The sequence below is a fragment of the Paramormyrops kingsleyae genome, chromosome 24 (assembly GCF_048594095.1).
Source record: "Paramormyrops kingsleyae isolate MSU_618 chromosome 24, PKINGS_0.4, whole genome shotgun sequence".
In the NCBI taxonomy this organism is placed as follows: domain Eukaryota; kingdom Metazoa; phylum Chordata; class Actinopteri; order Osteoglossiformes; family Mormyridae; genus Paramormyrops; species Paramormyrops kingsleyae.
The window spans coordinates 26112497-26184585 of record NC_132820.1 but is presented as its reverse complement, the minus strand read 5'-3'; the positions used below and the strand labels follow the sequence as shown (position 1 = coordinate 26184585).

Genomic DNA, 72089 nt, shown 5'->3' with positions numbered 1-72089 from the left:
GGGTTGGGTGGTCCTGGTTGGTGGGGCCCTTCGGCCCTGGACCCGCCTGCCTCGGTGGGGGGGTTGCGGGTGGGGCTGGGGGGCTCGCCGCCCGTCCTCCCTCTGCGGGCCTCCCTGTACGGTGGTTGGCGCCCCCTTAGTCCCTCGCGGGCTCCCTCTCGGGTTGGGCGGGTGGTTGTCTCTGGGATGCGTGGCTGTGGGCCCTTGTGTCGGGGGGGCCGTAGGGTGGCCTCGGTTGCCTGGTTCTCCTGCCTTCGCCTTGGGCCTGGGGGGGGGGGGGGGGTGCTGCCGCCTCCCCTGACGGCATTAAATGCCAGCACATCCAATGACAAATCAGGTCACACCTGCACTTGCACATACATACAAGAATGGTTGAGCGATCAATATCATTATTATTATGACTTTTTAGGGTATGTTATAGATTTAGGAATTGAAATATACATATATAAGGGTACGATCACGTGTGTGTATGCTACATATACTGTATATAATGCCGATTTGTCACATTATTAATTATTATTATTACCACTGATGTTGTTATAATTTTTGTTGTTTGATGAGTGTTATGTTTCTTATGCTTGTTTGTATTCTGTATTCCCCTACACTTCATTTTTTTCCATCCCACCTACATTATTAGTGTTATTATTTCTGTATACCTTTTTTTTTTTTTCTCCCCCTCTCCCCATAGTGATTGATGTCTGTTGTTATTGTTACGCTTGTTGTTTCTGTATCCCCCCCTGTTTTTCTTTTTTTCTTTTTTCTCTTCCTTTTTCCACGGGACGGGTGAGTTCGGAGTGGCCACACTCTTTGCTCTTGAATGTAATGTAAAATAAAGTTGTCCTCCGAAGAGGGGGGGGTGGTGGTGGGCAATAAAAAATAAAATAAAATAAAATAAATAAATAAATACTTTTCAACTTAATGGCCTCTGAAATTGGTACTCTGTCACTAAGACGTACTACACAAACAAAGCATTTTCTGCCCAAGGTAAAGGCTTCTTATTCAGTTTCCCTACAGTGGATAGCTGGGGTCCGTGGGATGTTTGGATGTTAGTGTCAGGGCATTCTAGTAGAATGTGACCATTGGCAACAATGGGCTGGACAGCTCTGTGCTCATCTTGTCTCATGTGGGACTCCCACCATCACTGCCACTGAGCATCTCCTCTACAAGCAAACACTGGGGTGCCACCAAGACCAGCAGGCTGCTGGTGGCTCTGGGATGCAACCACTACTGAGGCCAGATGAGGGAGCCACTAATGATGGCTTGAAGACATATCAGTGTCAGAATGACATGTTTGAGATAAATGTAGAACTACAGGATAAATTTACAGTTATACCGCCAGGTGTTTTCATAACAGCTCGCTTATAGTAACATTATCACTAGCAACCATTTCACTTGTTTGACGAGAGAGAACTGACAGACTTTTGTCTCTCGTACGTTCCCTGTAATTCTGTGCTAAATAATGAATTGTCATAACCGTTATTTGATAATGTGTGTGGTTTTTATGTTGTTGTATGATAAAATCTTGTCGGCACGGTTCTGACAGTAATTTTGTGTCACCAATTAGCTAGCATCGCTCACTTGGTAAGAGGCTGAAGCTAGGTTTGCCGCATAGCCTATGGGTCCATGGCTTGTAGTAAAATGGCACACGGGATAATGAATGGACATGATCGTTTTTTCATATTTTTGTGTATAAGAACATAAGAACATAAGAGCTATACAAACGAGAGGAGGCCATTCGGCCCATCGAGCTCGCTTGGGGAGAACTTAACTAATAGCTCAGAGTTGTTAAAATCTTCTCTAGCTCTGATTTAAAGGAACCCAAGGATTCAGCTTGCAGTACGTTATCAGGAAGACTATTCCATACTCTGACTACACGCTGTGTAAAGAAGTGCTTCCTTAAATCCAGTTTGAAATGTTCTCCCGCTAATTTCCACCTATGGCCACGAGTTCTTGTATTTGAACTAATGCTGAAGTAACTATTTGGTTGAACAGCATCCAAACCTGCTAGAATCTTATAGACCAGGATCATGTCCCCCCTCAGTCTCCTTTGCTTGAGGATGAACAGATTTAGCTCAAATAACCTTTCCTCGTATGACATTCCTCAAAGACCAGGAATCATTCTTGTGGCCATACGCTGCACCTTTTCTAAGGCCGCAATGTCCTTTTTAAGATATGGTGACCAAACCTGCACACAATATTCTAGGTGAGGTCTCACCAAGGAATTGTATAATCTTAGCATTACCTCCCTTGACTTAAACTCCACACACCTGGAGATATACCCCAACATCCTATTGGCCTTTTATATTGCTTCCCCGCACTGGCGAGAATGAGACATGGAAGCATCAACATACACACCAAGGTCTTTCTCATATTCAGCTACCTTTATTTCAGTTGGTCCCATAAAATACCTGTACTTTATATTTCTGCTCCCTACATGGAGTACCTTACATTTGTCTATGTTAAATTTCATCTGCCAGGTGTCGGCCCAGTCACTAATTAAATCAAGATCCCGCTGTAGCTGCTGAGCCGCTAGTTCAGTATCTGCTACACCACCCACCTTGGTGTCATCTGCAAATTTCACCAGTTTACTGTATACATTGGTGTCTATATCATTTATGTAAATTAGGAACAATAGTGGTCCTAAAATTGAACCCTGCGGTACCCCACTATGAACGCAGGCCCACTGTGACATCGAGCCTCTTATAACTACTCTCTGCTTCCTATCCGTTAACCAGTTATCAATCCAGGTCGCTACATTTCCTAAAATACCTGTCGCTTTGAGTTTAAGTGAGAGCCTCTTGTGGGGGACAACATCAAAAGCCTTTTGGAACTCTAAGTAGATGACATCATAGGCCTTCTTATCATCAACTTCCTGAGTAGCTTCCTCAAAAAACTCCAACAGATTTGTTAAACAGGATCTACCTCTCCTAAATCCATGCTGGCTATCCCTCAAAATGTTATTTGATTCCAGGTATTCTACCATTTTCTCTTTGATTATAGCCTCCATAACTTTACCAGTTATACAAGTTAGACTGATTGGCCTATAGTTTGACAAATTACTTCTATCCCCTTTTTTGTAAATGGGCGTTATGTTGGCATGCTTCCAATCAGAAGGTACCACACCTTCAGATAAGGATTTTTGAAACAGTAAAGTTAAGGGTCGGCAAATAATATCCCTCATCTCTTTTAACACTATAGGTAAGATGCCATCAGGGCCCTGTGATTTATTTATTTTGAGCTTAGCTAGGCTTTGCAAAACATCAGCTTCAGTTATATATATATTAGTTATAGACGATGTTGGATTAGTAATAAGAACTGGTAAGTTACTAGTGTCCTCAACAGTGAATACCCGTGCAAAACTATCATTGAACTCATTACTATATCAATGTCGTTTTCAATTATAAGACCCTTACTATCCTGCAGATTAGTAATTTCAGCTTTTAGAGCTCTTTTAGAGTTAAAATACTGGAAGAAACTTTTAACGTTATCCTTAGCCTCTAATGCGATCTTCCTTTCGACATTCCTTTTAGCTCGACTAATGGCATTTTTTAATTCAGCCTGTAGATTTAGATACTCTTGCTTTATTCTGTCATCATCAGTTATTTTACATTTCTGGAACAAAGCCCTTTTCCTCTTTACTTTATACTTTATTTCCCTAGTAAACCACCTAGGTTGCAATTTCCTAGATTTATTCTTGCTGGAAACAGGTATGAAGTCCTCTTGCACTTGCAATAATGTGCTTTTAAAAAATTCCCATGCCTCTTCAACAGTTTTGTTATTTAACTCCATGCAGTTCACAGTTTCTAGTTTTAATCTCATACAATTGAAGTTAGCCTTCCTAACATTATATATTTTTGATTTGGACTTTGCTCTTCGGGTACTAAACTTAACCTCAAATTTAACCATGTTATGATCGCTACTGTCAAGTGGTTCTAAAATGTCTAATTTACCAATCCTGTCCTGGTTATTAGAGAAAACAAGGTCAATAGTTATAGGTATAGTTTTTTTGTCATAACGTTAAAAAATCTTGTCAGTCCGTTTCTGACAAACTTGTGTTGATCAGTGACCTGAGCATCGCTCACATGGTAGACTATTATCTGTCTGAACAATTATAAATTGCACTGACCAGAAAAGCTTGAGTGTTGATAGCATCACAGGCAGAACCATAAATGATTTTTGGTAACATTTTTTTTTGTTTTAGTCATTTTTAAACACATTGACAATGCATTATAATGCATTCATAAAGCATTATAAACATGGCTATATTTCTAAAAGGGCATAACACATTGCCATGTTTATTATGCACCATGACTGCTTTATGAAGCTCTCGTCTATAATGCACTATAGATACCTTTGTAATGCAGTAGAAAGCTGTATTATTCCGACCATCATAATGCATTATGAGGGCATCTATAGTGCATTCCAGATGAGAGCTTCATAAATCATTCATAATGCATAATACACATGGGTATAATGTGTTATGCCTTTTGATAAATAATTATAGCCATGTTTCTAATACTTTATGGATTCATTATTATTAGTTATGAATGTGTTTATAAATTACTAAATCTACTCCGTCACCCCAACACACATGTAGGGCTTTGAGGTGCATGTGCATCGCTGCGGGGCAGGGGAGGTATTCCTCCTCTGTCCTCCCGTGACCACCTGTGTCTCAGTCACACATCACAAGCACCATGCCCTTCCCCTGTTTTAAAGCACTTTAGAACAACACACACCAACACCACATCTGAGTGGGCGGAGGGAAGCATGGGGTCTTTTCACACCCCCGTTCTCTGCTCGCCATCTGGAGCCGGGGGCTGAGAAGAATAGAATAGAATCTTTATTGTCATTGTAGCAATGAGACATTGTACAACGAAATTAAAGTGCAATTCTCCAGTGCAAAATAAAAACACAGTCACTCTGAAAGAGCCTGAACGCTACTTTCTTTCGTACCTACAAACAAACAGTAACAAACAAACTACATATTGCACTTGTTTCCTTAGCCAGTTTTGGCATGAAACATAAGGCTGTAATGTAAACAAAATAACACTGTAGTAATGTAAACATGAACGGTGCCCTGGCTCAAATTGACCACTTAGCAGTGTTCAGCATGGTGATGACTGAGGGGTAAAAACTGTTTCTCAGTCTGTTTGTTTTGGTTTTTATGGATCTGAAACGTCTGCCTGAGGGTAGGCGTTCAAACAGTACATGTCCTGGGTGTGATGGGTCCTGAAGAATTTTCTTTGCGTTCCTGAGACAACAGGAGCTGTGAAGTTCTTCAAGTGAGGAGAGAGGACAGTCAACTATCCTCTGAGCAACCTTAATAACCCTGTGAAGCTCTTTTCTGTGTCCCGCTGTGCAGCTGGTGAACCATGCACAGAGACAGTAGACCATGATGCTCTCTACTGTGCAGCGGTAGAAGGACACTATCAGTTTCTCTGGGATGTTGTTCTTCCAAAGAACCCTCAGGAAGTAGAGTCTTTTTTGGGCCTTCTTCACTACCTCTGCAGTATGTGTCCCCCAGGTCAGGTCCTCACTGATGGTGACTCCCAGGAAGCGGAAGTTTGAGACCCTCTCCACACAGTCCCCATTTATGATGAGTGGCTGGATGTTGTCTGCCTTTTTCCTGAAGTCCACGATGAGTTCCTTCGTCTTTGCTGTGTTGAGGAGCTAGTTGTTATTACTACACCATTCTGACAGTGTTTCCACCTCGTCCCTGTACACTGTAAAAAATGTCCGTAGATTTAACAGTAAAATACCGTATAAATGCTACCGGATAAAACCATATTCCACAAAACATGCGATAGCCTTAGAATTTACAGTGAAAAACCGTAATTAGTTTTACAGAGTAAGACCTTACATTTCACAGTTAAAAACATATGAAAATATGGTTTATTGCAGTAAAATTAACAATATACTGCACTGTAATCCCGAATAAGTTGGCAAAACTCAAAAAATTTGAGGTAATCAGTTACATCAAATTTTTTAAGTTATGAAATTTCCAGTTTTAAGTAAACAGAAAAATCTAGTTTTGAGTTTGTTGTACTCATGCAAAATAATTTGTTCTTACTTAAAATACCCAAGTTACCCTGTTTATACATTTTGAGATCAATTAACATTTTTTTTAATATCTCCCAACATTCACTTGTTCACTTTTTTTAAGTGTACTTATATATTTAAGTTAACTCAACATGAAAATGTAACTTAAAGCTGTTTAACAATGTTCTTATATTTGACTGCAAGTCCCCATGGGGAAATTGCCTTTTATGTCTCCCTCAACTTGCTCTTTGTAAGTAAGTTGTCCATGAAGGGCAGCCACTCATGGCTGTGCCCAGGAAGCTGGGGGTTAAGGGCCTTGCTCAAAGACCCACAGACATGCTGAAATTGGATTTGAACCGGTGACCTTGTGATTATTGGCACACAGGCTTAGCCCACTGAGCCATACAGAACACATGGACCCTGTTGCTTGAATACAAGAACTTTTATAAATAAATTACAAATATCAACTCTAAACACAGAAAGCATACAATAGGTATTTTAGACATCCAGAAATTATGCAAATGTTGCAAAAGTAGTCAAGTAGAAAACAATTTGAATAGTGGAATATAATCGTGTGCATTATATGTGTGTATGATCAGCAGGGTTTAAATATGAGTACAGTCAATCAATTTCAATACATCTATATTGTACAGCACAATACTATATACAGTACTATACGCTATATACAATATCTATACAGTATCTAAGTAGTATTGCATTTGTAAAATGCAACTAGAAAACCGCTTGTCTCATGCTGTCTTGCCATGCTTCCCCGAAGATAATACTTGTTACAGTTCGCATCAGTTAGCATAGCACTGCGCTAGCAGACCATAGCTGCTCTGGGTAAAATTGTTCTAAAATACGTTACACAGCAAATGTGCAAGTGTTAAATTAACACTGCATACTGTTTATATTGGCCCACAGCATTCAGTGTTACCTATAATACTTTACAGTGTGCAGTAAGTTTTGTTTTTACAGTGTTAATATTTATTAATTCATATAGTGTTCAATTGACAACCTAGACTGTTAAGTCATCAGCTCCACATATTAGCCCCATTTCAATATGCACACAAGAAGTCATAAGGATCAGAAGAGCCACCCCAGATTCACCCACCATAATGAGAAAGACTCTGACCAAAAAAGACCAGCTTTTTCTTGTCTTATGTTAAAGTGTTGTTGGCTCAGTTCTGATTGATCTTGAAGATTAAAGAGCTGTGGTTCTGGTGGTTTTCCACTGATTTGTGGTTTTATATATGTTGGTGTCTGGTCAAAGAAAGTTTTGTGGAGACGTACAGGACATGTCTCTAGAGTGATATGTATTTTAATGGGGTGGGGGTGCATTTGATTGCTAGTCTGGCCCTTGGATGCTTAATATATGCGGAAAGGCGTTAGGACAGTTGTGATACCCTTTTCTTTGCAGCTCCTGGTAACGCCCACTCCACTGTAGACCAATGGTACTGGATGTATATTTGCATAGCATGACTTTTGACTTAATAGATTTTTTTTTTCAATCCACCGCGATTGTGATGAATAGGGCAAGAGAATAAAAACCACAGAAATGCCACTTGTGTGCTTGCCAATGACTAAATGAGATTAATTAGCCTATATGGTTTGACTTAAGGCAGCACTAGGTGGGAAAGAAAAGGCTATGGAAAATCAATATATATTTTTTTTCTCCTTTTCTAAGCCTGGGCTCTCTAGGTAAAGTATCCAGATCACAAGCACCACTACACTTAAGACTGCAGCACAAATACACCACTCAGACCAACTAGCATACACAAGTAGCAAAATGTGGTGAAGACTAATATCAGTACCATACCATCCTCAGTCGTGGTGGGTTTCAAAAATTAAGCTTAATTAAAATCTGAATATTAAATGAGCAAAATGATTTTATTTGTTCTTCCATCACAAGTTGTGGTCTAAAAGCAATAAGGCCACCACCCATTCTGGCTGCTTTAGCTGAAACACACTCCAACCATTACCAGAGCTCTCACCTTTTCGCAGCCCTGTTAAATAATTGTTATGCTGTTGAACACAGGCAAGTTCCGTAATCTGTGTTTGGTGGCTGGTGTTATACATTTCACACACATTAATACCACAAGCAGTTCATAGACGAACTTAACTGGTTCTTTCTTATACAAATACAAAAAACCTATTAGTCATGCTTAAATGAGAAAAGGCAATGTTGGTCTAAGTCTTTCTTATTATGGTGGGTTAGTAAAACACAGCAGCTGAATGCCCAAATGAGTTCAAATGAGTGCATATTAAAATGGGGCAGACATGGGCCACCCATTTTGTACTTGTGTGCCACCCATATTGGCTTGCAATCCAGGAAGAGGTGGCGACTTACTGACTTAACAGTCTATGTTGTCAACTGAACACTATAAGAGTTTTAAGAAATATTAACACTGTAAAAACAACACTCACTGCACACTGTAAAGTATTATAGGTAACACTGAATGCTGTGGGCCAATATAAACAGTATGCAGTGTTAATTTAACACTGGCACATTTGCTGTGTAAAGTATTTTAGAACAATTTTACCCAGAGCAGCTATGGTCTGCTAGCGCAGTGCTATGCTAACTGATGCGAACTGTAACAAGTATTATCTTTGGGGAAGCATGGCAAGACAGCATGAGACAAGGGGTTTTCTAGTTGCATTTTACAAATGCAATACTACTTAGATACTGTATAGATATTGTATATAGCATATAGTACTGTATATAGTATTGTGCTGTACAATATAGATGTATTGAAATTGATTGACTGTACTCATATTTAAACCCTGCTGATCATACACACATATAATGCACACGATTATATTCCACTATTCAAATTGTTTTCTACTTGACTACTTTTGCAACATTTGCACAATTTCTGGATGTCTAAAATACCTATTGTATGCTTTCTGTGTTTAGAGTTGATATTTGTAATTTATTTATAAAAGTTCTTGTACTCAAGCAACAGGGCCCATGTGTTCTGTGTGGCTCAGTGGGTTAAGCCTGTGTGCCAATAATCACAAGGTCACTGGTTCAACTCCAGTCTCAGCATGTCTGTGGGTCCTTGAGCAAGGCCCTTAACCCCCAGCTTCCTGGGCACAGCCATGAGTGGCTGCCCTTCATGGACAACTTACTTACAAAGAGCAAGTTGAGGGAGACATAAAAGGCAGAATATTACAATGTAAACCCTGGAATTTGACAGGTATAAACTGTTTTTATAGCAACATAAATATGTTAATTAGACAGTTATAAACCGTAAAAAAAACAATTAAAATCCATAAAATATACAGTACAGTGGGTGCAGTCCTGTAAAACCAATAACGTTGCTACCGTATTTTTGACGGTAAAGTTCTGGCAACCACAGCTGCCAGTTTTTTACCGTAAAATTTACGGTTTATTTTTTACAGTGTAGGCAGACTCATCTCCCCCCGAGATAAGCCCTATGACAGTGGTGTCGTCAGCGAACTTGACAATGTTGTTACTGTGGTGGACAGGAATGCAATCGTGGGTGTATAGGGTATAGAGCAGGGGGCTCAGCACACAGCCCTGTGGAGAGCCAGTGCTCATGCTGATGGGTGTGGAGTAGTAGGGGCCCACTCTAACCCTCTGAGTGCAGTCAGTCAGGAAGTCCTTAATCCAACGACAGGTGGAGTGTGGAAGTCCTATGTCTTTCAGTTTGGTTATCAGAGTGTGGGGGAGGATCGTATTGAACGCAGAGCTGAAATCTATGAAGAGCAGCCGTGCATAGCTTCCCTGCAGCTCCGGGTGAGACAAAACAGTATGGAGAACAGTGGTCACAGCGTCTTCCGTAGACCTGTTTGCTCTGTAGGCAAACTGGTGTGGGTCAAACATAGGAGGAATGAATGACATGATGTGGTTCCTGACTACCTGTAGCTTCTCAAAGCACTTCATAACCACGGGAGTCAGTGCAACTGGCCTGTAGTCATTAAGACTGGTGATGGTCTGTTTCTTGGCCAGAGGCACTATGATAGAGGATTTCAGGCAGAGCGGTACAGTGGACTGGGACAGAGACCGGTTGAATATCCTGGTGAAGACCCCAGCCAGTTGGTCTGCACAATCCTTCAGCACGCGTCCCAAGATGCCGTCGGGTCCAGCTGCCTTCCGTGGGTTGACAGTCTTCAGCGTGTGTCTCACCTCGTGCTCCCCTACTGTGAAGATGGGGTTATTGTTGGTTTCTGAATGGAGTCCGTCTGTCTCTGGGTGGTCCACCTCGAACCGGGCAAAGTAGTGATTGAGTTCCTCCACCAGCGCTAGATCACCCCCCACATCACCGGTACTGGTCCTATAGCTGGTCATATGCTGGACACCCATCCACACCTGCCTGCTGTTATTGCTGTCCAGATGTTCCTCAATCTTCCTCTTATAATCTGAGCTGGCCGTCCGGTTGGGGTCTGGGCTGGTGGGCTTCTCGGCTGCTGCGGGGTCCGGGGTGGTCTTCTTGTCCCCACGCCAGAGGAAAAAAAAGGGATCCATCTCTCGGGTCTGGTGGCGGATTGCCCCTCTGGGGGTGGTGGTGCCCGGATCTCGGAGTATAGAGTATATATGGGGAGTGTGAGTGTGTGTACGGCGTTCATTTCTGTGTGTCTTCATATTGGGCGAATGGGTGAACATTTGTTTATGTGTGCATGATGGTGGGAACATATGCTTGTGTATGTGAGCGCCTGTTTGTCTAAATGCATGTGTCAGGTTGGGTCTTAGACTCCACCTGAAATAACATCTCAGGCTCTATTGCCCCCCGCCACACTCCCTGCCGGTGGATGAGGCCCCAGCTGCCAATGTGTTGGTGGTTCTCGATGTCCGGGGCTGGATGCTCTGGTGTGTGCTGGCTCACTCTCGGCGGTTGCCTGTCGGGGCCTGGTCCTTCCGGCTTGGTCGGGGCCCCGGCTGGGGGGTGGGAGGGCCCTTGGACCTCTGGGTAGTCTGCCCTGGTGTGGCCGGCCGCCGACGGAGCCTGCATGCTCGCCGCCACGGCGCCCTGGGGCTCCTGCGATGTGGCTGCCGGATGGCCCCCCTCCGGAGCACTCCTCTGCCCTTTTCTGGGTGGGGGCTGCAATTGTCCCTGCGGTGGTCCTCCTGGGGTTCTCGTGCCCTGGGGGGCCTCTGGATGTCTGGGGCCCGGGTCTCCTCCGTGTCGGCTTCATGTCCTGGGTGGGCGGGGCTGTGGCTCCCCACACACACTACTAGACATTTACATGGAGAAACCTTAGGAACACCAGCGCGGCGACACACACAGGTGTGCACACAGGTGCTCACGGACACGTGCTCACGGACACACACTATCTTGATCGACTGTTGCTTCTGGGCATGTGTTGTAATGCTGGTTGTGTGTGCTGTTCAACAACATTTAACGTTTGATGGTCATTGTGATTAGTACAGATGTTGTAGACTCACCTAAAGGATTATTAGGAACACCTGTTCAATTTCTCATTAATGCAATTATCTAATCAACCAATCACATGGCAGTTGCTTCAATGCATTTAGGGGTGTGGTCCTGGTCAAGACAATCTCCTGAACTCCAAACTGCATGTCAGAATGGGAAAGAAAGGTGATTTAAGCAATTTTGAACGTGGCATGGTTGTTGGTGCCAGACGGGCCGGTCTGAGTATTTCACAATCTGCTCAGTTACTGGGATTTTCACGCACAACCATTTCTAGGGTTTACAAAGAATGGTGTGCAAAGGGAAAAACATCCAGTATGCGGCAGTCCTGTGGGCGAAAATGCCTTGTTGATGCTAGAGGTCAGAGGAGAATGGGCCGACTGATTCAAGCTGATAGAAGAGCAACTTTGACTGAAATAACCAGTCGTTACAACCGAGGTATGCAGCAAAGCATTTGTGAAGCCACAACACGCACAACTTTGAGGCGGGTGGGCTACAACAGCAGAAGACCCCACCGGGTACCACTCATCTCCACTACAAATAGGAAACAGAGGCTACAATTTGCACGAGCTCACCAAAATTGGACAGTTGAAGACTGGAAAAATTGTTGCCTGGTCTGATGAGTCTCGATTTCTGTTGAGACATTCAATTGGTAGAGTCAGAATTTGGCATAAACAGAATGAGAACATGGATCCATCATGCCTTGTTACCACTGTGCAGGCTGGTGGTGGTGGTGTAATGGTGTGGGGGATGTTTTCTTGGCACACTTTAGGCCCCTTAGTGCCAATTGGGCATCGTTTAAATGCCACGGCCTACCTGAGCATTGTTTCTGACCATGTCCATCCCTTTATGACCACCATGTACCCATCCTCTGATGGCTACTTCCAGCAGGATAATGCATCATGTCACAAAGCTCGAATCATTTCAAATTGGTTTCTAGAACATGACAATGAGTTCACTGTACTAATATGGCCCCCACAGTCACCAGATCTCAACCCAATAGAGCATCTTTGGGATGTGGTGGAACGGGAGCTTCGTGCCCTGGATGTGCATCCCACAAATCTCCATCAACTGTAAGATGCTATCCTATCAATATGGGCCAACATTTCTAAAGAATGCTTTCAGCACCTTGTTGAATCAATGGTATGTAGAATTAAGGCAGTTCAGAAGGTGAAAGGGGGTCAAACACCGTATTAGTATGGTGTTCCTAATAATCCTTTAGGTGAGTGTATGTTGTCTTTCTCTTGTTAGCAGACATGGAAGCAGATTATCTGTTTTGTTTTTTTTCTTTTCTCCCTTTCTTTCCCCTCTCTCTCCCTCCCTCTCTTCCCCCCTTCTTCTCCTTTGTTCCCCCCCCCTTCTTTCGAGGAAGTAAATAAAAATAAAAAATAAATAAATAATAAAATAAATAAATAAATACAAATAAAGTAGTCCTCCGCAGAGGCGGGGTGGAGGAGGGAATATTTATAAAAAAAAATAAAAAAATAAAATAGAAAAAAATTACCATGCGAATGCGATCTGAATACGCGCTAATGTGGCTATTTAGAATGTGAATAGCGATCTTCGGGTGACAGCGGTACTACACGCCCCCGATGCAGGTAAAACAAAGTAAGGTGACATGGTTTACTTTTTTGCCAATTTAACCTAATTTTAAAAAGTTTAATACTTCCAACAATGGACATTTTGAAAAGAATGCAGATTACAGATTTAGTCAGCATTTTTTTCATGTTTCTATAATAAGATTTCAGCGAGTTATGAACTGAAATACACAAGAAAGATCGTGGCATTGCCAACGATGCTGTCGACTCCAGAGGGTTAGAGGTCTTAACTTTTTAATAGCATGCATATAAGGTGACATTTTAATTGTTTTATTGACCATATAATTGTAATTAGGTTTAAATGGTGTATAATTGTATTCTTAGGGTAACAGCTTGCAGCAACATACTGGAAAAAATAAAAGAACTATGAACTAGTTCATTTGGAACCTGCGAACTTAGTTAAAAAAAATTGAATTATGAACTATGAACTGAACTAGTTCATTTTAAAATGTGTGAACTGAACTTTGAACTAGTTCATGTAGAAAATGAACTTTCCCAACACTGGGAACTGCCTGCATACTCTCGCTACATGAGGCTGGGCATTGTCTTGCACCAGGAGGAACCCAGGACCCACTGCACCAGCGTAGGGTCTGACAATGGGTCCAAGGATTTCATCCTGATACCTAATGGCAGTCAAGGTGCCGTTGTCTAGCCTGTAGGGGTCTGTGTGTCCCTCCATGGATATGCCTCCCCAGACCATCACTGACCCCCCACCAAAATGGTCTTGCTGAACAATGTCACAGGCAGCATAATGTTCTCCGCAGCTTCTCCAGGCCCTATCACTTCTGTCACATGTGCTCAGGGTGAACCTGCTCTCATCTGTGAAAAGCACAGGGCGCCAGTGGTGGACCTGCCATTTCTGGTATTCTATGGCAAATGCCCATCGAGCTCCACGGTCCTGGGCAGTGAACACAGGGCCCACTAGAGGACGTCGGAGAGGTTCGTGACCTAGAGGAGAGACTGGCTCTCATCCAACATAACAATGAGTTAAAGGAGAGAGTTAATACGCCTTCTAGGGAGACTGTGTGTACGTCACAAGCGGGGAGGGGGGAGAAAGAAGAACAGGTAGGTCGAGAGAGCTGGGTGAACGTAGGTCGTAGACGTAGAAAAGAGCGTATACAATTCACAGAGGCGGCATCACCTGAAGTAACGGTGTCTAACCGCTTTCAGGTGCTTTCAGCTTTAGAGCCGGAAGAGACTGGGGAGGCAGGTCGGCCCTTGGGCACCAAGGAGCCACCGAACCCCAGTAGGAGGGAGGTTGTGGTAGTAGGGGATTCAATTATAAGAGGTGTAGATAGTTATGTGTGCACCCGTGATAGAGGGTCCTGTACGGTGTCTTGCCTGCCTGGTGCCCAGGTAGGGGACCTTCCAGATCGAGTGGACAGGCTTTTGGCCCCAGCCGGGGTGGATCCAGTGGTCGTGGTGCATGTTGGCACCAATGACATAGGAAAGGGCAGGAGGGCTGTTCTGCAAGATAAATTTACAGAAGTTGCGGATAAGCTTAGAAGCAGAACATCCACGGTGGTATTCTCTGGAATACTTCCCGTGCCACGTGCAAGTCAGGCTAAGTTAGCTGAGATAAGGGGATTAAATGCATGGCTAAAATGGTGATGTAAGAAAGAGGGGTTCAGGTTTATGGGGCACTGGGAGACCTTCTGGAACAGGTGGGACATGTTCAAGCCGGACGGGTTGCATCTGAACCATAGGGGAACCAGTATATTGGGGAGGCGTATGTGCAGAATAGTTGAGGAATGTTTAAACTAGGGACTGGGGGGGCAGGGAGGTCAGTTAAGAATTATTAAAAGTAGACACTGTAAAAGGCCTACCATTAGTGGTCTGTATTTGAATGCTAGGAGTATTAGAAACAAAATTAATGACTTTAATTAAGGCTTTAATTTCTTCAGACAATTACGACATTATAGGAATAACTGAAACATGGATGAGTGACAATGATGGTGATGAATATAATATGGATGGTTATACGTTGTTCCGTAGAGACCGGATAGGCAAGAAGGGAGGTGGTGTTGCAGTATACGTAAAAGAAAACTTGCAGGCAAGGGAACTCACTGATAAAAATAAAAATTCAGAAGCTGTATGGATAAAACTTGATGCTAAAGATTCAAATGGCCTAATTGTCGGGGTTTGTTATAGAGCACCTAATGTAGCTGTAGAGGAAAGCAGAATGTTATATGATGATATCAGGATTATGAGTAATAAAAATGATGTGTTGGTTATGGGTGATTTTAATTTACCTGGGATACAGTGGGACACAGTCTCTGGCTCTTCTGTAAATGAACTTGAGATGGTGGAATTAGTACAGGATTGTTTTTTTACTCAGTTTGTTAATCCTCCTACCAGGGGAGAAGCCCTTCTTGATCTCGTTTTCTGTAATAACCAGGATAGGATTGGAAAATTAGAGGTTTTAGACCCATTGTACGGTAGTGATCATAACATGGTTAAATTCGAGGTTAATTTTAGTGTCCGAAGAGCAAAGTCTAAATTAAAAGTATACAATGTTAGGAAGGCTAACTTTAATGGTATGAGATGGAAATTAGAAACTGTAAATTGGACAGAGTTAAATAGCAAAACAGTTGAAGAGGCATGGGAATTTTTCAAAAGCACATTGTTGCAAGTGCAAGAGGACTTCATACCTGTTTCCAGCAAAACTAAATCTAGGAAACGACAACCAAGGTGGTTTACCAAGGAAATTAAGAGTAAAGTCAGGAGGAAAAGGGCTCTGTTCCACAATTGGAAAATAACTAATGATTCCAAAATTAAGCGGGAGTATCTAACTCTACAGGCAGAGTTAAAAAATGACATTAGGCTATCCAAGAGGGATGTAGAAAGAAAAATTGCATTGGAGGCTAAGCATGACAGTAAAGGTTTCTTCCAATATTTTAACTCCAAGAGAGCACTAAAAGCTGAAATCACTAATTTGCAGGATAGTAAGGGACTTATAATTGATAACGAAATTGATATAGTAAATGAGTTTAATGATTATTTTTCAAGGGTGTTCACAATAGAGAACACAAGTAACTTGCCACCAATTAATACGAATACAGCATCGTCTATGACTAATATATGTATAACTGAAGTTGATGTGATACTAAGCCTAGCTAAACTCAAAATAAATAAACCGTAGGGGCCTGATGGCATCTTACCTATAGTCTTAAAAGAGGGATATTATTAGCCAATCTTTAACTTTAATATTCCAGAAATCGTTATCTGCGGGTGTGGTACCATCAGATTGGAAGCATGCTAATATAACACCCATATTCAAAAAAGGGGATAGAAGTAATCCAGCAAACTATAGGCCAATCAGTTTAACTAGCATTACTGGAAAAATAATGGAAGCTATAATTCAAGTGAAAATGGTAGATTACCTAGATGCAAATAACATTATAAAGGATAGCCAACATGGATTTAGGAGAGGTAGATCCTGCTTAACGAATCTACTTGAGTTCTTTGAGGCAGCTACAAGTGAAATTGATCACAAAAAGGCCTATGATGTGATTTACTTAGATTTCCAGAAAGCCTTTGATGTTGTCCCCCACAAACGGCTCTTGCTAAAGCTTAAAGCTGCAGGGATTTTAGGAACTGTGGCAGCTTGGATCAAAAACTGGCTAACTGATAGGAAGCAGCGAGTAGTTATTAGAGGCACAATGTCACAGTGGGCCTCCGTTTATAGTGGGGTACCGCAGGGTTCAATTTTAGGACCACTATTGTTCCTAATTTACATTAATGATATTGACACGAATACATACAGTAAACTGGTTAAATTTGCAGACGACACCAAGGTGGGCGGGGTAGCAGATACTAATCTAGCAGCAGAGAGGCTTCAACGGGATCTGGATTTAATTAGCGAATGGGCTGATACATGGCAGATGAAATTTAACACAGATAAATGTAAGGTAATCCATGCAGGGAGCAGAAATATAAAGTACAGATATTTTATGGGTTCCACTGAAATAAAGGTAGCTGATTACGAGAAAGATCTCGGTATGTATGTTGATGCTTCCATGTCCCACTCTCGCCAGTGTGGGGAAGCAATAAAAAAGGCTAACAGAATGTTGGGTTATATCTCTAGATGTGTGGAGTTTAAGTCAAGGGAGGTAATGCTAAGATTATACAATTCCTTGGTGAGACCAAGAATATTGTGTGCAGGTTTGGTCACCATATCTTAAAAAGGACATTGCGGCCTTAGAAAAGGTGCAGCGTAGGGCCACAAGAATGATTCCTGGTCTTAGAGCAATGTCATACGAGGAAAGGTTAGTTGAGCTAAATCTGTTCAGCCTCAAGCAAGAGACTCAAGGAGACTGAGGGGGGACATGATCCAGGTCTATAAGATTCTAACGGGTCTGGATGCTGTTCAGCCAATTGACTATTTCAATATTAGTCTAAATACTAGAACTCGTGGCCATAAGTGGAAATTAGCGGGAGAACATTTTAAAACAAATTTGAGGAAGCACTTCTTTACACAGCGTGTAGTTAGAGTATGGAATAGTCTTCCTGCTAGTGTAGTGGAAGCTAAAACCATGGGTTCCTTTAAATCAGAGCTAGATAAGATTTTAACAACTCCCCACATAGCAGACAGGTCTGGCCCAGATCTGGCGTCAAGCCGGCATTGCTGGCTGAGTTCTGGCATGGCAAGTGGTATGTCAACCAGATATGGGCCAGGTCTGGCAATGATGGCACTGTTTACATTATGGCATGCCAGATGTGGCCCGATTGTGGTTTGGTCTATGTGGCCCAGGCACATAGAAGACAGGTCTGGCCCAGATCTGGCGTCAAGCCGGCACTGCTGCCCAGTTAGCAAGCACATGTGGGCCGATTCTCGCTGAGTTGTGGCACATTCGGTTCACTGTCAGCAACGGTAAAAAATTGCGGGCCGATTGTGGGCCTAGCACGGCGAGCGTTTCTGGCTAACTGTCGGCATTTTTAATCTGGGCCAGAACCGTTCTGAGCGCGGCGAGCGTTTCTGGCTGACTGTCGGCATTTTTAATCTGGGCCAGAACCGTTCTGAGCGCGGCGAACGATTCTGGCTGACAGTCGGCATTTTTAATCTGGGCCAGAACCGTTCTGAGCGCGCCGAGCGTTTCTGGCTGACTGTCGGCATTTTTAATCTGGGCCAGAACCGTTCTGAGCGCGGCGAGCGTTTCTGGCTGACTGTCGGCATTTTTAATCTGGGCCAGAACCGTTCTGAGCGCGGCGAACGATTCTGGCTGACAGTCGGCATTTTGCGTGTCGGACGACTTTGGCTGACAGTCATCCATTTCAGCATTGGTAACATGATTTGTGTCGTACCTAGCCCTCACCTGGCGTAAAATTCTGGCCTGATGTCAGATAAATATTCTCAAAAAAATTCGAACCAGAACTAGTCTTAACATGGAAGATCATTCTGACTACAGTCTATAGGAGGGGTCACCAACATGGTGCCCGTGGGCACCAGGGCGCCCCCAAGGACCACATGAGTTGCCCACGGTGACTGTTCTAAAAATAGCACAACTCACCATTGAGCATGGCGTCTAAAATTTAATTTTATCCTGTTGATATTCTTCTTTAATCACATTTGCATTTATATAGATTTGAAAATGGCAATATCTAAAAGAAAGCATTTAAAACGCGTTTATTATACATGATTTAAGAAAAATGTATCAAACTGGTAGCCCTTCATAAGGCTCAGTACCCGTGAAGTAGCTCCCAGTTTCAAAAAGGTGACCCCTGGTCTTAGTCTATAAGAACATAAGAAATTTACAAACGAGAGGAGGCCATTCGGCCCATCAAGCTCGTTTGGGGAGAACTTAACTAATAGCTCAGAGTTGTTAAAATCTTATCTAGCTCGGATTTAAAGGAACCCATGGTTTTAGCTTCCGTTACACTAGCAGGAAGAATATTCCATACTCTAACTACACGCTGTGTAAAGAAGGGCTTCCTCAAATTTGTTTTAACATGTTCTCCCGCTAATTTCCACTTATGGCCACGAGTTCTAATATTTAGACTAATACTGAAATAGTCATTTGGCTGAACAGCATCCAGACCCGTTAGAATCTTATAGACCTGAATCATATCCCCCCTTAGTCTCCTTTGCTCAAGGCTAAACAGATTCACTTCCGCTAACCTCTCCTCATAAGACATTCCTCTAAGACCAGGAATCATTCTCGTTGCACCTTTTCTAAGGCAATATATATGAGGTTCTCATTTCATTATGTTGTATATGTAAATCTGCAAGATGTCACCTGGGTCTGTTCGAGCATTGGTAATGCTTTGTCCCATACCTGACCCTCATCTGGCATAAAATTGTGGCTGAAGGCTCTGTTCTCTATTATATCATAACCACTGTCTGTTTGGGATAAAGCCTATACTAAAGATCATGAGAAACACAATAAAGGGCCAATGGCTGACATACAAAAAGACTCCAAGCACCAGCTGTTGACATAGTACAGTCCCACTGATATGATAATTTTTTTGTTTAACATTGGAAAACCATTAAAACTTATTGGATATTTTTTGTTAACTACGGTATATCGTCAATCATTATTTTTCATCTGACATGTTTACTTAAAAAAGGAAAAGTAAAAACAAATGAAAACATTAATTTATCTTCTCTAAAATCTTGTCTTTTAAAAATATAAACCCGTTTGGAATACTTTGTGTATAGGGCTTTTCTATTGACCGTTCGGTATTTGATCATCTACGCTGAACAACCAATCCTGAAATAAGTGGGCGTTAACGTTTCAGTTTAGACCAATCAATGTCCTTTAGACGTCACTGCAACTTCCCCGGACTTTGAGGCTGTTGACGGCGTCGATCGACTTTAGATGGCTGATTCAGTTTGAATAATAACGAGCGAATTGTGGTAAGTGAAATATTTCAGTTACTTTTAAAGTTCCATTTAACCTTTTTAGTCAGAGATTTTAGCTTAAGATTCTGTCGGAACGGTATGTTGGGAATGATCGTTCATTTTAAAAAGTCGGTTCAAACAAGTCACACGCCTTGACATAATATTAAATACAGGGCTCTCGAGTTTAAATCAGATGTTTAACGTTAGATTACATCTGCAGAGCTCTCAAGTCTCACGTATTGTGTGTGGGACACACGCATTTAACACAACAATCTCCCACGCCAAACGACATTTCTCTGTCTGAGAAGTGATAAAGCTCGCGCCACAGCTAATCCAAACCTGCACCTTCTATTTTTTTCTTTTCATGGGGAACATGTCACTTCAGTCCACTGCTCCTTTGTTGCTGGTGATATCTGAAACTTGTTTGGTTAAAAATGAGCACCGCAAGTTCCAATTTACGACTTTGTGCATTTAATTCCTAGTGATGGAAATATATCCTTATATATATATATATATATATAAGGATATATTTCCATATATATATATATAAGGATATATTTCCACACTAGGAATTAAATGCACATATATATATGCGTCTAATTGATCAATCGACAGATTTATCAGTTATGCATGATCATAAGTTGGTAAAGTTGTGTGTCATATTAAAGTCACAGTAAAAAAAAAACAGGGATGAAATTCATATGGAACAATCATATATTCTGTGCAGTATTGGATGTAGCAGCCTTCTGGACAGTTACAGTTCAGCAATGAGTGTTTTTTATGTCAGATCAGAACAGATATTACATTTCAGATTGCATACATATATGCATACAACTTTGACGTGTTGTGAATTAAATGGTGAAATTAACAACCCTGTTTAAATATTGTTTACTTGTTCATGATATTCTGTCATGGACATAATGATTCATATCTCCTTATTTGTGTACTACTGTATGTGTTTTGGAATTGTTTTATACTATAAATGTTGGGTGCTGTCTTGATCTTGATGGTATGATTTATGTTCTATGCCTTAGAAGCAGGTGGCATTAATAGTTTTGTGTTGTGTGTTGTGGCTGCAAAATTCCTTAACTAGGAGTGCAACGGACCAGGAGGCAGAGAAAAACATTCAAAGATGGCTTCAGTTGGCACCTGACAGGGATGGAGGAATGAAGGAACATGCAAAAAGGGCAAATGACACTTAATTCCATTGTTTGTGATGTATTTACTTGTTTTGTATTTGGATTTTTTTGTGTGTGTTTTTGACCACCCAAATTTCACATTTTATTAACCAGTTTTACAGGGCCGTGTTCTTAGATATTTTGTATGTTGTGAAGTGCTTTAAACGCCTCATCTGTCTGTTGATGTTACAAAGTAAAGTGTAATTAAATATCAATCAGTGGTTTGTTGAAAAGCATTTATATGTTGTTTATAGTAAAAGTAAAAATAAACTTTATTGATATCAATTGTGTATCCATTGTGCTTTATGATGTCACTGGGCCTGTTATAGCCCAAATCAGGTAGAACCATGTCTGGGCCATCACTGGGCCTGTTATGGCCCAAATCAGAAAATCCATGTCTGGGCCGTCACTGGGCCTGTTGTAGCCCAAATCAGGTAGAACCATGTCTGGGCCATCACTGGGCCTGTTATGGCCCAAATCAGAAAATCCATGTCTGGGCCGTCACTGGGCCTGTTATGGCCCAAATCAGGAAGAACCATGTCTGGGCCATCACTGGGCCTGTTATGGCCCAAATCAGAAAATCCAGGTCTGGGCCGTCACTGGGCCTGTTATGGCCCAAATCAGGAAGAACCATGTCTGGGCCGTCACTGGGCCTGTTATGGCCCAAATCAGGAAGAACCATGTCTGGGCCGTCACTGGGCCTGTTATGGCCCAAATCAGAAAATCCAGGTCTGGGCCGTCACAGGGCCGTCATTCTTTGCGGTATCTGGGCCAAAGGAAAATGAATAGTGTGGGCCAGATCTGGCCCAAAAGAATTTTGCTATCTGGGTCTGAGCTATTAGCTAAGTTCTCCCCAAACGAGCTTGATCCCAGATAGCAAAATCTTTCTGGCCCGGATGTGGCCCACATCACGCATGATCATCTGGCCCACATACTGCATGGAATGACGGCGATTGAGCGAACCGCTCTCGGTTGCCGCATCAGGTTAACATCTGGGCCAGAGCTGGGCCTTATGTTAGCCACAAGTGGCCAGGCTCTGTCTGAGATCTGGCCCGGATCTGGCCCACGTACTGCATGGAATGACAGCGATCCCACATAGCAAATTTGGTATGGCCCGGATCTGGCCCACACTATGCGCTTACACCCGGCCCAGATACCACAATGAATGACGGCCCCTTGCTGGCCCAGATCTGGTTTGCCAGAGGTGGCCCACACATGGACCAGCACAAAGCCAGATGCAGACATGTTGGTGGCCCTGTTCTGGCCCAGAACAGTTTCAGCTCGGGCACCAAATGTCAGCCTATGTGTACCTTAATCAAGTCATGTAATACCTACTTAATATTAATTCAATATTCATTGAAATATTAAGTTACCTCATCATTCAAATAAAGTTGCTCTACCTTAATTTTTTTGTTTTCTACTCAGAAATGTCCATGCAAATAGTTAAAACACTTTCTTTAGTATTAGTACCTTGTTTTACTTAAGTCAGGGGAAATAAAAAACAAGAACCTCATTTCACAATTCAACATTTTAATAAATGTTAAATAACAATGATACTCATCATCACTCATTAATCCCCATGGGGAAATTGCATTTTATGTCTCCCTCAACTTGCTCTTTATAAGTATGTTGTCCATGAAGGACAGCCAATCATGGCTGTGCCCAGGGAGCTGGGGGTTATGGGTCTTGCTTAAGAACCCACAGACATGCTGAAGCTGGGTTTGAACTGGTGACCTTGCGATTACAGGCGCGCAAGCTTAACCCACTGAGCCACATAGAATACAAGGCCTCAGCTTTTTCAGTACAAGAATTTTTATAAATAAATTACTAATATCAACTCTAAACACAAAAAGCATACAATAGGTATTTTAGACATCCAGAAATTGTGCAAATGTTGCAAAACCAGTCAAGTAGAAAACAATTTGAATAGTGGAATGTAATCGTGTGCATTATATGTGTGTATGATCAGCAGGGTTTAAATATGAGTACAGTCAATCTATTTCAATACATCTATATTGTACAGCACAATACTATATACAGTACTATACACTATATACAATATCTATACAGTATCTAAGTAGTATTGCATGTATAAAATGTAACTAGAAAACCCCTTGTCTCATGCTGTCTTGCCATGCTTCCCTGAAGATAATACTTGTCAAATTGGAACGTGTGTCTTCTGTTCAACTAATTTAGCTGTGAAGCTTAATGAGAAATGGCGGAACCACAATTCGCATCAGTTAGCATAGCACCGCGCTAGCAGACCATAGCTGCTCTGGGTAAAATTGTTCTAAAACATGTTACACAGCAAATGTGCCAGTGTTAAATTAACACTGCATGGTGTTTAATGGGCCCACACCATTCAGTGTTACCTATAATACTTTACAGTGTGCAGTGAGTGTTGTTTTTACAGTATTAATATTTATTAACTCATATAGTCTTCAATTGACAACCTAGACTGTTAAGTCAATAAGTTGCCACCTCTTCTTAGATTGCAAGCCCATATGGGTGGCACACAAGTACAAAATGGGTGGCCCATGTCTGCCCCATTTTAATATGCACTCATTTGGGCATTCAGCTCTAACCCACCATAATAAGAAAGATTTAGATCAACATTGCCTTTTCTCATTTAAGTATGTCTATGATAGTTTTTTGTGAATAAGAAAGAACCGCTTAAGTTCATTTGTGAATCATCTGTGATATAAATTTGAGTGAAAAGTACGGCACCTGCCACCCAACACAGATTATGAAGCATGCCTGTGTCAGACAGCCTAATGTAATTATTTAACAGGGCTGAGAAAAGGTGAGAGCTATGTTAATGGTTGGAGTGCATTTCCGCTAAAGCAGATAGAATGGGTGGTGGCCTTAATGCTTTTAGACCACAACGTGGGATGGATGAAGAAATCAAATCATTTTGCTCATTTAATATTCAGATATTAATTAAGCTTAATTTTTGGAAACCCACCACGATTGAGGATGGTATGGCACTGATATTAGTCTTAAACACATTTTATTCTTAGTTGTGTGTGCTAGTTGGTTTGAATAGTGTTTTTGTTTTGCAAACTTCTCAGTTGTAGTGATGCATATGGTCTGTGTACTTCTCCTAGAGAGCCCAGGCATAGAAAAGGAACAAAAAAAAAATTGATTTTCCATAGCATATTCCTCCCAGCTAGAGGCTAAATCATGTCATCTAGTCATTGGCAAACACACAAGAGCCATTTCTGTGGTTTTTGTTCTCTTGCCCTATTCATCACAATCGCGGTGGATTAAAAAAAATCAAGTCAAAAACAGTATTGTGTCATACTATGCAAATATACATCCAGCACCATGGGTCTACAGTGTAGTGGGTAGAACCAGGAGCTGCAAAGAAAAGGGTATCACAACTGTCCTAACACCTTTCCGCATATATTAATCATCCAAGAACTGGACTGGCAATCAAATGCAGCCCCACCCCAATAAAATATATACCACTCTAGAGACATGTCCTGTAAGTCTCCAAAAATGTTTCCTTTGACCCGACACCAACATACTATAAAACCACCAGGACCGCAGTGCTTTAATCTTCAAGATCAGTCAGAACTGAGCCAACAACACTTCAACATAAGACAAGAAAAAGCTGTAAGGTCCTTTTTGGTCAGAGTCTTTCTCATGATGGTGGGTAAATCTGGGGTGGCTCTTCTGATCCTTATCACTTCTTGTGTACATATTAAAATGGGGCTGATATGTGGAGCTGGTGACTTAACAGTCTAGCTTGTCAATTGAACACTATATGAGTTAAATATTAACACTGTAAAAACAACACTCACTGCACACTGTAAAGTATTATAGGTAACACTGAATGGTGTGGGTCCATATAAACACCATGCAGTGTTAATTTTTCACTGGCACATTGGCTGTGTAACATGTTTTAGAACAATTTTACCCAGAGCACCTACGGTCTGCTAGCGCGGTGCTATGCTAACTGATGCGAATTGTGGTCCCGCCATTTTTCATTAAGCTTCACAGCTAAATTACTTGAACAGAAGACACATGTTCCGATTTGACAAGTATTATCTTCGAGGAAGCATGGCAAGACAGCATGAGAGAAGGGGTTTTCTAGTTGCATTTTACAAATGCAATACTACTTAGATACTGTATAGATATTGTATATAGTGTATAGTACTGTATATAGTATTGTGCTGTACAATATAGATGTATTGAAATAGATTGACTGTACTCATATTTAAACCCTGCTGATCATACACACATATAATGCACACGATTACATTCCACTGTTCAAATTGTTTTCTACTTGACTGGTTTTGCAACATTTGCACAATTTCTGGATGTCTAAAATACCTATTGTATGCTTTTTTGTGTTTAGAGTTGATATTTGTAATTTATTTATAAAAATTTTTGTACTCAAACGACTGGGATCATGTGTTCTGTGTGGCTCAGTGGGCGAATCGTGTGTGCCAGTGATCACAAGGTCACCAGTTCAAACCCAGCCTCTGTGGGTCCTTGAGCAAGGCCCTTAATCCCCAGCTCCCTGGGGACAGTCATGAGTGGCTGTCCTTCACAGACAACTTACAAAGAGCAAGTTGAGGGAGACATAAAAGGCAATTTCCCCATAGGGATTAATGAGTGTTATTATTATTTAACATTTATTAAAATGTTGAATTGTGAAATGCGGTTGCTTTTTATTTCCCTTGACCAATTTTGCTATGTGGGATGTGGGCCAGATCCGGGCCAGATCTCAGACAGAGCCTGGCCACTTGTGGCTAACATAAGGCCCAGCTCTGGCCCAGATGTTAACCTGATGCGGCAACCGAGAGCGGTCCGCTCAATCGCCGTCATTCCATGCGGTATGTGGGCCAGATGATCATGCGTGATGTGGGCCACATCCGGGCCAGAAAGATTTTGCTATCTGGGATGGGCCAAATGGCCTCCTCTCATTTGTAAATTTCTTATGTTCTTAAAACAAGCATTACATTGAAGGACTGACTAAAGCCCAAGAATAAATGGCTCAGCCTGTAATGAAGCTAATTAAGGAAGCTGAGACACAGTGGAATGACACACATGATATGCTGCAATGTCTGTATCAACAGGGGGAGCCTGTGGCTGCAGCTCTTTCAACACTTCAGACTGATTTGTCCCCAGTAACAGCTCATCAGTATGAGGCCACAGCACACTGCATAACATGCTGTCTCCTTTCTATGTAGCAACTATGGAACTCAGAGTATTGGGATCAAAGACACTCCCACTTATTCATAGGCTGCAGTTCACATTAAATGAAACAATGTGTCAGACCAGCAATGACACGGCCAGCCAACCAGGAGGAAATCTTTACAGTTTTTAGTATATAAACTGTCTGTAGCAGAAATAATGAGTGTTTTGTGTCTGGCAATACTGTTAGACCTGAGAAATAACTGCGCTCACACCCACTGAGTGGCAGCATTAACACGCATCTCAAATGCCGCAAAACAATGCAACTAAAATGCAGTTAGGGCTCTCAAGTCTCATGCATTGGCCGTGAGACACACATTTCAACCAGTTCACATGCTCACATGCCACACTTTATGTTTCTCACATTAAGAAGTAAGGAATAACGCCCACCAAGGTGTCCCTTTATAGAATTAATGGACGAGGGACAGGTATATGGAGTGGATTTTTCAGCTGAGTTCATAGCTGTTATGAGTTAAACAGAGTTAATAGCTAACCTACCAACCAATCAGAAAATAGCATTTGTTGTTGTTTCTGGGTAAATTCCAAAATAACTTACATGTGATCCCGCTGCAAGCACATTATTACATGGATGCACACACACACGGAGTGCAGACAACGTGGAAGAGGAAGATCTGATGACTGCGGTATTCAGGGCTCTGAAGTGTCACGCATTGACCTTAAGACACACGTTTTGGCCCTAATGTAATCTCACTCCAAGCTTTTGATGAAATTTGAGAGCCCTGTACAATGGGAAGGAGCTGTTGTGCAGTTGATTGCACAAATCGATTTAACAAGAAATAGGAGCTATCTTTTTACAGACTGCCGAAAACTAAGTATCGGACGTGGATCGGTCGTATACGGCCGATACTCCATCCATCTAATTAGGTATAGATCAGTGCTGATACTAATCTGAATATCGGATTGGTGCAACGCTAACTTAACCACTGCACAAGCGACCCCTAAATGCTCACTTGATTACTGCACATGCTGTGAACAGCCAGATGCTTGACATATCAGGCACCCTGCCCCGTGCTATAGAAATTGCAGTATCAATGGAGACAGCCGCTAAGGATACTCTAGAGCTGCAACAGAAGATCGCGACAGAGTGTAACACGCATAAGTTGGAAGCGACGCACGCGACAGATGCGCCCTGCTACAGATGTGGGAAAAAGTCGCACTATGCTTCTGAGTGCTGGTTTAAAGACAAAGTGTGTCGTCAATGTCAGAAATCAGGGCATATTCAGAAAATGTGTAAAACCCGCCCACGTGACAAAAAGTTCGCAAAGAATAAACAGAAACATAAAAACATACATGAAATGAATGCTACCACTTCAGACTCTTCCGAGAACGAGCTAGCATGCTTTGATATATATTCACTTAAAGAGGCTGACAGAGGAATCTTGTGGGTGCCTCTTGAAGTGGAAGGTGTGCCTTTTAAGATGGAGCTGGACACAGGATCTGTCCTGTCAGTGATCTGCTATAAGGATTATAAGGAACATTTTGCACATTGCATCCTGGAGACAGCCTCTGTAATGTTAAAAACATATACTGGTGAGAAAATAGCGCCCTTGGGAACAATTAATGTAAATGTGAAATATACAGGACAAATGCATAAGTTGCCACTTTATGTAATAAAAAAGGGGGTGTACCACTGTTGGGACGTGAGTGGCTGAAGCGGATACAGCTGGACTGGCAGTCAATCAAAGCCATGTAAACCCTAGAAAAATCAAGCAATCAGTCTATAAATAACAGTTTTAGTGAGCTGCTTTCACAGTATGCACAGGTTTTTCGGGATGGCATTGGCACATTAAAACATATGAAAGCCCAGATTGTATTAGAAGATAATGCAGTGCCAAGGTTTCACAAGGCCAGGCCAGTGCCATATGCCCTGCGCCCCAAAGTAGAAGCGGAATTGCAAAAACTGGAAAGGGAAGGCATACTGATGTAGGAATTAATAGCTCAAATAAATTTTAATATTCTCCACCAATATGTTTGAATTAATTAAAGTTTAATAAATTATTATTTAATGCTGATTATTAATCAATTGTTATGCCGAATGGTCGGCTCCTCCAAATTCAATTGTGGTATCCCTGTGAGTCTGTTAATGTGAGACTTAAATGGGATTCACTAATTACCAGTATCGCTTAGTAACCTGGGTTAGAAGGCTCGTCCAGCGAGCTGCATCACCAGGTAATTTACACGATTGGTAGCGAAGCTCCCCTCACGGCCAATGAGAGAGAGTCTTGCGATGTTTCAGGAGAGTTTGAGGTTCAGAGCGTGTAGCAAGATCGCACAGAGGCAGGAACTTAGTGTGAGTACTCAATGACGGAGGTTGAAGTTGTGTAAAAGACATGCATTTATTCCTAACTAACACTACAACTAACATAAGACAGACATTACACCTAACACAAACAACAAACACGAAATAACGGAATAAAACAAACAATGTAATTATGAAAATGCAATGACCGGATTTAAATGAGTAACCTTAAATGGGAAATACTGTTCTGCAAAGCAAGCATAGTTTGTGGAAACACGACCCTAAAGTCTTATAGCAGGTTAAACAGAACAGCTTAAGTGGTTAGAATGAAAGGAAGTTGGTTTACTTCGTTGAAGAGTGGGGGGGGGGGGGTCTTGGCAGTTGATGGCAGAGTTGCTGAGCTGATGGCACTCAGGAAGGCGCGGCGTTGGGAGCAGTGGAGTGGAGTCCCTTTAGATTCTCTCTCCTGGTCAAGCTTTGTCTTGGGTGCTGTTCTCTGTTCAGCTGGGCCTTCACCAGAGGGTTCTTGTGGGCTTCTCTCCTCCCGGGCTGATGGTCTTTTCCTTCGGGCTGGCGGTTATTCTCTGCGCCGCTGCTGGTTGTTCTCTGCGCCGGCTGGCGGTTGTTCTGCTCGCCTTTGTTCTGAGGTGCCAGGATTTTATGCTGTAAAGTTCATGAATAGGGATGACCAGGAATTCGACTCCTGGCCCAATGGCTGGCCATCCATTTGGCGGGCTTTCGGAAGGGGGTCTGTATCAGTCCTTTTGAGATTTATGGCCCGACTGATTCTCCCTTTACTGATGATTTTCATTAAGCTGTTATAACTTTTGATACATCCACTTTTATGGTAATCACTGACCAGATTTGGAATCAGGGGTGATTAACAATCAGTTTGATACCAAACATGCCATACCAGCTTCACAGGTACATACCTCATACCATCTGCATTAATTGATTAAACAATTAATTATTGTATCTATGTGTTTATGTATCTTATTATTGTGGATGCTCACTCTAAGTGGCCAGAGGTTTTCTGTACCACTAAAGCAACTGCCACAAAGACTGTGGAATTCCTACGTAACTTGTTCTCGCGTACAGGAGTACCAGAACAAATAGTAAGTGATAATGGTAGCCAGCTCTTATCTGACAAGTTCAAAACCTTCCTCAGGAAAAATGGAATACAGCACATTACCACAGCACCATACCACCCTGCAACGAATGGTCTTGCTGAGCGTTTTGTACAGTCCTTCAAACAGTCCATTAAGGCGATGTCATCTGAAGGAATATCACTACAGCACAAAGTGTCCAAGTTTTTACTGGCTTATCGTAACAGCACTACCGGACAATCACCTGCAATGCTTTTTCTAGGCCGCCCCCTGAGGTCTCGCCTGGACTTGATGAAGCCTGACCTACGTCGGCATGTACAACAGAAGCAGGCCACCTGGAATCAGAGTCACAAGTCACGAACCCTGCGTACCTTTCGTGTGGGTCAGAGAGTTTTGGCTCGCAACTATCGTAACAATGCCCGGTCATGGCAGCAAGGAGTCATTGCCTCACAGACAGGACCGTTGACTTATACTGTAGACATTGGGGATGATGTTGTCTGGCGTCGACATACAGATCAGTTGTTAGACACTACTCCTTCTGACGCCCGCCAACAGGCAGAAATTGCTCAGCCAACTTCATTGCAGGACATGGCTGTACCAGAGTGTGATGGTCAGGAATCCACAATCATCATAGACAATCAGGAGACAACTCCACCTGAGAGCCAGGAACCAGTTGGTAGTTCTAGTCCAACATGCACTAGACGTTACCCTAGCAGGGTTAGGAAACCTCCTAAAAGATTTGAATGTTAAATTTTATGTGTTGTTATAGAAAGTAAAAAAAATAAAAATAAAAAAAATGTTAGGAGATATATATATATATTTTTTTTTCTTTTTTTCTTTTTGATATAGCTTCAGTGCTGTGTGGGAGGAGTTGTTATGTATATTGTATTAATGGATCTACTTTTTTGTGGTGTATATATACGTATATATACATACACTGTAAAAAAAAAAAATGTTCAGCCAACTCAAAAATTCAAGGCAACATGATGCAATACATTTCTGAGTTAAGTCAACTCAGTTACAAAAGTTCAACAAATTACCTATAAACAGAGGTTCAGCTAACTTTGACTTAAGAGTTAAGGCAACACTAATACAAGTTAGATTAACCTATCACTGTAAAAAAATGTTCAGTCAACTCAAAAATTCAAGGCAACATGCTGCAATACATTTTTGAGTTAAGTCAACTCAGTTACAAAAGTTCAACAAACCTATAGACAGAGGTTCAGCTAACTTTGACTTAAGAGTTAAGGCAACACTAATACAAGTTAGATTAACCTAGGTACAAAGTTTCAATAAACTTAGATTGTTAAATTGTCAACACTATTTTGCAAGTTCTATTAACATAGGTACAGAGGTTTAGTCAACTTTGTTTGAGGAGTCAAATTAAATTTAAATAAACCTGCCTTGTTTAGGTGACATTTTAAGAGTTACTGTTTTCATGAACTTTTTTAAATAGCGAGATTCAACTGTAATATTTCAAGTTGCCTTGTTTAGAGTACTAAAAACATATTACCATTAGAACCTATAGGCTAAAAAGGAAACATTGGATCAACTTAAAATATTACTTCATTTTTTCAAACTTTTTTCAAGTTTGGTTAATATAATTTTTTCAAGTCAGTTCAACTTAAAGTAGTCAATCTAATACATTAGATTTTTGCACTTAAAACCAATAAAACTGCTCATTCTCAACTAATAAATATAATTTGAAAGAACTAAATAACCCAAAAGCCAGTTTACTGCAACAGTCTACTTTATTACAACACATTGTTGCATCCTTGTATAAATAGCTATAAACAAGATACAGTGGCCAGAAACAGTACCTTTTGTCTTTAGACCACAACTTGGATTGGAAAACCAATGAAATCATTTTGCTCATTTAATATTCAGATTTTCATTAAGCTTAATTTTTAGAAACCCACCACGATTGAGGATGGTATGGCACTGATATTAGTCTTTGCTACATTTGCTAGCTATTGATGTATACTAATTGGTCTAAGTACTGATGTTTGCATCCCCCAAGAAATCTTATCATGCTTTGCAGCTCATTCTTTCAAAGTATATCAATTATGGAGGTACATATGGTCTGGATGCATTTCCTAGAGTGTCTTGGCTGTGAATAAAAACAAAGCAATTTGTTTTCCATATCATTTTCTCTAAACCATAGAAGATACTCCATCTGAACTAGTCACTGGCAAGCAGACCGAAGCCGTTTATGTGGTTTTTGTTCTCTTGCCCTATTCATCACAATCATGGTGGATTAAAAAAAATTTTAAGTCAAAGGCAGTACTGTATCATACTATGCAAATATACATCCAGCACCATTGGTCTAAAGGGGAGTGGGTGGTACCACGAGCTGCACAGAAACTGTCCTGAAACCTTTCCAAATATGTTAATCATCGAAGGGCGGGACCTGCAATCAAATACATATCATTCTGGAGACACACCCAGTACGTCTCTTAGAGTTTTTCATCTGTCTTGATGTCAACATGCTACAAAACCACCAAGACCACAGCTCTCTAATCTCCAAGATCAGTCAGAACTGAGCCAGCAAAACTTCAATATAAGAGGGGAGAAAAAAAAAAAAAAAAAAAAAGCTCTAAGGTCCTTTTTGGTCAGAGTCTTTCTCATGATGGTGGGTAAATCTGGGATGGCGTTTCTGATCCTCATGATTTCTTGTGCGCATATTAAAATGGCGCAGCTAAAAAATTAAAGTTGAACACATTACAGAAAATTATATATCAATCCTACGTGAAACTTGTGACACTTTTTTCAGTGGGTTCTAATGGTAATATAAGTTTTTTATTACTCTAAACAAGGCAACTTGAAATATTACACTTGAATCTTGCTATTTAAAAAAGTTAATGAAAACATTAACTCTTAAAATGTCACCTAAACAAGGCAGGTTTATTTAACCTCCTGAGACCCGACCTAATCATTTATGTCCATTGTAGTGGGCATTGTATTTTTGCATTTATTTTTTCACTGATGTTGGGAAACGTATTTATTCTTGTTGTGCACTAAAGAGGACATGCTGTGAAATTAAAATAAGAATAAATTTGAAAAAATCTAAATTGCAAGATGTCTTATTTCCTCCAAAGACAAATAACCTACAATTGAAGGACATTTTTTTCCTTGGGTCTCAGGAGGTATTTAATTTGACTCCTCAAACAAAGTTGACTAAACCTCTGTACCTATGTTAATCGAACTTGCAAAATAGTGTTGACAATTTAACAATCCAAGTTTATTGAAACTTTGTACCTAAGTTAATCTAACTTGTATTACAGTGTTGCCTTAACTCTGAAGTCAAAGTTAGCTGAACCTCTGTCTATAGGTTTGTTAAACTTCTGTAATTGAGTTGGCTAGCTTAACTCAAAAATGTATTGCAGCATGTTGCCTTGAATTTTTGAGTTGGCTGAACCTTTTTTTTTTACAGTGTAGACAAATGTAAGGTACTCCATGTAGGGAGCAGAAATATAAAGTACAGGTATTTTATGGGACCTACTGAAATAAAGGTAGCTGATTATGAGAAAGACCTTGGTGTGTATGTTGATGCTTCCATGTCTCATTCTCGCCAGTGCGGGAAAGCAATAAAAAAGGCCAATAGGATGTTGGGGTATATCTCCAGGTGTGTGGAGTTTAAGTCAAGGGAGGTAATGCTAAGATTATACAATTCCTTGGTGAGACCTCACCTAGAATATTGTGTACAGGTTTGGTCACCATATCTTAAAAAGGACATTGCGGCCTTAGAAAAGGTGCAGCGTAGGGCCACAAGAATGATTCCTGGTCTTAGAGGAATGTCATACGAGGAAAGGTTATTTGAGCTAAATCTGTTCAGCCTCAAGCAAAGGAGACTGAGGGGGGACATGATCCAGGTCTATAAGATTCTAACAGGTTTGGATGCTGTTCAACTGAATAGTTACTTCAGCATTAGTTCAAATACAAGAACTCGTGGCCATAGGTGGAAATTAGCGGGAGAACATTTCAAACTGGATTTAAGGAAGCACTTCTTTACACAGCGTGTAGTCAGAGTATGGAATAGTCTTCCTGATAACGTAGTGCAAGCTGAATCCTTGGGTTCCTTTAAATCAGAGCTAGATAAGATTTTAACAACTCTGAGCTATTAGTTAAGTTCTCCCCAAGCGAGCTCGATGGGCCGAATGGCCTCCTCTCGTTTGTATAGTTCTTATGTTCTTATGTTCTTATGTATATCTACATATGCTGTTAACCGGTATGTGTGCGTATGTGCACGGATATAAGTTCTGTTTTACAGTTTACAGTTTAAAGTTCAATAAAAAGGCAAGGTATAGAAAGCGGTTATCTCACGGCTTTTCTCAATTTATTTAAAGTAGAATGTTGTAAGACACAACAGATTTGATTTCTCTATTTTTCAGATAGTAATTCCTCCTCTAATGGTGCAACTGCAGCATTGAAGATTACAGGTGGTGATGATTGCTTCCCCTTCCAGGGCTCAGCTAGTCCCCGCCCCTTTGTGTCTTACCACTATCCCCCGTCTCCTTTGGAATCCAATTACTTCCCCGCCTCTATAAAACAGAGCTGCCAATCATATTTTCCGGAAGTACAATCATAGCAAAATGGCCTCCACAGTGTTTTGTATACTCATGTGAGAGGGGGTGGAGTCTGCCAAGGGCACTGTGATAAAGACCCAGACAAGACACCCAGAACTATTGTGAGAAACCAGGTGTTTTATTATAATGAGCAGTAGCAGTCTTTGGAAGTTTTAACTGGCCACATATTACAGGCAACTTGCGAATTCAACATGTAGAAGCTGCAGAGCTGAATAATGCACATATCATACAACCAGGGCTAAAATAAGATACAGATAGAGAAACTCTGAGGCTAGATTAGGCAGCAATAACTGGACTACATTCTCTAAAGGTTACATGGTTATATAGTATTTTGTAGATTACATATTTATAGTGTTGTCCTAAAGTTTACATTAACTAAGTGCTAAATATATATATTTCCCCCCTTTGGGAGTCTCAAGAGTCCCACACACAATCCTTTCCATCCAGCCTAGGAAGGAGGGAAAAACACCCAACTTTATACACACATCATATATGCCTGAGTGAAAAGACCATTTAAAATCCATCTCTCACTCTGTCTTCCTCAAAATTAGCAAAAAAATCATTAGACAAGCGTAGCATTTTCTGCATTGCGGTGAGAAGCAGGATGTCACAGCGCATGTCCAGCTCAACCTCGCTGCAGTAATTCTTCACTGGAAACACATTTGACACTTGGATGCCCAGAAAGTCACTTGCTTTGTAGATCTGCAGAGAGACATGCAGTTAACATATACATTCCTCATGAAATACATTTTCTTCAGCTTCTGTATGAAGAAATTAGTGTCAAACAGGGTTGCAATAAGCTAATTTTGAAATGCTGCTGAATGTGGATGTACAATTAAAGTTCTAAAGCTCTTGCAGGCAATGAAACGTCAGACACAGATTTGTCTTCCAACCATCTTTGAGTCTATCCCAGGAAACAGAGGACCTGAGAAAGGACACACCCAGGCCAGGATGCCAGCTCATCGCAGGGCACCTTTCACTCATTTATTGTGCTGCATGTATTTGCTGGAGAAATTCAGGTCCATTTCCTAGTCAAGAGTCCTGTTGCAGGTTTCTACCAATACTGTCCTGATACGTCAGTGCAGCTTTCAGGACCGATTCCAGCGTTAAATGGTAAATGGACTGCATTTATATAGCACTTTTTTCTACTCTTACGAGTACCAAAGTGCTTTACAATTTTATGCCTCACATTCACCCATCCATTCACACATTCATACACCAGGGGCAGAGGCTGCCATGCAAGGTGCCAACCTGCACACCGGGAGCAATTTGGGGTTCAGTGTCTTGCTCAAGGACACTTTGATGGGGACAGGAGAAACCAGGGTTCGAACCTGCAACCCTCCAGTTGCCGAACGGTAGCACTACCTCCGGCACCCCCATCCTCCCCATACACCCTGAAACTCACCTGCTCCTTTAAGTAGTTACTCCAGTACACATTCTTCAAGTCCTTTTGCACGTGTGGGCACACTTTGTCCACATTGGTCAGTAGAACCATTACAGGGACATCTAAAAACATCAACAGAAAAGTTTCACTAGTGACATATTGTATGTTCTATGGAATAAGCTGTCATTAGGTGACAGAATATCTTAAGCAAACCCATAGCATTCAGCACACTGATGTCTGTCTTACTCAGAAGCACCTGCCAGCATCACTTTGCCCTTCCTGAATCCACATCATGTTCATGTCACAGTATTCAGTCGAAAACGTTTAAATGGGCTCTATGTGACAGAAAGCCCTCAAGTTTCTCCTAGATGGAGCAGCTCTGTGTGGAGGAGCATCCAGGAGCTCCTTCAGTTATGACATGAGTACTGTTTATGCCAAAGGTACGGAAAACATTCAGTTTGCCATTTTCCAATCCAGAAAACTGAATTTCTCTGGGTTTATGCTGAATATCCAAATACATTATTCAAGGTTAATTTTTCATGTTACTGAATGAGTATTTAGTATTACTCATGCTTCAGGAAAGGCAGGTTGAGTTCAACACAACACATTCAAATCACATACGCGACGGCTGTCACTAACCAAGCAGGTTAGCTTTGTTCCTGATTTGAATGAATTTACTGTTGTCTTCGGCTGATTTCATAAGTGGAAGTTTTGAGGCGTCTACCACAAACACCACACAGTGGATCCTCTTCTGGAGTGGTGGAATGTGACATTGATCGCCATCTTGGCTCCATGGTTTTGTAGGGTTAAACTAGACAAACAAAATGAGGTACACTCAGACAGGCACTGACATTGATATCATGAGAAACACCAGCAAAATGTTAAGCGAGTCATTTCATATGACATTTGTGTAACAACAGTATATTATTAATGCTAAAACAACAAACAAAAAAACAGTGAATGACATTTGGTTTCATCAGAAAAGAGTTTGGGAAGAAAAATTATAAACATGTGACTTCTGTAAGCCATTACAGTGATCAGACCTGCATGTGTTCATACTGCAGGTGTTTTTGAGGCCTGGTTAGACACACAGTTCTTACCTGGTACCCATCTTTTATGTAGCCCTTCAGGATGCTGTCAATATCTTCAACGCTCACCCCTTCATTTGCTCTTTTTTCCAATCCCATAGTGTCACCCAGGAGGAATGGGAGAGCCCGTCCACCTTGGCGCACCCTCACCCGATAAGTGTGATACTGTAAGAAGACACATGATGTCATTCATCTTCTGACAGCTTTTCCAGTGGGAGTCGATAGCACTACCTATAGTAGTATTCTTGTACCAGTATAAGAGTAAACCAATTGAGCCCTCTCCCTGTATTCTGCCCCTTCACCACCTTAGCTACTGTGTGGTGAGTGTACTGACACAGAATGGCTGCTGTCACATCATGCAGGTGGGGGTTACACAGTGGGGGTGGTTGAAGTGGCTCCCCATTCGTTCTGTAAAGTTCTTTATGTTCTTTAGAAAGTGCTATATGAATGTAACATTCATTCATATATAGACCACATTAGTTACTGCTAATACTGTACATTTGCTCAGCTGCACACACATTATTTGACACACGTGAGTCTGGTGTGGTGCTATCATGAATGAGCAGTGTGTGTGGAGACTTTTTCTAGTACTTTTTCAATTTACATCCAAATTTTGGGCAAACTATAAAGGAAACTAACACTTAGACGTGATATGTATGCAGTTCTGTTGCACTATTTTTTGTGCTATCCTTTAGTAATGCATTTTATAATCGTGCATTGATAGTAATTATAATGGGTAATGCAATAGTGGAACTGGTGTCTTGATATCTGTTGTGACGCTAGTTACGTCTGACTGGGAATAGATTTCAGAATGAGACAAAGTGAAAAGATGGGGCTACACTGAATTCCTATTACAAGCATCTGTGTCTAATTTAAGACTAGATTTGGCAAAGGTTGAATGTGTGTGTAAGTGGGACATACACAACAACATGACTATGGCTATCTGAAAAAATCGCTGCAGTAGAAAACTGAGTAACACTTTACATTAACTGCACCTTCATGATGTATTCATTATGCATTCATAGAAAATTCATAAGCGGCACTGAAGTACTGAGGACACTAGTAACTTACCAGTTCTTATTACTAATCCAACATCGTCTATAACTAATATATATATAACTGAAGCTGATGTTTTGCAAAGCCTAGCTAAGCTCAAAATAAATAAATCACAGGGCCCTGATGGCATCTTACCTATACACAGCAAATATGCCAGTGTTAAATTAACACTGCATGGTGTTTATATAATTCTCACTAAATCAGTGTTACATTTAACACTGCAATGAGTGTTTTTGTATAGTGTTAAATTTTAGTAGCTCTTACAGTGTTCAGTTGACACCATGGAGTGTTAGATCACTGATTCCAAGCCCATATAGTTGGCACCCAGGTAAATAATGGGTGGCTTATGTCTGGGGCAGCCAGCTACTGTGTTTGATTAACCCACCATCATAAGAAAGAGCCTTGTCGCTTGTTATGTAAACTTTACATGTTTAGCTTTGATTTTTCTGAAGACCAGCCCACTGTGTTCTTGTAAGCTGGACATGGTTCTTCTTTCTGACTCTTACTTTGCTTGCGCCTTAAATTTGGGATTGAGTTAGAGGAGTAATGTTTTCAAATTTCATTATTTGCTTTTTTTAACATATAAAATAGTATTCTTGTACCAGTATAAGAGTAAACCAAATGAGCCCTTTCGCAATTGCCTTTGGTATGAAACTGAATAAAATGTATGGTACAGTACCAGTCTTGGGGAAAACCAGTGGGAATCCACTGTGAAACAGCACTGTGCAAATTGTCATGTGTTCCTAATGACAAGGCCACGACTGGCAATCAAACTAGCCTCTCAGCAGGAGTGTTAGTGTAACAGCAGTGCTTATTGACACAGATAATAAAACTTGTTAGAATGCATAATATAATTATTTAGCAGGGCTCAGAGAAGGTGAGAGCTCCCCTAGTGGCTAAAGGAGTGCATTTTCCCTAAAGCACATATAATGGGTGGTGGCCTTATAGCTTTTAGACCACGACTTGGGATAGAAGAACAAATCAAATTATTATGCTCATTTAATATTCATATTTTTATTGGGCTTAAATTTTAGAACACACCGTGTTCTAGGATGGTATGTCATGGATATTAGTCTCTATCACGTTTTAGCATTATGAATCCAGGCCTTTGCCTACACTTTAGTCGATGTATGCTAGGTGGTCAGTATAGTGACTATAGTATGTGTGAGATTTGTTTGCTTCTGTGTTAAATACATGCAATGTGACAAATTGCTGGTGAACACCAGGAGTAATCCTACTCTGTTTTGCGTGTGATGTTAATCTTCGTCCAGCCTGTTCTGGAAATTTAAACAAATGGGAGCAGGGGTAAGTCTAACACTACACATACACTCACTGGTCTTTTGCTGTACAGCATAAGTGCCTAAAATAGTTAGCTACTTAAAAAGCGCCGCAAAATTACAGCAGAAAAATCTATTTGAATCTATTTTTAGAACTGCCATCAAACAAAATGCTACGAGAATACACTGTTCTGGCAAAAATGATACTGCTGCGTGGCTGGGGAATTTATACTGTTGCCCTATTCAACACCATCATGGTAAAAGGTTAAACAAAGGCAGTACCCTGTCATGCTATGCAAATATACATCAGCACTATTGGTCTTCAGGACCTGCCAGACTTTTGACTGACATTTTACAATAGATTTTTTTTACAGTGTACGCGAACAGGCGGAAGCAAGCAAAACGTGAGCAAGTTTTATATGGTTGTAGCATATCAAGTCTATAAAGTAAATTAAAATATAAAAGCCTATAAAGAAAATATTGGTAATCAAATAAATTCGTTTTGTTATTCAAAGTAGGTCTAATACGACTGTTTAAATCTCACGCAACGCTGTCAGTGAAATTTTATTTTATAGAGACGCAGCAGCAGCATCAACAGAAAAAAATTGAGGAATTTAAAACGTGGATGCTTAGCCTGTATATTCTTTAGGCTATTAAGACCACTGATTCCTTTATTTTTAAGCCTATTTTTGTGTGGAATGCCATTGCCAAACCTGTCCGTTGTTGCTTATATGTTGCTTAAAAATAAATATTTTCTGAGTGGCAATGTTGCCGTTGCTCATATTTCTTTATGATATAAGGCTTTGGTTTAAGGTGACATTTGTTAGGCATGCAGATTATTTGTCCCTCTTTTAAATTGGAGCGAGCGTGGAGTGATTTGACTGGAGCGGGAGGAAATTTTAGTGGAGTGAGGAGCGGTGTTGAGCGGAGCGGCTTAGTGCGAATTAGAGCGGAGAAGCGGGCGGAGCCAACAGCCTCGTCGCGAGGAGCGGACATTCTCACTGCTCCACTGCGCTCACATGCTCTGATACAAAGCCTCATTAATAATTTAGCCATACTAAGCTGCTTAAATTGTGGGCGTAAATAAATGTCCGTATAGCACAGAAAAGCTGGCGCACTGCCAAATGTTGGAGAAGGGTCGAGAAGGGTCTGGCTGCAGACACTGAGGCCCAATCCCAAACTATACCCTCGACACTCCGCCTTCATTTCGAGTCACACTCCCGCCGAGTCACCCTCACAACACGCCCTATACACTTAAACTGAAGGAAATTGTCACAAGAAAGATTTGAGACAGACTTGCCCTCGCAGCGCCTTTTTACAGTCTTCATTACCGGAAAGAGGAAATGCATTACGTAGTGATTTGACGAAATGGATCCATCAAGAAGCTGTATTGTATTTTCTTTAATGACATATCAGTTATTTTAAAAAAGCACAGTTTATCTAATGCGAGAAGACGACGGCTACGTCGTCTTATTGCACTGAGCAATTTTAAGTATGTACATGTGTCATATTGACGATTGTACAATTTCTACCATAGCTAACTTAGTTTACACGCATAAAACATTACGCATTACTTCTGTACCAAATACCAGATCCAGATATGTAGAGGAAAAAACAGGCAAATATGAAACATAAATTGTTATTGCTGGTGTGATGTTGATCGAGTTTGCGTACGAATGTTTCTTCGCGCGGTTTCTAGTTTGAAAAGTACACAAAATCTCTCGTAATCGGATCACGATAAAATCTACCTGTACTGACCAGCTATAAATAACTGCTTTCCTAATTTTTTTTCTGCAGCGATGAATTATAACATGTAACATAGACTTTCTATGTGTATTTCACTGTGCTGTTAGAATCCAATTATTAAATTATCGCGCTGTTCTGTTTCCTGTGCGCTAGGAATTATGGGATATGGAAGTGGTAGTGAAATCGCGCGAGCCACCATCGTTGCCGACTCGCTAAAGGAGGGCATAATCGACCACTCCCCCTTAGCCCTTGCTGCTTTGAGACACACTTCAACATGGCGACGGGTCTCGGGAACGCCCAAACGAAGGCGGAGTGGTGAGGCGGAGTGTGTAGGGACCGGTTTGGGATTGGGCCTGAGGCTCACGTCCACTGAGACGCAGGAAATCCACTGAGCGCCCGGAAATGACGTCACGCATAAAGTTATGCGAGCATTATGATTAGCAGCGCGTCCATTGTTTAGCAAGACATTGGCGAAGGAAAGTAGAACGGTAAGTTCAGTTTTAATTGTTTAAATATGTTCAGTTATTAGTTATTCAGGAAGGATGGGAACTTTGTTTGCTATGTTTAGAAGTGGAGTGGTTTTTGTTAGTTATTGTTTAGAACGGTTGGAATTGTTTTTTTGTTCGCTATTGTTTGGCTGCTATAAAACACAGTCCGTGCTTAGGTTGTTGCTACTTTTACTTAATAGTTTAACTTATTTTCATGTGCGGATTACTCTGATCAGTTGAATGGTGTTTTCATGCCACTCAAATGCATATATAAAGTAAATGTAAGTTAGCCTGACTCAAATCGCTGTGTTGCTGAATTGTATTCAAGTAATCACACTCCTTCAAAAGGCCATAAATGCATACACAATCGTTCTCACAGAGTTTTGTTTTTCATTTTGACCAACAGATGCACAGGTCAATTTGGCGAAGGAATGCCGTGCCTCAGTTAGCAAGATGTGCTAACCTACAATAGTTTCCATTGCCTTTTGTGCCCAGTAACGATGTTTAAACCGACAACGTTACTGCGAGCTCAGGAGCATTTACATTCACACGCAAAGACCGGAATTTCATTCCAAGGTATGTCATCTGTAGAAATTTTTGGTTTGTAAAATCATATTGACCTATGTAGATTTTCCTAAACTCTGGTGAATGAAGTAGATATGTTCTCAGAACAGTGTTTATTTAACTAGATCTAACTAACATATAGCATTCCTTGGTACCCATTTGTGTTGTACCATTTCATGCTTTGTCTGTATGTTTTGATCTCTTTATTAAAGACCCGCTACTTTTTGTAAGTTGTGTTGTAAAAAGTCTGCCAAACTGACGATGTATTCATTTATTAAATTCCTTCAACAGAATTCATAATGAATGAGTCGCATAATAAATGAATCATTCATCCGCTTTTTTGACTCGACAAACCTTCATGGGTTTGGAGATGGCCTTTATGTCGATTTATACAGGTTGTTCAACTGCAAAGTTCCTGCGCAGTTGCGCATCAGTGTTCGCTTCCTTTGCCATATTGATACTAAATGTTCCACATTGGTTCATGCCATTCATAAACAGTGAATAATTGGACCAACACAATACCAGAGAAACTTGGTGTACTACCATTGTTAAGTCAATGTGGAACATTTTTCTGCGGTTGCAGACCAGGACTGTGTGTGTGTACGCATGTGCATGTGACAGAAGGTGTTCCGTGTGTCCATTAATTCTTGCATAAAGTTTTAATCTTGCTTGCATGATAAGCTGTAGTCATAATGCCGCTGACAATTCCAAATTTCTAATTGTAGCAAACTGGCAAACCAAATTGCCACAGGAGACTGGAAGCTACTGAAAAACATGGTAAAGTGGATTTCAGCATTTTCTATTGCTACATTTCTATTGGAAACAACTGTCCTTAGTATCATGCATTGTATTTTGCAGGATGTTCCGAAACAGATTGGATCTGTGGACTGTAAGAAGGACTACCTTGAATTGTCGGGTGTAACACTTGTGATGTAATTTCAATTGAAGTTTTTATCCCCCCTCCCCTCCATTTTGTCAGTATGCACTCTGCATGGCCTTGGGGGAACCATTCCACTTTACTGCTGTAAGCACGTCATTAAGAAGGTATTCTTTGCGACGCTGTAGAATGTTGCATAGTTATCTATAAGAGAAAAAGGTGTCCTAACATTCTGAATGCATGGTTATTGTATTTTTATATTCAGTCTAACATGCCATGGATAAGAAAATGGTGGTGCCTAACTCTGATGAACAGTGGTTTGGAAAAGTATGTATGGAAAGCATCGTGTTGTACATTGAGATGCATTCAGATGCAGAATCAAGTGCACTTTCTCTGCAGTGAAGGAGGTTTCTGTCAGATATAGAATACTGGGTAAAGCCCAGCAGGGAGGCTAAATATTATATTTTTGTTATTTTTAAGGTAATATTCCATTAATTCTTCAGTGGTAGTGCATTCAGCTAATGGATAGGTTTTGCGTATATGGGTATTAATGACACCATTGATGATACATTGAGATATTGAAACATTAAGTCTTGGTAGTGTGTGTGATGTGTACTTGTACTACTCAGACATGGACAGAGGAAGACTGAGGAAGCTTCACACCTGCTGAAAGCGAACTTGGAGCCTCTCTCGAGGGTGAGCACTCCTGCTGTTCTCAGACCTGGTGGGCAAGCTGTAACTGACTGCTGTACCCAGTGTAATAGTGAGGTGTGTGTGTGTGTGTGTATGTCCCTCATTTTTCTCAGGTGGTTTTCCTGTTGACTACCAGCTGCACCTGATTAACTAACCCTAACCCCTGATATTCACTTCCAATGTCATATAGGAGTCGCGCGTCATGAGGGACCTCTGCAGTGCTGTGTGCTGGATTTGCAAGAATCACTCTCCAGTGGAGAGGTGACCGAACCTGCTGTTCTCCAGATGGAGGCTGAGGATCAGCAGGAAGCACTCAGGGAGGTCCTGGAGGGTCAAAGTGGCAACAGGAATGACCCATTCATGTTTATTTTTAATAATAGGGAGGACATGGAAACCTTACTCTCTAATTGCGTTGATGGGATGGGTCTTAAAATTCATGCCATGTTTACATAATACAAATTTTTCCTTATTTTATTCCGTTCCATATACTGTTTTTTGTTTTTTTTTGCACGTTTGTTCAAATTTATACATCAATACACTACAAATAAAATGTTTGCCAAATTATCTATGTATAGTGATTTATTTATGTAGGACGTACATTATCTTCGAATAACAGAAGTATGGAGAAAAGCTCTGCGAGAAGCATAATTCTGCAGTCTTTAAGGCTTCAATATAATACTCTGAGGGGGGAAAAAATCTGGTCACCATTGACAGTCACAATCAGGACTACAGGTGATAAAATTTAATAAAATTGTGTACTTATCAAATTATAAGTTATGCAATTCTTAATTATAAGTACAAACTACTTTTATAAATGTATAATTCAAATGTGATAAGCACAAACAATTTTTAAAATAATCTATGATTTAGTAATACAGTGGTCCCTCGTTAATCGCGGGAGTTACGTTCTAAAAATAACCCGCAATAGGCGAAATCCGCGAAATAGGATTCTTTAGAAATCGAATATTTTCGTAGTTAGAGCATTGGAAACCTGTTTACGACCTTTTAAATACGGTTTTTAACATTATTAGAGCCCTCTAGACGTGGAATAACATCCTTTAGTCACCAATAGTTTATGACTGCTGGACAGGGAAGCAGGAACGGGGACACGAGGAGTCAGGATTGAAGGGTTTATTTGGAATCACTCCAAATGCGGGACAGGAACATGTAACATCAAAACGTCAACGACAGACCTGGGGTTATAGACACTGACAGAAACAGAATCAAATTGACAGAAAACAACTGGTCACAATCAGGGTTGCATATGTGGTTAATAAGGGGGCGTGGCACACAAGAGGATCGGACAGGTAGGTCATGAAAATTACACTCGTATTACCCAAAATATTAGAAAAAATAATAGAAGATAAATATTAGACGTTATAATTGTTATTATTATACATCTAATTACGAAGAGCAAATATGCTTCCGATGCGTAGCGATGTATCATTTTCATTGTCTCGATCAACTTTTTAGTCAATAGACAAAAAACCGCGATGGAGGGACGACTGTGTATGCATACAAACAAGTGATAACTGCGAACCATTTTTAAATGAACTAAAAGTAGAATGTATCATAGAAGATATCTATGGCTGCGTCTCAGTGGATTAGTGATGTCACTTCCTGCGTGTCAGTGGACGTGATGTCACTTCCTGCGTCTCAGTGGACGTGAGTCTCAGTGGATCTGCAGCCAGACTCTATTGCCCTGTCATCTGAAGCCCTAGTGAGTATTGCGCATGCGCGGTATAATAGCGATATAATATCGCCCAGCCCTAATGCCAACATAACGCTCATTTTCAAAAAAGGGGATAGAAGTAATTTGTCAAACTATAGGCCAATCAGTCTAACTTGTATAACTGGTAAAGTTATGGAGGCTATAATCAAAGAGAAAATGGTAGATTACCTGAACTCAAATAACATTTTGAGGGATAGCCAGCATGGATTTTGGAGAGGTAGATCCTGTTTAACAAATCTGTTTGAGTTTTTTGAGGAAGCTACTCAGGAAGTTGATGATAAGAAGGCCTATGATGTCATCTACTTAGATTTCCAAAAGGCTTTTGATGTTGTCCCCCACAAGAGGCTCTTACTTAAACTCAAAGCGACAGGTATTTTATGAACTGTAGCGACCTGGATTGATAACTGGTTAACAGATAGGAAGCAGCGAGTAGTTATAAGAGGCACAATATCACAGTGGGCCTGCGTTCATAGTGGGGTACCGCAGGGTTCAATTTTAGGACCACTATTGTTCCTAATTTACATAAATGATATAGACACCAATATATACAGCAAACTGGTGAAATTTGCAGATGACACCAAGGTGGGTGGTGTAGCAGATACTGAACTAGCGGCTCAGCAGCTACAGCGGGATCTTAATTTAATTAGTGACTGGGCCGATACCTGGCAGATGAAATTTAACATAGACAAATGTAAGGTACTCCATGTAGGGAGCAGAAATATAAAGTACAGGTATTTTATGGGACCTACTGAAATAAAGGTAGCTGATTATGAGAAAGACCTTGGTGTGTATGTTGATGCTTCCATGTCTCATTCTCGCCAGTGCGGGGAAGCAATAAAAAAGGCCAATAGGATGTTGGGGTATATCTCCAGGTGTGTGGAGTTTAAGTCAAGGGAGGTAATGCTAAGATTATACAATTCCTTGGTGAGACCACACCAAGAATATTGTGTGCAGGTTTGGTCACCATATCTTAAAAAGGACATTGCGGCCTTAGAAAAGGTGCAGCGTAGGGCCACAAGAATGATTCCTGGTCTTAGAGGAATGTCATACATGGAAAGGTTAGTTGAGCTAAATCTGTTCAGCCTCAAGCAAAGGAGACTGAGGGGGGACATGATCCAGGTCTATAAGATTCTAACAGGTTTGGATGCTGTTCAACCGAATAGTTACTTCAGCATTAGTTCAAATACAAGAACTCGTGGCCATAGGTGGAAATTAGCAGGAGAACATTTCAAACTGGATTTAAGGAAGCACTTCTTTACACAGCGTGTAGTCAGAGTATGGAATAGTCTTCCTGATAATGTAGTGCAAGCTGAATCCTTGGGTTCCTTTAAATCAGAGCTAGATAAGATTTTAACAACTCTGAGCTATTAGTTAAGTTCTCCCCAAGCGAGCTCGATGGGCCGAATGGCCTCCTCTCGTTTGTATGGTTCTTATGTTCTTATGTTCTTAGTATACCTGAAGTATAGCTGCATAGTATACCTGAAGTATACAGTAGCTGCATGTACTCAGGCAATAATCTTGATTTCATTAAGAACCTGGCTTGATACAGTTCACTGATAGTCACCATCATGATACTGATTATCTTTGCGTTTGGTTTAGTCAAAATGAAACTTATCTTCGAAGCCTGACCTCATTGAACCAGTTTTGTGATAGAGGCCTCATAACAGGAAGATTTAGGTGGTCACATTACCTTCAGGATCAGGTTGGTGTCATTGGGTCCTGCATTGGCTTGGCCTGTTATACAGCCACTGAAGATAGAGTTGATGGAGTTGAAGAAGCTTGATTTTCCAGCACCAACATCACCAACCAGAAGAATCCGAGCCTGAGGTATTGACTTAATAGTGGGCCTGTATTCTTTTACAAACTCCTTGAGACGGTATCTTGTACTAAAAGATACATTTGACATAACACCATCATTACTCACTTAAAAAAAATGTTAAAAATCAATTGCATGCAGCACACCTGAGTAGGCTTCCACAATCCTAGGTAAAATCACAATTTTTTCACTCTGAATTGAGATCACGATTTTCTCTCACAATTCTTGAGCAATATTTTAATTGCTATCTGTTGTTTAAACTTTATCAGTATTCATAATTATCAGCGCTAGAGGTAATACTGAAATAATGGTGATGATTGCATTGGACGATCAGCCATTTTCCATTGTGGAGAAAGAGGGTTTTAAATTCATTAATAAATCTGGCGTCTAGATTGATCTTTTGTTTAGCACAGAGTTAAATCATCATTCCACTATCTATGCCAGCAAGCTCAACAAGTTTCACAGCCATTTTTAAATAAAAAGAAAACATCCGCTTACCCTCTTGTGATTCAGTTTTCCTATTGTACTGCACTGTAACTTAAAATGCTATATTCAAACCTGTCTTGGGTGAATTTAAAAGAATAGGTTGCATCTTGTAAGAACAATAAATCTCAATGTATAGTATTTTTCACTTAAATATTTTTAAAACCAGGTATTTTTTTGTAATTTTACTTGTAGTATTTTACTGGATGAGTTTTACTTAATTGAGTAACATTTTGTTGTGGTATCTGTACTTTTTCGTACACTGTAAAAAAAAAAAATGTTCAGCCAACTCAAAAATTCAAGGCAACATGCTGCAATACATTTTTGAGTTAAGTCAACTCAGTTACAAAAGTTCAACAAACCTATAGACAGAGGTTCAGCTAACTTTGACTTAAGAGTTAAAAGCAAGATTCAACTGTAATATTTCAAGTTGCCTTGTTTAGAGTACTAAAAACGTATTACCATTAGAACCTATAGGCTAAAAAGGAAACATTGGATCAACTTAAAATATTACTTCATTTTTTCAAACTTTTTTCAAGTTTGCTTAATATAATTTTTTCAAGTCAGTTCAACTTAAAGTAGTCAATCTAATACATTAGATTTTTGCACTTAAAACCAATAAAACTGCTCATTCTCAACTAATAAATATAATTTGAAAGAACTAAATAACCCAAAAGGCAGTTTACTGCAACAGTCTACTTTATTACAACACATTGTTGCATCCTTGTATAAATAGCTATAAACAAGATACAGTGGCCAGAAACAGTACCTTTTGTCTTTAGACCACAACTCGGATTGGAAAACCAATGAAATCATTTTGCTCATTTAATATTCAGATTCTCATTAAGCTTAATTTTTAGAAACCCACCACGATTGAGGATGGTATGGCACTGATATTAGTCTTTGCCACATGTGCTAGCTATTGATGTATACTAAGTGGTCTAAGAACTGATGCTTTGCAGTACATTCTTTCAAAGTATGTCAATTATGGAGGCACATATGGTCTGGATGCATTTCCTGGAATCTTGGCTGTGAATAAAAGCAAAGCAAGTCATTTTCCATATAATTTTCTCTAAACCACAGAAGATACTCCATCTGAACTAGTCACTGGCAAGCAGACTCAAGCCATTTATGTGGTTTTTGTTCTCTTGCCCTATTTATCACAATCAGGGTGGATTAAAAAAAATCTTAAGTCAAAGACAGTACTGTATCATACTATGCAAATATACATCCAGCACCATTGGTCTAAAGGGAAGTGGGTGGTACCACGAGCTGCACAGAAACTGTCCTGAAACCTTTCCAAATATGTTAACCATCGAAGGGTGGGACCTGCAATCAAATACATATCACTCTGGAGACACACCCAGTACATCTCTTAGAGTTTTTCATCTGTCTTGATGTCAACATGCTACAAAACCACCAAGACCACAGTTCTCTAATCTCCAAGATCAGTCAGAACTGAGCAAGCAAAACTTCAATATAAGGGGGGAGGGGGAAAAAAAAAAAAAAAAAAAAAAAAGCTCTAAGGTCCTTTTTGGTCAGAGTCTTTCCCATGATGGTGGGTAAATCTGGGATGGCTTTTCTGATCCTCATGATTTCTTGTGCGCATATTAAAATGGGGCAGCTAAAAAATTTAAGTTGAACACATTACAGAAAATTATATATCAGTCCTACGTGAAACTTGTGAAACTTTTTTCAGTGGGTTCTAATGGTAATATAAGTTTTTTATTACTCTAAACAAGGCAACTTGAAATATTACACTTGAATCTTGCTATTTAAAAAAGTTAATGAAAACATTAACTCTTAAAATGTCACCTAAACAAGGCAGGTTTATTTAATCTCCTGAGACCCAACCTATTAATTTATGTCCATTGTAGTGGACATTGTATTTTTGCATTTATTTTTTCACTGATGTTGGGAAACGTATTTATTCTTGTGCACTAAAGAGGACATGCTGTGAAATTAAAATAAGAATAAATTTGAAAAAATCTAAATTGTAAGATGTCATTTCCTCCAAAGACAAATAACCTACAATTGAAGGACATTTTTTTCCTTGGGTCTCAGGAGGTATTTAATTTGACTCCTCAAACAAAGTTGACTAAACCTCTGTACCTATGTTAATCGAACTTGCAAAATAGTGTTGACAATTTAACAATCCAAGTTTATTGAAACTTTATACCTAAGTTAATCTAACTTGTATTACAGTGTTGCCTTAACTATGAAGTCAAAGTTAGCTGAACCTCTGTCTATAGGTTTGTTAATCTTCTGTAATTGAGTTGGCTAGCTTAACTCAAAAATGTATTGCAGCATGTTGCCTTGAATTTTTGAGTTGGCTGAACATTTTTTTTTTACAGTGTACTTTTATCTGTATGAAAATTGAATATGAAACAACCAAGATAATTATCAGCACCTCTGAAGTCGTGGTTTTCAACCAGAAAAGGGTGGATTGCCCCCTCCAGGGTAGGGAAGAGTTACTGCCTCAAGCGTTAGAGTTTATGTCTCAGGGTCCTGTTCACGAGTGAGGGAGGATTGGAGCTGGAGATTGACAGGTGGATTGTTAGAGAATCAGCAGTTATGCGGATGCTGTACCGGTCTGTCTTGAATGAGCTGAGCCAGAAAGCGAATCGATTTATCAGTCGATTAATGTTCCTACCCTTACCTATGGTCACGAGCTTTTGGGTAGCTTCTGAAAGAATGAGATCATAGATACCAGCAGCGGAAATGAGTTTCCTTCGCAGTGTCTGGGCTCAGTCTTAGAGATAAGGTGAGGAGCTCAGACATTCAGAACGAGCTCAAAGTAGAGCTGCTGCTTCTACACATCAAAAGGGACCAGCTGAGGTGGTTTGGACATCTGGCTAGGATGCCTTCTGGACGGCTCCCTGGGAAGAGCGGGAGGAGATCCCAGGGCAGACCCAGGACATGCTGGAGAGATTATATGTATTATATCTGGGAATGCTTTGGTATCCCCCCAAAGGGGCTGGATAGAGGGAGGTCTGGGCATCTCTGCTCAGGTTGCTGCCCCCATGACCTGCACCTGGATGAGCAGCACAAAGTTGATGGATGGATAAAAATTGGGTGCTTTTTTCCAATACTGCAGCCACAGGATTTGAACCAGCAGGGACGTGCACAGACATTTTGAGGGGCAGGGGCTCAAGTGAAATAAAGGGCACTCTCATAATTACGTATTTTTTTTCTTTTTTAAACAAAAAAGTATATATATTAACGCAACACTGACTTCCTTTTTAAAAAAATAATTTAAAAAGTTAATTTTATCTTCCTCAAACTCATGGAATTGTTTAATTTTCAAAAGATGTCTACAAAATAATCAGTTCACACAGAAACCATGGTCTCCTTAGTATTCACTAGGTTTACAGAGCAGCAAAGGAACCCATTCCACAATGTGCATGTTTTGAAAACATTTTCTATGCTACTAGTTTGAAGTATATATTTAGATTAGAATAACCAAAATAACTGCATCAAGCAGAGGGGTGTGTTTTACTAATAATTTGTTTATTTTTTGCACAAGGCACTACATCATTTTAATTATTTTGGTGTTATCAGAACACATAACACTTTTAAATCAACACAAATATTCACGCTAAACTGAAGAGGGTTGTTGCTGGTATTTTGTTAACTTTACTGAAAAAAATCACTGCAAAAATGATTGAAAAAATACAAAAATACAGCAACTTAATAAAATTATTACAAAAAAAGGTCTTCTACTTCAAAATAAAATCTGTTACTTCCATTCCCTGGTTGTCTCTCCTTCCTCCCTTACAGAGGCAACCTTCTGGTTAATGTACCAGATGCAGTTACTCAGATTTACTACATTTTTTAGAGTGTATCTATCCTCCATCTGTTTGCATCTGTAGATTTCTTCTAAATTCACCAATTTATGCTATGATATATGCTTAATAGTAACTTTATTAAGCTTATTTAGTAAGCTTATTACTAACTTATTTTATTACATGATGGCTTGGTTGAATTCCAATGTAGAATGTGGTCTGTTATTTCTTGATAAAAGACCGCTGTGCGGAGTATAACAGAACATGAAAAACAGAGCGTTGCTATAGACTCACAGGATTCTAACCGTAGAGACGGAGTGTACTATTTTCTTTAGCGGAAGCAATACAATCGGGCTTAAATCAATAAACTCCCTTTTAATATTTTGTGTCAAAATAATTATTTATTTGGTAGGTAGCCATGTAATAAGCGGGATAATATATAGCGATTATCCCTTACACATTAGCTAGTCTAGTAGCTCATGAGGCATGCATGCTAGCAAAACACAGGTTAACTATATTTTTGTCTTTGGCTAATCAGCAGTAAATTCGAGCCTTATTCGAGGCACTGGTAGTCAGGGCTGGACTGGTAATCTAGCATACCGGGCAAATGCCCGGTGGGCCGACGCACTTGGGGACTGGTCGATATAATATGATTTTTTTTTTTTTTTTTTTTTAATTGGCCAACGACCGGCCCATAAAACAGGGACAGCGGCCCATTGGTTCATTTATCATACTGACACTGGGCTGGCCTAATCATCTCTTAACAGGCTCCACCCCTCCCCCTCTGTTTCTTGTGTCAGATGCAGTCAGTGGCTCAGAGCCAGAAAGTACACGCAAGGATGGTGTACTTGTTGGTTGTGTCCGACCGATTGTGGTGGGCCGGTCTGAGCAAAAATGCCAGGGCCCTTTTTTTGTCCCAGTCCAGCCCTGCTGGTAGTTTAATCTTTTGTTCATCACCAGCTCCACTCACCTCAGCACAAGCCAAGAAAAACACTGCTGGGAGGGGCTGCTGCTGCCTGCAGGTGTGTGTATATGATGTGCGCCGCTGCACGGGGGTGGGGGGGGGGGGATGTTCGCTTCAGAACTCCTGACCTGATATTTAGATATACTATTCTTCAATAAATATATTTGTTTGACAGGGAAGCTGTGCGCAAACAGGAATATATATTATTTTTCAAAAAAAAAAAAAAAACAAGCACCCCAGAAAAAAGGGCACTTTCTCTCCAGGAATAAAAAGGGCAGGTGCTCAAGCCCCCTTTGATCTCTATGTGTGCACGTGCCTGTGAACCAGTGATCCTCTGATCATGGGCATAGTGTCTTTACCTGAGCTGTTTTAATTTGTGCATGTGTGACAAAAAGGGGCTATAGAACTCGTGTATAATTTAAAAATATTGTATATGCATTAAAAGTATAAAAATGATGCTGGTGAAAATAAATTAATAATACATGCTCCATACCTTTCTTCCCACTCGACATTCCTCCATGGTTTACTGTACCAAGTTCCCATTTTCTAGACTTCAATTTGCAGACCTGTTCAATAAAACACTGTTTTCATTATCTGTTTGAAAGCATTTGCGTGTATTTATTTAGCAGACCCTTTAATCCACAGCAATGAAACAGCCTGGTCAGCCAGTCCCTGGCAAAAGTATTTATGTTGGACATGATCAGGTTTCCAAAGTTGAATAGATGGCCTTGACAATGAGCATGATCACTGGTGGCCGGTACCCCTTTGGCTGAAGAAGCACTGATAAGTGCCCTTTTGAGTGGTAAAAATTCCGCTAATGGCTGGCCTTCACATGATTTAGCCTCCATCATGTGAGGAGATGTGCCCTATAGAGCAAGAAAATGTGAAGTGCCTTAATGAGTGCCCTTCTAGTGGAGAGAATGCGATACAGTGCCCTATAAGGTGCCCATACAATGGTATAAGCGGCCCGATGGGTACCCATCCAATTAAAAAGGGTGCAGGTATGAAGTGCGCCTGTAATGAAGAGAAAGATCTCTAGGAAGACACTGCTCTTCCAGTGAAGATAATGATCGCTAAGAGACCCCTAAGCTTCCTGCACTTGCGATAAGAGTAAATGAATAACATACCTTTGAGATGTTCCTATGTATATGAAAATGTGATATCTAGGTCGCCTCTGTAGTCCACAAAACATTACTTGAACAATGTAAATCAGGGACAACTCCAGTAAACATATCATACTATTCTACCCATGTTGGGGTGAGGTAGGGGGGCACATGTCATGCAATAGGTGCCCTTTGTATTTTTTCACCCCTGCTCTCCAAACAGCCTGAGTGCGCCACTGAGCAAGATCGATGTTAAAACAATATTGAAGATCACTATTGTTTCAATGATTTTGTCTGATGTCTAATCAGTGTTGTTTCAATAGGACTTTGCTTTCTGGGTATTTACAGTCACATAGACAACAGTATTAAAGGTAAACTATAGGCCAAAGTTTGTTTGGGATTTAGCAGTTACATTATTACTAGAATAAGTTATTATAATTCTAGTGCACATCTTCATGAGTTCCCTAGGAATGACATGATTTGAGAATGTTTATTTGGTATATAGGTCAGTATTGAGTAAAGGGTATTTGTCACATCGGGACCTGGATCACGCCCCACAGCGGACGCAACCCGGAAGGGAACCGCCCCTTTTAGTTAAAAGGATGGTCCTGGACCAGCAGACTTTGCAAAGTATTGTTGCCATTGTTTAGATGTGCCTTGCTGAGCGTTTGATCGTCTATTGTCTCTTTCTCCTGCCCCGCGTATCCTGCCTGCCCTGTCCTCCTTGCCTGTCCCGCCTGCCCGTCCCAGACCTCCTGTCATCCTGCCTCCTGTCCTGCCCTGCCCCGTGTCCGGTGTGAACGTGTAGGACTGATCCCCTTGGCTTACGACCCTTCTGCTCCGTCCCCGACTACGTCTACAGTGCTGCCCTTTGGATTTGGTGTTTGTCGGTGTCCGAATAAACCGGGTGTTTCCCGCATTCTGGGTCCCGACTCTGGTGTCCTGCCTGATCGTGACAGAATACTTCGCCGTATAATGATGGACCCAGCGGAGAACCCGTCAGCACTCCAACGGCAGGTAGACCAGTTGACCGCACTGGTCTCTCAGCTTCTGGAGGGGAGAGCCGCCCAGAGCGTCCTACCTGACTCCCCTCCGCGAGCCTCAGCATCTCTCCCTATACCAGTGGCCTTGCCAGAAAAGTACGATGGCAATCCTGATCAGTGCCGCTCATTTTTAATGCAGTGCGGTCTATATATAGATGAACATCCTGACAGGTTTCGCTCGGCGTCCTCCCGAGTCCGGTTCGTGATCTCCCTACTAACAGGGCGAGCACGTGAATGGGCGACGGCCCTGTGGACCGACGACAGCCCCCTCCTGTTGTGCGACCGAGAGTTTCAGGAGGCATTCAGGGAGGTGTTCGACCACCCCGCAGTCGGCCGGAGCCTCGGAGAACGCCTGTGCGATATACCGCAGGGGAATAAACCCGCTGCAGAGTTCTCCTTGGAGTTCAGGACCATCGCCGCTGGACTCCGGTGGCCCGATGACTGTCTAAAGATCCTCTACGGAAGAGCTCTAAACCCAGAACTGAGGGACGAGATGACAGCACGCGGAGGGGCTCGCTCCTTCGAAGAGTATGTCCGACTCTCGGTAACCCTGGACAACACGGTCAGAGAGCAGAGCCGTCGCCGGGCCAGATCAGAGAAGACTGCACACCGAGTCCCAAGTACCTTATCTCCTGCGGAACCGATGCAACTGGGGCGTCAGCCTCTGACATCTGCGGAGAGACAACGCTGATATGAACAACGCCTCTGTTTGTATTGTGGGGAGCCACAGCACGTCCTCCAAAACTGTCCCGTCCGACCACCGCTACCAAAGGACACTGCACAGGTGGGCATATTGGTTTCCCTTGACATAACCCAGAAACGAATGACTGTCCCTTTTGTTTTACGGTGGGGCCTCGAAGCGGAGGCTGCATATGCCTTTCTAGATTCCGGTGCAGCCGGGAACTTCATCGACCAGACCTTCGCTCGTCGGTTGCACCTGCGAACCGAGCGACTGACCACCCTAATAACGGTGTTGGGAGTGCACGGACAGCCTCTCCACGCCAAGCAGGTTACGCACCACACCTGCCCAGTGGTGCTGCAGGTGGGGTTGTTGCATCGCGAAACCATTTCTCTTTTAGTCCTTCCTTACTCTCGGGATCCCCTGATCCTCGGCCTCCCCTGGCTCCGCTTGCACAATCCCGTGGATCCCGTGGTGGAACTGTCCGCATGGTCGGACAGATGTTTCATTAAATGTTTGGCTCTGCCCTGTAACGTAACCTGTGTAGAAAGTCCAGAACCCGAAAACCTGTCCGTAGTGCCACCGGAATACGGGGACCTGCTAGACGTATTTAGCCGTGCCAAGTCTTTCCGATTACCCTCTCACAGAAGTTGTGACTGTTCCATCGATTTCCTAGAGGGGGCACCCCTGCCCAAGTCCCGACAGTTCGCTTTGGCCCGAGCAGAGGAAGATGCTATGAACACGTATGTTCGTGAAGGATTACAAAGGGGGATTATTCGACCCTCCACATCACCCGTAACTTCCAGGTTTTTTTTTTTATCAAGAAGAAGAACGGAGGGATTCGGCCATGTGTAGATTATCGAGCAATAAATGCCATAACAGTGAAGCATCGAGAACCCCTACCTCTGATACCTGCTGCACTTGAACAGCTTCGATCCACGTCAATATTCACTAAACCGGACCTTATCCGTATTTGGAAAGGGGATGAGTGGAAGACGTCCTTTGTAACTAGCTCTGGTCAATACGAGTACCAGGTTATGCCTTATGGTTTGGCAAACAGCCCGTCCATTTTTCAATCATTCATGTATGAGGTGTTCAGGGATATGTTACATTGTCGTGTAATAGTGTACATTGATGATATCCTCATTTATTCTAATTCCTATGAGCAGCATGTTGAACATGTACGAAAGGTGCTTTATAGATTAAGAGAGAACGATTTGTACGTCAAAGGAGAAAAATGTGAGTTTTATAAAACCTCCCTGAAGTCTCATCCAACCAGGAGCAGTGGCGATGGACGAGCAGAAGGTGACCGCGGTGCGTGACTGGCCAACGCCCCGCACAGTCAAGGAACTTCAGAGGTTTTTGGGATTCGCTAACTTCTATAAGAGGTTTAGTCGCAATTTCAGTCAGGTGGCGGCTCCTCTAACCAGCCTCACCCGCGGGTCGCGAACCCCTATCCACTGGACACCTGAAGTGACCACGGCCTTCGCTGATCTGAAACAAACGTTCTGCTCGGCCCTGGTGCTTCGACAGCCTGATCCGGAGGTTCCCTTCGAGGTAGAAGTGGACGCTTCCGACGCCGGAGTCGGAGCGGTACTCATTCAGCGAGACAAGGTAACGGGTCGCCGTCACCCCATAGCATACTTTTCGAAGAAGCTAAGTCCAGCGGAGAGAAATTACGACGTGGGGAATAGAGAATTATTGGCCATTAAACTGGCTTTGGAGGAGTGGCGGCATTGGCTGGAAGGGGCTGCGTACCCTTTCATGGTCTTAACGGATCACCGAAACCTGGAGTACTTACAAACCACTAAGCGATTAGGTCCCCGTCAGGCACGATGGGCGATGTTCTTTTCTCGTTTTGATTTTAAAGTGACATATCTACAGGGTAAGAAGAACACAAAAGCTGACGCCTTGTCCAGGTTGCATGATCTGCCCAGAACCGAGGACTCTGCGACCCCGATACTGGCCCCTACCTGTTTCCTCGCTCCTATCGTCTGGTCCTTAGAAGAATCAATTCGGGCGATCAACGACCAACATGGGATGCCGTCCGGAACCCCCCCTGGTAAGGTATACGTTCCCGACGCCTTCCGCGTACCAGTTATCTGATGGGTATATACTTCTCCTTGTTCGGGACACCCGGGACAGGAGGGAACGTATCGGCTGGTTTCCCGTAAATACTGGTGGCCGCGGGTGCACCGCGATGTGGAGGACTACATGTCCTCTTGCCCACAATGTGCACAGCTAAAAGCCACAATTGTGATGCTTTTGAAATGAATAATTAAAAAGAATCTATACTTTTGTATGATTTTTTCAAAGGAAAAGTTGAGTACTGTATGTGATATTCTTTTTACTTTGAGTTTTTATCTAGAATATAGTATAATATAGTAATCTGGTGGTGGTGATTGTTGCTAGATGGCATTTTATTTGTTGAGGTTAGCTTAAGGTTCAAAGTTCAAGGTTACTTTATTGTCATCAGCAGCTTCATACCTACTGTATACTGTCATGCTCCGTTCGTCCTGCCCTCTCGTCGCCCACGCCCCCTCCTTAACCTCGTGTGAATTCCCCGTGTCCACCAGCTGTTTCCTGTTGCTGTTGTTAGTTCAGTGTATTTCAGTCCGCGTTCCAGTACGTTTCCCTAGTCCTGTCATTAACGTTACATGTGTTCTGAAGTGTGTTACCCCGCAATAAAGTCCTTTGTCCATATCCACGGCTCCCTTCTCCTGCTTCCGTGTGCCTTCCATAACATATACAAAGAGTGATGAAACAACGTTTCTTCATGGCCCCGGTGTAACATATAGTGACATATAGTACACTTAACATCACAGTAACAGGGCGTGCAAATAAGCAGTAAATAAAAAGTGCAGAGGTTTTGCAGTAGCGAGGAGATAAACTGCATATGATTTGTGCAGTTGCACAAGGCAGTTAGCAGGATTTACCCCAACATAATTAGACACCACAAAGTGCAGTAACAGAATCAAAGACAATACAATACAAACAACAAATAGACAGGATGATAAATACACAGCACACAATTCCAATTTGTAACAGTGGAGGGGTGTAAACCTTAATGACTGATTTTGCACAAGATTATTATATTGCACTGGTCAGCTGTAGCACTAAATTCACAGTGACAGAAGGTTGAGATTTATAGTTGTAGAATTAACAATGCTGAAATGGATGCATAATGCGGCAGTAACAGTGGACAGTAAGTAAAGTGCAGTTGCAGTTTAGAGGTAGTATTTGTATATGCAGTTTAGAGGTAGAGCCAGTCCCGGTATTAGTGTGCGTTCAGAGTTTTGATGGCTTGTGGTATGAAGTACAATAGGTATGCTTCCATACCGTTTTCTTAATATTTTCCGCGGCTGTACATAGCCTATATTTCTTGGACAGACTTACTTTTTTCAAACGACCCTTTAAAGCTGCAGTCTTACAGACAATTGTGAAAGTGAAAGTAGGAGTTCATAGCATTTAATGTAGACCTAGTTACACGGATAACAGTGACCACACCCTTTGTGAAGACTTAATATTGCAGCTATTCTTATTTCAGGGTTACTGTACAGTTGTTGATTTAAAATGCTTTGCTATAATTTAAACATAAAGGCAGTTACGCCTTATCATGAAAGTGGCTTTGGAGTTAAACATTTACATTTCATTAGCCTAAGTGGGTTCCAGCATAATCGATCGCCAACGTCATTTTCACTACTTCACAGGGTAATATATAAGCAGGTCGATGTTTTGTATTTAACAGTTATATGATTCCTACGAACACTGATTAAAGGCCTCATCGGCGTAGGAGGATGTTTGACATTGAGCATTGATTTTGTCCCAGCGGCGGGGGAGGGAGCCGGTGGGCGGGGCGGGTGATGTATATCGCAGCATCGCAATGGGCATACATGCAATAGCCACATTGTGAATGGATGCGATATAAGAAAGAAAGAATGGAGAATATAACACTTAAATAGGAGTTACGTAATAATTTATGTATCAATTAAGTACTGTAATTTTATGCATAGATATGTGACTGTTAGAAACCATCACAAACAAGTTTATCAATCACTGAAAGGTACCGCTAAAACAACGTTCTGTATCTCTATATCTTTTTTCAGATATTCGACCTCCGAAGAGATTTAATAAAGACATATATCTACAATAATTTTTTTATACATTCCACAACCGTTCTTGCATGGGCATCATGTACACTTCTTTGTGTTTCGGGTGTGTTAAGTATGTTTCCCAGGTCCAGTCATTAACGTTGTGAAGTCTCACGTCTTGTCTTCCTGAGTGCAATAAATCCCTCGTTCTCCGATTCGTCGACCACTGCTCCTGCTTCCCCGGTCTTTGCCACTACACTCATGCTCAGGAACACGCGGATTCGTAATAGATGCAATGATATGGTTTGAGACCAATGGAAACTCCCAGTCCCACCCAAGCATCTTAAAAACGATCGTTCATGTTAACTTTTCATAGAATCACAAAATTAACAAATTATGTGGTTTACTAGCCTACATTCCGTACGCTATTGAAATATAGGTCTACATATAGCTATTGGACAAACTTACCTTTTCCAAACTACACTCGAAAGCTGCAGTTATACAGAAAATTATAAATATTTTTACAAAAGTAAAAATACACAGTCCCACAGTAAAAGTAAAACGATCCTCTCAAAGCTCCTCTCTCTTGAAGCACTGTACTCATCTCGGATGAAGACCAGAGCAAAAAAAATGTCTGACCCTCTGCATCCTCACCACTCCCTTTTCCAGCATCTTCCATCCCAGCGAAAGCAAAGAATAAGAGCCTTGAGCACAAGGACATATCGTCACCTGAACAGCTTCTTCCCCCAGGTCATCGCCCTTCTAAATAAGGACCCATGAAAAACTGTCAAAATGGAACAGCGCACCGTTGAAGCTTTCATTATCATATTTTAACTAATTGAACTCATCTGCACTGTACCTAAGCTCTTTGCACATTACACACTGTAAAAAGAAATCCGTTAAAAAACAGAAAATATACTGGCAGAAAATTACCAGCACATTTTCCGTTAACTTAACGGAAATACAGTGCATCCATCCATTATCTATTATTTATTTCTTTATTTACTGTATATTGTCCACATGCTTGACGCAGCATTGCGCATCTCCTGTAAAAAAAAACCTTGTATCTTTACTTTTATATGTTTATTTGTATGTGTGCTCTGTTTATGTCATGATACCACCCGCGCCAAAAGAAATTCCTTGTACTTCTCTGTACTTGGCGAATAAAAAAGATTCTGATTATAGAATAAGTTAGAATAAGAATAAGTTATTATTGTAAGACAGCTGCTGATATCTTTCTTCATCTACATGAGTTCCCCAGGAAGATCCCCGCAGAAGGTCAGTAACTCTCAATTCCAGCCAAAGACTTTCACAAAACCAATAAATGAACGATTTATGGGGTTTCTAACATTTTTCACGGTATTGGAACATGCATGAAAAACTCACCTTTTCCAGACGACCTTCGACAGACAGTTATGAATGTGAAAGTGTACGTTCAAACGCGCTTTATATACTGTACAGTAGGCTAGTCACACGGGTAACGGTGGTTAAATGTAAAATGAAAGTACGTTGGGAATTTCCCAGTTACATAATTGCTATAATAAATTCATACAGATTTTAAAACCCGTCTACACATCTGCAGGAGTTCCCTGGGTATAACATGATTCGACAGAAACGAACAGTTCCACACAAAAAACCTCAAAATTAAAAAAGAGAGAAAAAAAACTTGCCCCACAGTGTGGTGAATACCCGTTTTTTACCTTTTGGCGACCGGTTTCCAGGTCCCCTGAAGGGAAAACTCAATGTTCTAAAAAAATACAGACAATTGTGATAATGAATGTAGGTGTTAACATCCCCAAATTACATCTAGAGGTAAGGAGAGCAACATTTCAATAGATGGAGAAACATAAGAAGACTGGCTGGGTCAGTTTGAAATTTTTTGTTGTTGCCAGTCAACTAAGTTAGAGAAAAGAACAGGTACAAAGATATATTTTTAGCTCCTCAACATCTCGTTTTAGTCACGGAAAACAATGGTGTTTTTCTGCAAATTTTCTGCAAGTTCGTTATAACATGGTATAATGACAGTAAAAGGCTTCTAACAAAATTGAACATTACTTCAATTTTGGAACACACTCAGCCACCGGCTCATTTCAACATGATGCGCTAAAAAGCGCCACATGGGATCCGTACTCCCTGCTGCCATCAGACATCACAACGCCGCAACGCCTCCTCCGATTGTCTCATCCTCAGCCGTAACACGGCAGGAAGCCACTTATCTGGTGCTATCTGCTTTTTAATGCCACATTATACCTAGTTTATTCGTTTAATATTCCCCAGCTTAATATTTATCCATACCATTAGTATTTTGTATTATCCTCTTCATCGGGACTCTATCGTGTGCCTTTTAATTACAGTAGTTTGCACTATGTTACTTTTTTGTTTGCACATTGTGCTGTTTGGACATTTTGTAATTTGCTTTTGACCCCCAACACTTGGGGGCGATGTTGCCGATTGTTTTAATTGTGTTAAGGCAAACATTTCATTTGTTTAATGTAAATGTTATTGCTTTTAATTTTTTCTTTGTTCTAGTAATGCAGAATCCCTTTGACAGAACCAAGAAATGGACTTGAGGTGTAATAATTCAAGAATACCAACAGATGGCAGCAGTGCATCAATGGCCAGCTATCCTGTCATGGCATCCCATTTGTGACTCTGCTTGTGTCTTTTTCAAAAGGCTTAGAGGCAAAGGCAATCCTGTTATAAACCGTGAAATGTCGAATTCTCAGGCCAGCACTGACATCTCCTTGCCCAAAATGCAGCCATGTTTGAGGATTCCCAGACTACCCTTCTGACACTGGGAAATGTATCTACACATGCTCACGTCCAGGAATGAGGTGCAGTTCTCTGTCCCCCCCAAGGTTTCCTGCAGGTTGTGTGTTCACAGCTTCTGACCACATTCTGTGTGATTCATCTTCAGAAGATGGAGACACTGTTGGGGCATTTTCAGTGCTGTGTAAACCTTCTACCAAGCATCTGTGCTGTTAGACTCCACACAAACTCCACCCAGCTTCAGTCAGTACAATGACAGTGTAACTCAACTACCCCCCACATCCTAGCAGTGTTACCTCAGTTTCAAGCACGTGCAGAAGAGCCTCATAAAGACAAGCCCTTGGAAACCATTTTTCACAGTTTATCACTCAAGCAACAGGACTCTATAGTCCATTTAATATCCAAGGTAATTCAAGGAACCTTTAACATTAACAAGCCTGTATGGTATTGCAGCACACAAGGTGTAACTAGCCCTCAGGGATTAAGGAGAGCAGAGCACTTTGTCAGGAAAGGATGAGCCACTACACTGTCAGGTGTGGTGCAGGTCACACTGAGGGAGGTACACAGTCACTGGGGTGTGATGTAAGCCGCTTACAAACAGCTTGGATGTGCTGTAAACATCCAGAGAAAATAACTGCCATTTCATGACTTGTTTTTCAAATAAATGAGTGTTGAATTGGAACAGCTTGGTCAGTCACCCTTAGATGAGTTGCTGTCCCTTTTGAGAAATCATGTGACTTCCCATATGCACCAGGCACTAGATGATCAGCAATTCTTGGAGCCAAAGACAAGGTGCATTTTCATCTAATCCCATCTGTAGAAAAGGCTGTTAAGTGAGCGGTTTGTTTAATTGTGCAGTGTTTTGAGCAGGCATTATTTCGGCCATTGGAGGCGTCACGCAGGCAGTGTTGCCAACTTAGCTACTTTGTCGCTATATTTAGCGAGTTTTTAGACCTCTCTGGCGACTCGTTTTCAAAAAAGCGACTAGCGACAAATCTAGCGACTTTTTGTAGTGTTATTGGAGACTTTTGGAGACTCTGACGTGGAAGCACGTATCGTTCTTACTCTCCTAACCGAGCAGCGGGTGCTGCCGTGGGCTCCCCACCCGTCCCAAAGCATTCACAGGCGGACAGTCCTCACGCAGCAGCCCCGCCCAGCTGCAGTCAGAGCAGGAGATGTTCACCTTTCCGCGTCCCGACTGCAAATGAATTGCGCTTGCGCGAAGCCACCACTGCCTGAGATTATTAAAGCAGCAGGGGAATAAACAAGCATTCAGTGATGATGGAGTTTACAATGCAGAAAGACTTTAAATCTGTTTCTGTTTCTAACTCACTTCACCTAATTTCATTGTGACGTGGAAACCATGATATTTAAGTGTGTTTGTGTTTTGAAACATTGGGTATAAAATACATATGCATCAACCGAGTTGGCTAATTAAAACCCCGAGCGCCTGCCTGGATGGGACACCAAAAGCTTTTGGTTTGTAATTTTGATACTTTCTTTTATTATAAAAATAAATAATACCATACAGGATAGGTTCTGCCTCTCAGCCTGTTATTTCCTTTATTTGTTTATCTGCCTGATTTCTGTCCCCACACCCCATCATTGTTCCCCTCCCTCACCTCTTAAGCAAAAATGGTTTGATCCACTGGTGCGCAGATGTGTCATGTAATATATATGCGGTCAGTAGCTTTCGCCAGTTCTGAATTAAAAATGAAACCAAAACTAAATCATGATTTCAGAAGCAGGAAGAGAGCAGAGAGTGAAAGAGAAGGTTGAAAGAGGGCAGACAACTGCTGACAAGTTTTTTTTTTTTTAAACTTTCTCAGGAGGGGCATTTGGGGGTAGGTAAGGGAGAAACAGGAAAGGGGGTGTAATGATTTGGCAATATTCTGAGCAGTTTATAGAAAACAGGGGAATTTTCATTACAAACTAAACTCAGGTGGAAAAAGGACCACGAGGGGTCTAAACACAGGCGGGAAGGTAAACAAGAACTAACCCAAGAATAAACCAAATACGAGGAAATGAAGCAGAAACACACAGTAGTGTCAATATATCTGACACCGAGACTCGAATTGTGTGTCGAATGGAGTAACTACTGAAAATGAAGCACTCTTTCAAAGCTTAGTTAATTCTGAAGTAACATGTGATCTGAAACATTCAAATGAGTTGTTTGTTTCAGTCAGGCAGTGAAACACAGAAGTACTGTAGTTTGGTCTGAGGGTAGGAGGTTCAGTCGGATAGGGAGCTACTCAACTGGCTTGGCTTGTTTTAAACAGGTGGGGCTTTGGTTTGAATTTTGGTGGGATCATAAGAGTTAAAGAGACTCCAGACGATGGGTTCCATTTTTCAGTCCATATTGCAGATACAATGTGTATTTGTGAACATTAAAGTTACAGTCATGGCCCAGTCAAGAAAACGATCCCAAATGTGAGAATATTATGAGTTGGTACCCTGAGAATGTACCATAACCAATAACTTAGACATTGGTGTGTGTAACATGATAGCTGCTGCAAATAAATGAAAAATAAGGTATGCTGTCTGCATTGCTTATGCTCTAAATCTTAGTGTAAAAAAACAATTCATACTATTACTGGACTAAATGTTGTTAAAAAAAAAAAAAGCAAGGAAAATTGTTAGTTATTTCAAAACAAGCACTACACTGAAGGAGCGACTGAAGCCCAAGAACAAATGGGTTGGCCTGTAATGAAGCTAATTATGGAAGCTGAGACACAGTGGAATGACACACATGATATGCTGCAATGTCTGTATCTACAGGGGGAGCCTGTGGCTGCAGCTCTTTCAACACTTCAGACTGATTTGTCCCCAAGTAACAGCTCATCAGTATGAGGCCACAGCACACTGCATAACATGCTGTCTCCTTTCTATGTAGCAACTATGGAACTCAGAGTATCGGGATCAAAGACACTCCCACTTATTCATAGGCTGCAGTTCACATTAAATGAAACAATGTGTCAGACCAGCAATGACACGGCCAGCCAACCAGGAGGAAATCTTTACAGTTTTTAGTATATAAACTGTCCGTAGCACAAATAATGAGTGTTTTGTGTCTGGCAATACTGTTAGACCTGAGAAATAACTGCGCTCACACCCACTGAGTGGCAGCATTAACACGCATCTCAAATGCCGCAAAACAATGCAACTAAAATGCAGTTAGGGCTCTCAAGTCTCATGCATTGGCCGTGAGACACACATTTCAACCAGTTCACATGCTCACATGCCACACTTTATGTTTCTCACATTAAGAAGTAAGGAATAACGCCCACCAAGGTGTCCCTTTATAGAATTAATGGACGAGGGACAGGTATATGGAGTGGATTTTTCAGCTGAGTTCATAGCTGTTATGAGTTAAACAGAGTTAATAGCTAACCTACCAACCAATCAGAAAATAGCATTTGTTGTTGTTTCTGGGTAAATTCCAAAATAACTTACATGTGATCCCGCTGCAAGCACATTATTACATGGATGCACACACACACGGAGTGCAGACAACGTGGAAGAGGAAGATCTGATGACTGCGGTATTCAAGGCTATGAAGTGTCATGCATTGACCTTAAGACACACGTTTTGGCCCTAATGTAATCTCACTCCAAACTTTTGATGAAATTTGAGAGCCCTGTAAAATGGAAAGGAGCTGTTGTGCAGTTGATTGCACAAATCGATTAAACAAGAAATAGAAGCTATCTTTTTATAGACTGCCGAAAACTAAGTATCGGGCGTGGATCGGTCGTATACGGCTGATACTCGATCCATCTAATTAGGCATGGTTCGATCCTGATACCGATCTGAATATCGGATTGATGCACCTCTAACTTTAGCACTGCACAAGCGACCCCTAAATGCTCACTTGATTGCTGCACATGCTGTGAACAGCATCCTAGCAGCATGTTTTCTTCGTACTGAGGAGGTCTGCAGAAGCAGCAGTGCTGGGCCCGGACTTTGTTGTCCTTAACCATGGTCTCTTGAATGTTGCCTGCGGCAGACTGCAATTGTGGGATACTAGCATTCTACTTTTGAGTGACAAAGACTTGATTTCTGAGTATTGCAGCTTTCTATTGCAAGTGCCATGACACTGCACCCCCTCAGCAAAACACTGGTGCCTGTAAGTGTCTCGCCAGCTGGGCCTGTTGATTAGCTCCCTGGTATTGTAGGCTACTTAGTGACCATCTTCCAGGACTTGGCATCTCCTCAGCACACCTTACAGCAGTCAATAGAAAGCTGAATGGCAATATTTAAAACCTGACTCTGGACCAGGGGGAGACTGGCCTTTTGATGATGGGCAGTGAGATGGACATAGACACAGTCCACTTCCATGGAGTGACCTTTATCTACAAGGTCTCATCCTCAGAGCTGCTCCCTGTCCTGCCCAAGCCATCAGAAGATGGTTATTATTCTGACAGTGTAAAATTGGGCGTCTGTCCCCTGTATCTGTACACATTAGGAATAAGTAGGAAGACTTCCTGGCTCTGCCTCACTGGGATTTAAACAGAAGCTTCATGGTTCTGCTCATAGATGGAGCTCACCTGAGCGATGTCTATGAACCTCTCCCCAGAGCATTCCAGACTATAGCCATGGTAGCAGAGAATCCTGGGAGCTACTTGGCTGCGGCACTGTCATGTAGCTGAGGACATATACATTGGTATGGAGGCCAACTTCACCATCCGGAGCCGGGGAGATGAGGGGGATGAGGCATAACTGGAGTGTAGGGTGTTCAAGACATCTTGACAAAGACTACCAGTGCTACAGGAAAGTATGATTGACTAACATTGCAGTTTAATAGCCACAGTTATGACTGTTTCTGTCATGAAAAATCAGGAGGAACATGTTGAATTGATTAGCATAGCATTGATGGGCAAAATCTTGGTGATATTTAATACCTGCTACGTGACCTTCTCATGACAAAGATCATCTCCCTCCGGTAAAACCAATATGATTCCTTGTGTCTTTTGCTGACACATAGACCAAAAAATGCCCCTGGAAAAACACTTCTGCTGAAGCCACTTTAATGCTACATTACCATTGAAGGGAATCATGTGGGTTTATCCATCCAATCAGATGTAATATGAATCCACACTAAACACAGAACATGACACATGATTTAATTTGTCTATTTTTCAGATAGTAATTCCTCCTCTAATGGTGAAACTGTAGCATTGAAGATTACAGGTGGTGATGATTGCTTCCCCTTCCAGGGCTCAGCTAGTCCCCGCCCCTTTGTGTCTTACCACTATCCCCCGTCTCCTTTGGAATCCAATTACTTCCCCGCCTCTATAAAACAGAGCTGCCAATAATGTTTTCTGGAAGCACAATCATAGTAAAATGGCCTCCACAGTGTTTTGTATACTCATGTAAGAGGGGGCGGAGTCTGCCAAGGGCACTGTGATGAAGACCAAGGCAAGACGCCTAGAAGTCTTGTGAGAAACCAGGTGTGTTTATTATAATGAGCAGTAGCAGTCTTTGGAAGTTTTAACTGGCCACATATTACAGCCAATTATATTCTTGTGAATTCAACAGAAGCTGCAGAGCTGAATAATGCACATATCATACAACCATGGCTAAAATAAGATACAGATACAGAAACTCTGAGGCTACATCACGCAGCAATAACTGGACTACATTTTCTAAAGGTTATGTCACGCCCAGCTCCGTCCGATCCTCGTGTGTGCCACACCCACCTTGTTACCTCGTGTTAACTCCTGATTGTACTCACCTGTTGCCTATTCCTTTTGCCTTGTCTTGAGTATTTAGTCCGTGTCTCAGTCAGTATTCCCCAGTTCTGTCATTGTACATGTTAGTCGTCGTGCTTCCCCGGTCCTGCCTGTTTCCTAAATAAACCTTGTTTATCCGTCCATCCGGCTGATCTCACCTGCTTTCCTGCTCGCCCGCTCCACCGACGTGACAGAATGACAGAACTCCCCGAAAGCACAGCGCAGCAGACCGAGCACCAAAGGCTCGGTCTGCTGCAAGAAGCAGTGTATTGGTGCTCCCAACCTGAAGTACTGGAGGATCCCGTAGCCCTGGAACTGGCCACTAAGGTGCCCCCTGCTGGCCGCACGCCCGAGGTGCCCCCTGCTGACCACACGCTCGAGGTGCCCGCGGCCCTGCCTGAGGCCGCCGCTCTGCCCGCGGCACCACCTGACCCGCCCGTCCAGCCTTGCTCTTCTGTCTTGCCCATCCTGCCAGTCCAGTCCGTCCTGCCCTACTCGTCCGTGGATGAGGCGGCACCACCTGCCGCAACCACACCCACGTCCTCGCCGGCCACCTCCCATGGAGAAAAGACTCCTGACCCCCCAGCACTAGTCCCAGTCCCCGAGGAGGACCCGGACAACCAGCACCCAGCTCCTATGTCCTGTAAGGAGGAGGAGCTGGAGTGGGACCCCTCGGGGACCTCCCTCTGAACTCCCGCTCCCTTGCCCTGCCGGGACCAACGCCCTTCAGGACCTCGCCTGTCAGTGTCCCGCAAGGGACGGGGCCACAGGCGTCGGGCACAGTTCCTGCCCACCCTGCCCCCTAGCTCGCCCTCGTCCGCCTTGGCTGGGGCTCCGGGGTCGCCTGCTGCGCCTCCGGCTCGGGGTCGGCGGTCGCCTTCGGGTCCCCCCCCGGTGCCTCGGTGCCAGTCCTCGGTCCCGGGTCCATGTTGGCCACCTCCGGGCCCCCCTGCTTCGGCTTGGCGTCGGACGGCGCCTTCCCCGGCTCCGGCTGCGCCGTCACCTGCCGCGGCTTCCCCCTCCTGCCTGCCTTCGCCACTGTTCCCTCCTTCTCCCTCCGTGTCCCCTCCATCTCTCCCTCGTCCCGTTCCCTTGGCCCCTGTGTGGTTCCCTCCTGCTCCCTTCTCCCTCTCGCCAGCGGCCCCTCCGGCCGCCGCCCGTCTTCTGCCTGGGCTCCCTCTTGTCCCCCGTCCCTGCCTGTTTGGTCTCCCCTGTCTGCTCCTCCTCCCTTCGTCCCGCCTGTGTCTGCTCCTCGTCCCTCTGTTCCTCCTCTGTTCACTCCTGGCCCTCTTGTTCCGCCTGCTTGTGTTCCCCCGGTGTCTCCCTTCTCCGTCTGCCTGTCTGTGTTTCCTGTCCTGTGTCAGGTTTTGTCGTGGCTTTTGCCCCTGTGCCTGTTTTGTGTGTCTGTCTTTTCCCGGTTTCTCGTTGATATTCTGATTTTGTTTTTCGGCTCCTGCCCCTCGTCTCGTCCGTCGCCTCCCCTCGGGCGCGCTCGGTGTGTATGCCTTTGGGGGGGGGGTTATGTCACGCCCAGCTCTGTCCGATCCTCGTGTGTGCCATGCCCACCTCGTTACCTCGTGTTAACTCCTGATTGTACTCACCTGTTGCCTATTCCTTTTGCCTTGTCTTGAGTATTTGTCCGTGTCTCAGTCAGTATTCCCCATTTCTGTCATTGTACATGTTAGTTGTCGTGCTTCCCCGGTCCTGCCTGTTTCCTAAATAAACCTTGTTTATTCGTCCATCCGGCTGATCTCACCTGCTTTCCTGCTCGCCTGCTCCACCGACGTGACAGGTTACATGGTTACTGTATATAGTATTTTGCAGGTTACGTCTTTATACTGTAGTGTTGTCCTAAGGATTACATTCAGTAAGCATTATACAACGCTAAAGAATATGCCATACGGTTTGCAAAAAAAAAAAGTATTATTCAGAGGCAAACACCCATAAATTGAGAAATGAGTGCAACAGAAAATTGTGCTGTTCTCTTAATTTTTTCTGCAGCTGTACATAAGTGTTTAGCTTGGTGACATGGCATGTTATATACAGTCATTGACAAAAGTCTTGTCACATAAGGACATAGTAACTTAAAAAGGCATATAATTTATTTATAATCAATCAATTGTTACGATAAATTGATCAATTTAATGCCAATGACTTTCACATTAATAACTGGGTGCAAAATGAAACAGTCAAAAAGTGTCCTGATGTTCACAGCTTGTTAAAGTCCATAACACCTGTTTTTGCAAGGACAAAAGTCTTGTCATGTCTTTTAATGATTCAACCAATCACAGATTTGAGGTTCTCCTGTGACAAATACTGTAATTAACATAACCCCAGGTGTGTATAAAAAGATCCCCAGCAAACCAGACCTTCACTTGAAGTGCAACCTGACTTCTGACAACATGCCAAAGATTCAACCACGGACCAAGTCTGCTGAGGTGCCAGACGTCATTAATGTATCCAAACATCAAGTGGAGAGGATTAAAAAAAGATATGAAGAAACTGGTGATGTTCATGACAAGCCCAGGTCAGGCAGACCCCATAAGACAACTGTTCGAGAGGACCGTTTGTTGCTTCGAAAGTCCAGGGCCAACCCTTTTTCAACTGCAGTAGAGCGACATCAGAACTGGTCACCAGAAACCGCTGTGTCTACAAGAACAGTTTCTCGAATTCTCGCACGCAGTGGTCTCCATGGCCAAATTAGTGCTCAGAAACCAGCATTAACAAGAACACAACAAAAAAAGCATGTTGAATTTGCCAAGGCCCACAGCTTGCAGCAAGGATGGACAGAGGCAAAGTGGCAGAAGGTTGATTTTTCTGACGAATCATCCATTGAACTGCATACCAAATGCTGCAAATACTGTAGGAGACCTGTTGGAACCCTCATGGACCCAAGATTCACCCAGAAAACAGTCAAGTTTGGTGGAGGAAAAATGGTTTGGGGTTACATCCAGTATGGGGGTGTTTGAGAGATCTGCAGAATGGATGGCAGCATCAACAGCCTGAAGTATCAAGACATTCTTGCTGCCCATTACATTCCAAACCATAAGAGGGGGCAAATTCTGCAGCAGGATGGCGCTCCTTGTCATACTCCAGCCTCGACATTGAAGTTCCTGAAACTGAAGAGGATCAAGGTGCTTCAGGATTGGCCAGCTCAGTCACCAGACATGAACATTATTCAGTATGTCTGGGGTAGGATGAAGGAGGAGGCTTGGAAGACAAAACCAAAGAATCTAGACGAACCCTGGGAGTCCTGCAAAACTGCTTTCTTTGCCATTCCAGATGACTTCATCAACAAGTTATTTCAGTCATTGCCAAGACGTATGGATGCCGTCCTCCAAGCTCATGGAAGTCATACATGTTATTAATTCTTTATTCCAAGGCATCATGACTTTATGTTCTGATGTTATTGTAGCATGTTTGTGTATTCTAAATAAAGTATATGTATAATTTCTACATTATTTTTGTATATGACAAGACTTTTGTCCAGGCAAAAGTTGACCTTTCTGTCCTAATTACATGACAAAACTCAATGAATGATGAAAAACTTTATTTTGGTATAATAAGCATAATCTAGAGGGCTTTGCCTTTCTTATAAGCCATTTCTGATTCCAACTGATTAACTACAGGTCAAGTTATTATTTGTTGTTCCTACAACTTGGTTAAGTGACAAGACTTTTGTCAGGCACTGTATAAGATAACTTTATTACTGCAGTCAGTTAGCAGTCTGTGTACAAGGGCCTAAGTACAGTTAAAATAGCAAGCTAAACACTATGATAAGATCTTCTGAAGAATGTCCAAGTGACACCTCCTTTTATTAAAACTGCAGTGATGATGAATTTGAATGTGAGACTATTATAGTTGCCCATTTACAATCCAACAATCTAGTAATCAAACTGACAGTGACACAAGCAAACAGAATACAGACATAGAACACTGAACCAAGCCACAGGGTTTCTGGTAACTGTTTAACAGTAACAGTAAAACAGCTGTTTTTCTCCCCAAATCAAAAAACAGTAAAAAAAACAAAGTAAACTGTTTTACTGTTTCTAACAGATTTTTTTTAAACAAAAAAGATACTACAACTGAAGCTCCAACGTTCATTATGAATATGAAATATGTAACGGAAAACACATTTTTAAACTCCCTTTTGAATGTGTTAGTGATTTGTTATGATACTTTTATCAATTTGCCCAAAAACTAAAATTAAAGAGTAATTTTTCAAAAAGTAAGATATTAATTAAATTGAACTTGTGGCATCAACAAATATTGGTGTTCTTTTCAGTCATGTCTGTTGATATGTGCTCTGTAATTGTATGATTAATTCTTGTTATATATTTTCCCATTGTCGACATTAAGGGAAAACTCAAGAGAGGAGTAAAGTTTATCATGACTGTGGATGAATACACAACCGTGAGAGGACGTTGATTCTGTGGAGTCAACCTTCATGATATCGGTGATAAAACAACAATCACGAGGGGTCTTGTTTGCATATTTGGTTTGTGCACTGCTT

At 41.8% G+C, this 72089-nt stretch overlaps 1 protein-coding gene and 1 long non-coding RNA gene across 4 annotated transcripts; one reads left to right on the top strand and one right to left on the bottom strand.

Annotated features, from left to right (window-relative positions):
• The first annotated feature begins 18137 nt into the window (after positions 1 to 18137).
• LOC140582365 (uncharacterized) lies at positions 18138 to 21337 on the top strand. The gene is made up of 2 exons (XR_011985308.1): positions 18138 to 19889; positions 20968 to 21337. It is a non-coding gene; the product is annotated as an uncharacterized lncRNA (long non-coding RNA).
• A 13035-nt stretch (positions 21338 to 34372) lies between these two features.
• Positions 34373 to 60543, bottom strand: LOC111835657 (interferon-induced protein 44-like). Of its 3 annotated transcripts, none has more exons than XM_072706772.1 (7): positions 60465 to 60543; positions 52656 to 52728; positions 46805 to 47000; positions 36694 to 36846; positions 36233 to 36404; positions 35615 to 35715; positions 34373 to 34911 (listed from the first exon to the last, which is right to left on the bottom strand). In XM_072706772.1, exons 2-7 carry the CDS (start codon positions 52703 to 52705, stop codon positions 34723 to 34725), a joined length of 861 nt encoding a protein of 286 aa, XP_072562873.1. In that variant the 5' UTR covers positions 52706 to 52728; positions 60465 to 60543; the 3' UTR covers positions 34373 to 34722. The 3 variants fall into 3 exon arrangements, with proteins under 3 accessions (XP_072562873.1, XP_072562872.1, XP_072562875.1); XM_072706771.1 differs by lacking the exon at positions 60465 to 60543 and adding an exon at positions 59547 to 59641; XM_072706774.1 differs by lacking the exon at positions 46805 to 47000.
• Between the last annotated feature and the right edge of the window lie 11546 nt (positions 60544 to 72089).

What these genes read in the sequence shown, in the direction of transcription:
- LOC111835657 (XM_072706772.1), bottom strand. Translation starts at nt 52,705, where the DNA reads ATGGGAACTTGGTACAGTAAACCATGGAGGAATGTCGAGTGGGAAGAA. An exon ending in ACACCAACCTGATCCTGAAG is followed by an intron (nt 36,847 to 46,804) that starts GTAATGTGACCA and finishes GTCTTCTTACAG; the next exon opens with TATCACACTTATCGGGTGAG. An exon ending in ACATAAAAGATGGGTACCAG is followed by an intron (nt 36,405 to 36,693) that starts GTAAGAACTGTG and finishes TTGTTTGTCTAG; the next exon opens with TTTAACCCTACAAAACCATG.